The 71,153-nt window shown below is 39.6% G+C and overlaps 3 protein-coding genes and 1 long non-coding RNA gene across 9 annotated transcripts; 2 read left to right on the top strand and 2 right to left on the bottom strand.

Moving 5' to 3' along the window:
* Positions 1-35,169: 35,169 nt before the first annotated feature.
* LOC135452047 (uncharacterized) lies at positions 35,170-36,525 on the bottom strand. The gene is made up of 2 exons (XR_010441529.1): positions 35,721-36,525; positions 35,170-35,523 (listed from the first exon to the last, which is right to left on the bottom strand). It is a non-coding gene; the product is annotated as an uncharacterized LOC135452047 (long non-coding RNA).
* BNIP2 (BCL2 interacting protein 2) lies at positions 36,023-53,494 on the top strand. Of its 6 annotated transcripts, none has more exons than XM_064721775.1 (13): positions 36,660-36,750; positions 39,617-39,838; positions 40,867-41,004; positions 41,499-41,629; positions 42,320-42,387; positions 43,222-43,395; positions 45,197-45,373; positions 46,013-46,115; positions 46,233-46,364; positions 47,007-47,093; positions 47,225-47,323; positions 48,710-48,745; positions 50,663-53,494. In XM_064721775.1, exons 4-13 carry the CDS (start codon positions 41,580-41,582, stop codon positions 50,709-50,711), a joined length of 975 nt encoding a protein of 324 aa, XP_064577845.1. In that variant the 5' UTR covers positions 36,660-36,750; positions 39,617-39,838; positions 40,867-41,004; positions 41,499-41,579; the 3' UTR covers positions 50,712-53,494. The 6 variants fall into 6 exon arrangements, with proteins under 6 accessions (XP_064577843.1, XP_064577842.1, XP_064577846.1 ...); XM_064721774.1 differs by lacking the exon at positions 36,660-36,750 and adding an exon at positions 38,255-38,380; XM_064721773.1 differs by lacking the exons at positions 36,660-36,750; positions 39,617-39,838 and adding an exon at positions 36,023-36,040.
* A 1,259-nt stretch (positions 53,495-54,753) lies between these two features.
* On the top strand, positions 54,754-59,180 carry GTF2A2 (general transcription factor IIA subunit 2). Its single transcript, XM_064721779.1, has 5 exons — positions 54,754-54,802; positions 55,090-55,225; positions 55,712-55,816; positions 57,094-57,220; positions 58,872-59,180. Exons 2-5 carry the CDS (start codon positions 55,154-55,156, stop codon positions 58,895-58,897), a joined length of 330 nt encoding a protein of 109 aa, XP_064577849.1. The 5' UTR covers positions 54,754-54,802; positions 55,090-55,153; the 3' UTR covers positions 58,898-59,180.
* Positions 59,181-64,821: 5,641 nt separating this feature from the next.
* Positions 64,822-66,269, bottom strand: GCNT3 (glucosaminyl (N-acetyl) transferase 3, mucin type). The gene has a single exon (XM_064722114.1). The coding sequence runs from the start codon at positions 66,267-66,269 to the stop codon at positions 64,992-64,994; it is 1,278 nt and encodes a 425-aa protein (XP_064578184.1). The 3' UTR covers positions 64,822-64,991.
* Positions 66,270-71,153: the final 4,884 nt, after the last annotated feature.

The raw sequence follows: 71,153 nt of genomic DNA, 5'->3' as shown, positions 1-71,153 counted from the left end.
CCTGAAGTTAATTGCAGATGTTTTGGATAGTTTTATTTTGTCCTGTTTTGTGTTAACCATGATTAGGTCCTGGGCCATAAGGATTTTTTGATTGTTTGGAACTTAAAGAAAGGAAATTTTGCAAACCTTGCTAGATCTTAGGGTTGCACTCACAACATGCAGCAGATGACAATCAGTTCCTGGGAGTGCTTGGGTAACCAGTATCTTGTGCATAACCAACACTTGTGCACTTCAGTCCAAATCCAGAAGAGTGTACAGATGTAAGGAAAACACCTGGCTTTCACAGTCCTCCTGACACCCAGACAATGACCCCAACCAGTTTTGTTTTTAAGTGGCTTTTTTATCCAGTCAGTGCAAGTCTGGTGTTCTGAGGTGCCCCAAGACTCTGTCTTTCTGACAGGATTGCTCTGGGCTGGCTGTTCCTGAGCTGCAGCACAAGGTCTGTGTACCCAGAAAGAAAAATGGAGACGTGAGCTCAGCTTGGCTCCAGCCTGGTGATGCTTTGTCAATATTGGATTGGCAATCCTGTTATTGTAAGAAACAAGGACATCATGTAGCTGTTAGGAGCTAGAAAATAGATTGTTTACTATGCTCCATGCCATCAATCAGTTTTGTGAGAAAACTTGAGCTCTGGCTGACTGGCATAACTTCTTTTAAAAGCCCCAAGTGTCTCTGTTGCTTAATATTTATTGAGGTTCAATTAACAGCAAATTAAAACTATTCAATTTTTTATGGAAAAGAGTTTAGAATATTAAAACAGTTTTATAAATCAAATTATTTTAATTCTAATCACAGTAATAAAATTGACATGTTGTTTAAAAAAAACCAGCATAGTTGCTGCAGGAAAGTCATACCAATCAATGTGTATAGATTGCTAATTTACTTCAAACTGGACATTTGGGGAGACTTCAATTATATTGGTAATATAATTAGAGATTACTTCTTTAGCAAGGTATTTGTCACTAAAATAATGTAAAAGGCCAAATTTAAGTGATAAAGGTTAGTTTCCTTGAAATATTCCTCTTTTGTATGCAGTGTATCTGCAGACTAAAAGTATTTTGTGTTTTATGTCACTCAGTATTAGACCAAGTCTTCTGCATTCTTAATGTTTGTTTACTATGCAAATTCAAAATTTGGAAAGCTGTTGCCTTCCAAGCCTTCCCTATGCAATTATATACATAAGCATATATATAAGAAGGTTATAAGAAGTTCCACTTTTCAACAAGAGTCCCTTCTGGTCAGCCACATAGCATAAATTGAAGCCAAAATATTTAAATTTCATCCTAGAAAGAAAACTTCTTAGAACCTACAAAATGCCATTTTAAAAGCTCACTGTGTGGAATGACCTTAGTAGTTAAGTGACATCCTCCATTTTAACAACAGAATAATTGCATCATGTATCAAATGTTTGCATTGAAAACCAGAATATTTTAAGATGGGACCAAGGATCAGCTTGACACATCTCAGTAAGAAAGAAAAATGAGGTGTACAGTAGAGAGGAACAAGTGTGAAGCTGGGCCTTCCTTCCTGCCCACCTCATGCAATCACTCATGTTACTGTTTCAGAGCCTTTGATACTGGCCGTGGTCTAATTCAAGCTCTAGTGCAGTTTATCAAGTGCCTCACCTGGAAAATGAAATTTAAAAAAAGAGGGGGGGGGGGAGAACCTGAAAACTGGTCAGATTTAGAAGACAATGTGTAATGGATCATCAAACAAAAACAAGACTAGGAGCTGAATACTTTACCCTCAGTGAAGTCCGAGTATTTTATCCCTAAAATGTGCTCAGTTCTCTGGACATTCATATTCCTGTCCTTCCAAAGAGACACTAGCACAGGTACCTGAGGCAGTCTCCAGATATTAAGGACAACCTTTCCTTTCCAAGGTGAGTACATTGTGGAACTTGAAGGTGCCATTTGGTATCTTGGTGTTGGACTGGTGACACTGCACACACCTGTTAGGCAACTTAATGTATCAGATGCAAGCAAACCTCTCCAAGTTAGAGCTGTACAGTGCAATCTTCCTCTTAATTTTAATTCTAATGTGGTAAGTCATGGGCTCTTCTTCAAAGTCTACCCAGCCTAATCCCTTCCTGGGCTCTGACAGCACGCAGCCATGCAGGTATTTTTCAGGTGGGTGCACAGGCACAACTGCCTGCTGTTCAGCGTCTGTTCAGAAGTGTTCTTCAAACTACTTGACCTGGAAGTGGATATGAACACTACCTTCTCAGGGCAGAGTCAAATGTTCCCTTGGTCTAAAGCTGTACACACTTCTCTAAACACATCCCTAACTGGTATTCAACCTTAAAAAATGTCTTTCATTAAAAATATAATTTGACGAAGTAATTGACTTGCATTTGATTAAGTCACAATCTATTGGATTAACATGATTAATAGATGAAATTATAACCAAACAGAGCAGTACAAAAGGTGAATTAAGTCATGGGTCACAATAAAATACTAAATTTAAGAAAGATTGATATAGCAGGAGTATTCATTTCACAGTAGGTACCAGGCTGTTCCCTTACGGACAGTGATGTAATTACGATGGAATTGGGGTAGTCAGAATCAAGGCTGCTTCAAAGGGCTTTGAAGCTGGTGAGAGTTATGCCAGACATCTGTTTGCAGTACATAACACCCACAGTGTAAATATTCACTGCTGCCATATTAATAGCAAAATGTGGGGTTACTATTAGAAGAATTAGTTCTGAACTGCAGAGGGGAAAAAACAGCTTAATGATCTTAGAATCAAAAAAACACTTAGCCAAAGAACTGCCGTAAGACTTTCTGTTCCGCAGCACTGGAATACAGTGGAGCATTTCATTGTACATATCTATTAGGAAGAGAACTTAAAATTTGCTATAAATTTTGACCCACCAATACATATGACACTGCAATGACTGGAAAAAGGTTATTCAGAATAAAAATTCTAGTATTAGAACTATTGTTTTTCTTTTAAGTGAACAAGTAACAACATAGCAGCCACAGCAACCATAGCAAGACAGCAACCACATCGTAGGATAACTGTAAAACTGCAGGCAAACCATAAAAGCTGCATGCTCCCCACCTGGATTAACAGTCAGCATTAATGTTTGTATCTGGCTTGTACTTTACTTTGAAAAGGCAAAATGAATCAATTTATTTTTGTCTAGCAACTAGAGTACTCCTTTTCTGAAGCTGAATGTTTTCCTTTTGTGCCCACCATGACATGTAATTTTAGTGCTCCCCTTTTAGGAGTGCCAAGCTAACAGAATGGTGTGTGGTTCATTCAAGTAGTCATGGCTTGAAATTCATGAAATGCCACTGGCTGGGGTGGGCAGCTAGCTGCACCCTGATATTGGAATTATCTAAAGATAATGTTTTCTCTCAACTTCTGTTTTATTTCAAAAGGATAGAGCTACTGGAAATAACTATACCTGCAGTCACCTAACCTTCCTAGACTGACAGCTTGTCAGTAATTAGATCAGATTAGTTAGTAATTAGATCAGCACTTGGTCTCCTACTGAAGTTAGTGTGTGTGTGGGATCTGCTAAGTTCTTCGAAACAAAAACTTGATGGCTAAATTGAAAATACTGGTAAAACATAAGCAGAAAATTCCCACTGTTGGATGACAGACTGACTGTTTCAAATTTAATTTGCAATAGTTGTGTTCATTGAGGCACCTGTAAGATAAGGAGAAATAGGTAAATTACACACTTTATTATAAGCATCTGAGTTCAGGAAGCTATAAAATTATTAAGGTATCTTCAGCATTGTCTCAAGATTCATTAAAACAGAATCTAAGTCCAGTAAATATATTGAACATCTCAACAAGTTCAAAGTACCCAGGGAGTTGTGGGATCTAGCTGCCTATGGAGCCCATCCAGGGAGTGACTTTGTGTTTAAAATCTTGATTGTTTTAGCCTAGACAAGTGGGGGATGATGATGCCAAAGCAATGTGGAAAAGCTGTCACTGCAAGTAGTTTCTACTGGTTGGCTCCCAGTATCCCAAATACAGAGACAAATGAGAATGTTGTTGCCTAAAGGAGAATTTCTTGTAGTCTAAGTTCACATGCTGTAATAAAAGGGAGTGCAAAAATGCTGCCAGATATTTTCCTGACTGTTCCAGCAGATGCCAAATGATTTAGTAGTGAGACATAGCTGTATTTAACATCCTTTAAATGTTTCCACAAGTAAAAAAGTGCTATTGTACCAATGACACCACACACCAGAAAACCTGCAGTATATTGGAAGTGCTCGTTGTACCTCCAGAGAGACTGCCTGCTCAGATGGCACAGGTCCCACTGCATTTGTGCCTTTTTTTTTTTTTTTGGCATTTCTTTCTTCTTCTTTTAGTTAGAGTCAACTCAAATGCTGTTCTGAGAAGAAATGGGTTTGCTTATTTTTCTTAACTGAGGATTCTGTAATTGCAGCCGTTTAGTGGCTGCTGCCTCTAATAGACTGGATTTCTAAAATCAGGAAATTGGAATGACAGAAATGGCACAAATTTCTCCATTTCTCCACAACAGCTTCTGCTGCCTCAAGAGCCTACTTCCAGCATACTGAAATTTAGCCTTTAAAAGAGCCACCAAAAGCAGAATAGTTACTATTGTTTGGTCATTCTTGTTCAGCATTAGAAAGCATGGCTCAGCCACATGTATATTTGCCTATTAAAAGACAAAAAAAATTTCTTGTTTCACTTCCAAGTTTACTTGAAATCTCTTGAACAGTTGGCACATGATATCAGTGTTTTAGTGCCAAAGGTAATAAATTTTGTGGGCCTTATGACACATTTGGGAATAGTTTCAGCATTGGAAATGGAAGGGCTGAGCTGGACTCTTCTCTCTATACTAGGCTGGTCAGTTAACAAAAATTAAGAAATCAATAGAATAATTTAGCAGATTTTTTTTCAGTAATTCACGATTGTTTTCTGGATACCCTGAATTTCAGAATGTATTACCTCTGACCTCACTCATTAAGCATAGTACTTGCCAAGGTAAACTCTAAATTAAAATAAAGTTAAAAATCAGAATGAAATTAAATTAAAAGCTACACTTTTGTGCAATGCAAAATGGAAGAAAACAAAAGAAAGAGGAAGACTGTGCTGTTTCCAATGTCATTAAACTTAGGCAGGACACTGTACATAACTTTAAACTGTTGTTTTGAAACCACTTGGTTTGTTTACTGCAGAAACAGTGTTTTGTTATGGGTGAACTTAGCAATGACCGACTAGGGATCCCTGTATATTGATTTTTTTGTTTTGTTTTATTTAAGAATAAATTTAGATGGATGGATGAATTTGCAACGCTGTTGCTTCATCTTTATCCCTAATTGAGATACTACCATGGATTGTAAGGCTCTGGAGTATAATGATTTGTCAGCACAGGACACAGAGTGGACCAATTTAATAGTTGCTAGAGGGGTTAGGATTCCTACCGCCTTTGATGAAATCTTTTTTAGGTCAGTAACATTTAGAGATATAGAAAAAAAAAATGAAGTAATTGGAGAGAAACCAGATGGTTTGTGGCTAATTTGGAAAAGTACAGATTATTGTTGTGCAGCATCTTATTCATTAAATGAAAAGGCCTTAACATTTTATAAGGGATAGATTAATATTGATATCACGTTATGATTCACACTGTTTAGTGTGCAAACATCAGCCATCCCTAATGTTTTTCTGCCCATGCTCAGTGCTACCACTGAAGCCACTGTATGAGGAATTACCATGGTGAGTCTGTAGGTGACAGCCTTCCATGTACATTTTTCATTTATGTTTTCCTGCTACAGGAAAAACATTTGCACACTGTAAAACACAAATTCAAGTATTACAGAAGCAGCCAAATATGTGCTTATCATGGAAATAAAATACCATGGGTGAGTGAAGTGTCACAAGCATAAGCTGATATCTGCATTCCCTGCCATTTTTTTCAGAGCATCTTGCTTTACAATTTGCACAGGCTTCTCTTCATTACAATTGCATCATTAAATATATGTTAATTTTAAAGTTTCTTTATTGTTCCATTCTTAAGTAGTACAGACACACCAGCTAGGAACTGAGGTGTGCTTATTTTAGGATGGTAAAAGTAAAATGTTTACCCATCTCTAACCGGGTAAATATTATTTTACTCAGATTTATTACAATAATGCCCAGGGACTCTGAATGAAATTGCTGAGCTGTTCATAGGTACTGCAAGGGGCGATCTTTGCCTCACACATTTTGCACCAAAAATAAGCAAGACAGAAAAAAGATGAGTATGCACACACAGCCTGGGAAGTGACTCTTGTAGAGAGGCTTTATAAGAGAGAGGTGGAATGTTTAGGAACAGTGTCTGCTGACTGAGCTGAGAGATGCTGATCACACACACGAACGGCCCACATGTTCAAACAGATGTGCAAGTGAAGTATTTTTAATTGAGGAGCATGTATCATATAATATATATTTAATACATTAATATATTTTATATTTGTGTGATGATATATATCTATGTCTAATTTTGTCATATTTCAAGATGTCATTACAAATTGTTCACAGTATATTACAACTGGTATAGGGGATTTTTTGGTTCCCATTAGCTAACATAGTGTTCTTCAGGCCTTAACCTTCTGTTGAGGGATGAAGAGATTTAAACTTCACAGCCTCTTGCTGTCACTTGCTGGCATAATTGAGAATATTGCCTGAGATTTTTGGAGAATCCTTTCCATTTGGCAGAGATGTGTGGACACGCTTGTTAGGAACTGAACATTACAAAATAGATGGTCAGCTCTGGAGGGGATTCTTCAACGAGGGAATAGCTGTAAGAAAACAGTGCCAAACAAGCAGCATTTTGCTGAGAGGTTTTCAGAATAACATTCTTGACTTAGAGCCCATTATCTAACAGATGTGTATTGATTTAATAAGCCTCCCTACTGTTTCACTGTAAGCACTTAGTTCTCTCATCTTCAGTGGAGGATGAGAAAAAGGAATCTATTAATAAAAAGTCTCTTATTCCAGCAAAAAATGTTGGTGCCCATATTTGGCAAGGACAGTTTAGTATTTCAAAGCCAATTAAAACTTCATTTTTTTGATTGGGACACTGTGGGCAAGGCCCTCAGCTGGATACAGTGCCTGATGTATATACACTGATGTCCTTTTGCTTGACCAAAGAATAACATTGCAAACAATTTAATCTGCACTATTTTTTACCTCAAAATGATCTTACAAAAAATATGATTTTCTGTATCTACAGAAGAAATTAGTTCACAACTTGCCACTGTCAAGTTGTTAAATCATTCTCATTTCTTTTTCTAGACACATTTTAAATTTTTTTTTCTAGATGATTTTTGCTGACCAAGAGCAAATAAGCAGGAAAGATTAAAACAGGTGTGATTTGGCACAAAATCTGTTGAAAGCATGCATAGGTGTGGGAGGGAAGAGGGAGGGCCAGCTCTACAGCAGCCGCAGAGTTCTGTCAGGTTGAGCAACAGATTTGGTTTGCGGGCAAGGCTGTGGTGGTGGGAGGCTCCAGGAGTGGTGTCTGAGAGGAGGTGCCAGAAGGTGCCAGAAGCTTGGCCGGTGTCTGACAGAGCCGATGCCTGCCAGCTCCAGGACACACCCGCTGCTGGCCAGGGCTGAGCCCGTCAGCAACAGGGGATGGGATACAGTTTATTCCAGAAGCAGGGAAAACTTGCACAACAGCCATTGCAGTTGGGGAGATGAGTGAGAATACAGGAGAGAAATTCTGCTGACACCAAGTTCAGTGGAGAAAAGGGGAGTGTGGAGGGGCTCAAGCCACTAGAGCAGATTTTCCTGCAGCCCATGGAAGTCCATGGTGGAGGAGAAATCCACCTGCAGCCCCTGGAGGGAGACCACGTCAGAGCAGGGTGCCTGAAGGAGCAGGGTTCCTGACTCCGTGGGAAATCAGGACCAAGCCTGTCAGGACCTATGGAGAACAGCCCACGATGGAGCAGGTTTGGTGGCAGAACTTGGGGCTCTGTGGGGACTCTGAGCAGGATGTGAAAAACTGCAGCCTTGGGATTGGACTCATGTTGGAGAATTTTGTGCAGGACTGTGTTCTAGGGGAGAGACCCTGTGCTGGAGCAAGGGAGAAGAGTGTGAGTGAGGAGTGATCCCCCTGAGGAGAAGGAGCAGCAGAGACAGATGTCTCTATCTCCTCAGCCCCTTGAAGAGTACTCTTAATGTTTCCCTATGCACATCCCAAAGTAACAAGTCACTTTTGAAAATCTTGTTCAAATGTTATATCCTTTCTTATAGATGCCTCAGTGAAAAACGTTGTATTTCATATTTCTGTCATGCATACAATGGAAAGCACCCTACGTCCAACATAGGAAGCATTCTATTCAACACAGCTTTTTGGAGGTAAGGAAAGCTTGTGTGAGTAGTTCAACAGCTGTTTTGAACATTGGATCTTTCTTTAATAATCTGTTACTACTTTCTGTAAAGTTTCAAGTAAAATTGCTTCTCTGAACCAGGCTATAAAGCTTTTAAGTGTAAAACTGATCTCCTCATAAAGTACAAATGTTCTGATGCTGTAATTACCTGAGGCCTGATCTTCCAACCCTTGACAGCCTAAGTAATCTGTACTCATGTGTCTAATCTTATTCGTGATTGGATACAGAGAGAGTCAAGTGATTCCAGAATATCTACTAGGTCTCTACTAAACTTTCCTAAATCACATTTTGTTTTCACATAGTTAAGTGATCTAAGTGAAGGGTTAACAGTGTTCTGTCTCTCTTAATTTGAGATTTGGAAGACAATTATAATTCAAAATGTTTCTTCTAGTTGAGACTCCTTAGGAAAGACACATACATAGCCTAGAGCTAGAAGTCCAACTTTGCTTTTAAATGCAAATATTTTAACAAGTATAACACACAGAAGCATGAACTATCAATTATTACTACTAGGCATATGTAAAACATCTTGTTTATCACAAAGAGCCCAAATTAGGCTAAAAATAAAATAGAAATTTGTAATTGAAATGTTGCCTGTTCTCCTTTAAAACTGCCCATTGTTGTTATCAGAAGTAGCCTTCAGGTTGTCTTGATGCATCTAAATAGATCTTTCAATAAGAAAAGATGGGAACTGCCAGTGTTGGCAGACTGACTGTCATGCAATGAGACTTCCTGGGAATGTGTTAGAACAGTGCATTATTTACAGCAGCAGCCTGTCACTTAAGAGTTAAGGCTTTGTTTCCCCTTACTTTCATTCTCTAGAGGTCTCACTGGTACTTACAGAGTGACAGGAGGAAGTTTCAAGTCGGGGAGAGGGCATTTCCCAGCTGACCTGCCAACACAGGAATGTAGACAAAAGCCCATGGAAATTTTGAAAGTGTTAACTTCAGCAGATATTTTGAATCCAAATTAAAGGCATTCAAATGAAGATGAAACAAGTGCAAGTTTCAACACATGTTGGATTTTTCAGTATAGTACTGTCTCAGCCTCAGTCAAGTAAAATTCTACTGTCTATCTCCATCCCCCAGAGGACCTTGTTCCAAGACAGTAATACCTTGGAGGTTTAGTTGATTTGTTTGTTTGTTTTTCTAGGCTACTACTACTTATCTTTTAGGCTTATGGCTGGATTGAGTCCTAAAGGTGATTTAGTTACATCACTTTGTAGACCTGACAGTTTTACCAATACTTTCCCTTTCTGCAGGGTAGTTGGTCAGCTTTGACCAGAAGATAAGTGTCTTAATCACCCTCAGTGCACCTTCAGGAGTCCCAGGACAGCACCGGGCTGTGACTCCGTGCTCAGGGAACAGGGCCTGAGGAGTTATCCCTGGAACCCTTCTGGGAAGCCAAAGCTGCAGTGCAGCAGCTCTTATTTCCCCTGTCCCCATGGCTGTGGAGCTCCTCTGGGACGGGAATTCTCTAATTGCTCTTGGTTATTGGACTGTCTTGTTTTGTCCTTTTTAGGTTTCGATACAAATTTTTGTACCAAAAATTGGCCTCACTATGGAGCAAATTCAGAGCTCCCTGTCGCTGCTGGGGTTCTATATACCACACCAGGCCCCCTGATCTGCTCGAGGTATTTATAGAAGTTATTTCTATTATATCAGATACAGTTTCACCTTGGAATTTACAGTGGTCATAATTGAATCTATTTAATGTTGACAAGATTGATATTGTTGTTTAGTACCTATTTTACAAAAGAGTATGTCTAAGTACTATTATTTAAAGATGTACTGTCTGCATTGTTTCATAGTCTCTTGTCTCTTACTGATGACTTCTATGCTTTTTCAGGTTCTGAGGGTTCAGATATCAGAACACAAACTTTTTTCCACTCTAGACTTGTTGGAATTAGAGGAAGGCTACCTCTAAACAAGGCTGTCTCAAAAAGTTACATTATTTTTGTTTAGTGTATGACCCTCCCCATAATCAGCTGCTTCTACTTTCTCTAAGAGCATACAATTAAGGAGATTTGGCTCAGTTCCAGAGATTTTCACTTCAACTCATTAAGTTGAATGCCCCAGTAATATTTACCTCTGTCAAAATAATAGGTCCTCTACTAGGTGGTGTTGCATGTTTCTGGTGGTTTTATATATAAACACAGCTACTTCTGTATTTACCAGACACCTTGTACATGTATATACAGCATCTGATTTCGCATTTTAATATAGTCCAAGAGTAGAAGTCAGGCCATACCCTTTGTGTCACTCCAACTTCAAAAGGACATAAAATAGCCCTCACATCTCCATATCACTACCCAAAGTCTCTTCTTTTTTGTTTGGTTTCTTGCACCAGAGAGAAAGGAGTGTACCTGAGGCAGTCAGTTGTTTCTTGTCTCTATTGTTTGATGTGTGATGAGCTATCAGATCTCAGTGTGCAACCAAATATGGCTTGCTACAGAAAGTGCTTATCTACACAAGGAGACAAATATGCCCTCTACTGACTTCGTCTGTGGTTAGAGTTTAAAAGCTGCTGTCAGAGAGTACGCAATGGAACTGTTTGCAAATAAAGCAAATTAAAATAAACATCTTTTATCATAAGAAAGCAATTAGTGTTGACTCACAGCTTCACTTGGTTTTTCTTTCCTGACCTTGACTACATTGTGATGGTTTTGTGCTTCCTCGGACAGTTTCTACTTGCATCTGCATTGATTAAACCTTGATCTCATTTATTATCTCAGGAAATGGTCTCAAGGTCACAGGGCTGGAAATTTAATTATGGTGGCAGTATATTAAGTGGCACATTTAAAGATGCTGAATCGTAGTAATTAATTTTTTGGATGGTGGTCTCTAGGGAACAGGTTTTCTCTACACTGGGTGTTTAGACATCCATCATAGCCATTCAGCTTGGCAGCTGTCTTTTAGCTTTAAACGGCATCATTATTCATCTTTTATGACTGACTTTAAAAACACTAGACAACTATATCCTTTTTTATTGTAATATATGTCAGATGCTTGTATTAAGCTATACTTCACCTTTGCTATAAAACATTAACAGAGGTTGCTAGCAGCTACCTAGGCTGGCCTCTAAATTGAGACAACAATTACCCTTCGCTGACATCTAGTGTCAAGACATGAGATATAGCTGGAGTGCCGAATCCATTGGCCTGGAAATCCTGCACTTCCCCACTGATTCAGGCTCACCCAAGAAGCTGCAGCACTGGACATAATTAGTGGACACGAGGGATTAACTTGGCACACAATGTTGACTTTGTAGCAGCACTAGGTTATAGGATGAAATGCAGCACTGTCAAGGTCTTAAAAAGCTTGTAATGTTTAATGAAGGAATGGTCATTAAACTTGCTGGATCAAATATTAGGCAAGATGGAACTGGGAGGTATTTAATAAAGAGGCCTGAAAATATGAACTAAATCACATATATTCATTTAAACTGCTGGCTAAAGCCCAACATATTTCAAAATAATTCACTGCTGGTTTAAGCTAGATGATATGAACTGGGAAGGAGAAGAGTAAGCAGGTTTTAGCTTTCTGCATAACTTTACAGATTTTTTCTTCTACTGTAGATTTATTTTTTTTAAATGAAATAAAGTTCACATATTCTGTTGGGACTGCAAAAAAATAAGTTCTCCAGGGAATGGGTGTTAGAGTTCTCAAAGTGAACGAGATTTTCAAGTGAGGCCTTTCATACCATTTGTCAAGCTGAATCTTACAGGATTCATACCAAAATATTAAGCAGTGGATTTTTAAAATATTGTTACAAGAGTTGGTCCTCATACCAGTACATTAATAACACTATTTTTTACAGGCTGAGGTGAAGATGATCTCTTAAAGCAGTTGGGACAGTCAGAGAACGGAATGAAATTCTAGGTAGAGAATATTGGGTGTAGCATTCCTCCTGCACCTTGTCACCTCCTGAATCTCACTAAACATAGTTCTTCAGCTGTAAAAGCCTTTGAGCTTCTCTTAAAATTTGTGTTGGGAACCCATCTAGTTCTTTGTGCTATTTGGCTCTTGTAGAACAGTAATCTTCTGGAGAGATGAGCTAGATCTCCTTTTTGTGCTGTGTTTTGTCATTAGAATTATGTGATGGTGGGTGAGTTTAAAAGCAGTGAAGTTGAGAAGGAATTATCCTCCCAGGTGTATGTGTAATCTGAGTGTACCTTACTTCCCTGGGCAGTTCCTTATGCTCAGCCCCAGGCTCTTGTTAATTCAGAGGGTTTGTAGGCAGTATTTGTAAATGCTGGGCATGTTATTCCTCTACCTGTGCTCTGTGTTCCTGCAATTTGAGAAGAAAATAGCAGGAAGAACAGCAGGATTACGGGGAGAGAAGTGGATGATGGATCTCTGAAGTGAGATATATGAAGGCACACAGCATTTCTCAGCTTCACGTGGGTTTGATCACAGAGTGACTGCAGAGGACATCTCCCAGCAGTGTCACAACAACATAGATGGTCTCAAGGCTGGAGAGTGAGCACAGCAGATAATTAGGATCAGGTCAATCAAGTCACAATCAAGCCTACTTAGAAATGGAAATGAGTGATAGATACCACAGTGAGTTCTGCACATGAGAGCTGCATATGGAACTTTGGAAGTGTCCACATTTCATGGAATTCAAGAGGTGCAGAGAGGTGGGAGATGGCCAATATCTAGTCAAGAGTCAATTTAAACAGGAAATGTTCGCAAGTATAGTGTTCAGTCTGGTTTCCATCTACACGTGATTGAAAACTCCTTAGTAATTCCCTTATAAAAACAGACTGTAAACTTGTAAATTAGCTCTCTCCTACTTTTAAATATTGCAACAGAACACAGAAATGGGAATAAGGTATCCTGATCACTCCTGTGGATCATCATGGTTATGTTCTAAGTGCCCTAGTCTGCTCTAAATTATTAAAATTGGATAAATTGCATCTATGTATGGTTGCACATCTAGCTGAGCAAATCAGGGCTAGCTACAGCTCCAAAACCAGGGTAGTTAAAATAGCTTTTTCTTCCCCCCTGGGTTTCTGAAGAAGCCCCTTGTTCAGAATCCACTGGATTTTGAAGAAACAAACAAATCACAATATAAGAAATATGGTGAAATCACAGTATTTGATGGCTATTGGTGGGTACTGATACCTGGAGCATAGTAAGTACCAAAAAAATTCCAGAGGATATATGGTTATTCTTTTTCTCAAGTTTGTTTTCTACCTTCTTGTAGCCCATTTAGCAAAGACCTGTAGATATTTGGGTTGTAACTCTATGCTATTGGCCCATTCACAAATGGTTTGAATGTATCTGCATGTAAATATTGCCATCCATATGTACATATGTGAGTATTCACAATGGAGTGCGGACCAGCTCTTTAGAAAGTTTGAATTTTGGAGCATGTAGAAGAGACAAAATCAGTCTAGCTGAGGCAGCAATGTTGGAAGAGTGATAGGTGCATAATAAATAATCCATAGGTTAAGATAAATTATTGGAAGTAATTAGATGAGTAGCTTTGAACAACAAATAGAGAAACAGAATTAAAGAAACAATCATGCTAACTTCAGAAGTGCTCATGATACCAAATCACATATTCACCATGAACTGCTTCTTCTGCTGCAGTCATGACATACATTCTATTCAGATTAATTTATTGCTGGATTAAGTCACCAGCATTGCAGTATTGTTATTGAAATCAAGATAGCAAATGTTTCCATAATTCATTTGCAATTTATGAATAGGAAAATTAGTCTGTTTTGTTGGGGTTTATGTCAATAAGCTCAATAAAATCACTTATTTCTCCTGTCTGGAGACTTTTTTACCTAAAACGCTACAGCAGAAGAGTAGCAGAGGTAGAAAATTGTTGCACTTCAGCACCTTTTACAACAGACTTGGAAATGTTTGGTAGATTAGAACTGCTACTGCTGAAAGGTTGGATTTATAACCAGTCAGGAGAGGTTTGGATCCAGTCTGTTGTAAATCATCAGAACTTTCAAATGATATATCAGGTTTTTTCTCTGCTTTTAAAGCCTCTCTTACAAGAATAACATGGTGTTTTAATGTACTGACTTTTGCAAATGTCATGTTGGAGTACACATTTTTTAAAAAACATTTAAAGCCATTGCTCAGTATACTTGCTTTACTTTTATGGTAGTTCTGAATGCCACAGTTTTAGCCCTTATCAGAGAAAGTTCCTTTCAGATGAGGTAGGCAATAATTGGATTTCTATGTATACAAACTATCTTTCAAAACTGTTTCGGTGCATATTCACATGAGTGATATCCTCATAACCATCCACCCTGAACTACATTCAACTTTCCTAAATGAGATTTTATTGGAACTGATTATGATTAGATAAATGGGTGACTTCCCTAATGTATAATACACTTTTCAATTATAGAGTATGTATGATAATTTACATTTCTTGTTTGATAGTATGATATTTATGTGACATATTCTGGATGAGATCTGCTGCTGTTTATATAATGACCTTACTTTTCTTTAAAATTAAATCTGCTTTCAACTTTTTCAATATATTTAATTTTTTAGGCTAAACAAAGACATTACAAATCCACCTTAATTTACCCTTCAGTGGAATTAAATCTCTTGGTGGATAAATTCTGGTCCCCAAATTTGTTGCCTGAGGAGATAAATTCTACCATCAGATGAACATAATGTGGCTTGGAAGATCCCCAGTTAAGTGACTGCAAAATCAAGCAGACATTATCAAAGTAATAGTTGAGAGACTGTTAGAGAAAAATGGAATTTGATGGAGAAACAGGGATTCTTCTTTCTTGCAATAAATCTGATTTATGACTCCTGGGTTAACAGTTTTCTTTACATGTAGAATGCATTGCTAATTTTGAGGTAGGTGAGAATTAGAGCATCTTCCCTGGCAAAGAACCTCTGGGCAGGGGAAATAAAAAAAGTATTTAATGTATTTTTTTTTCTGCTAATAGACTTTACAAGTTTTTACATGGTGTGAATGCCCAAAGAAATAGCATTCAGTCAGAAAAGAGACATTGTCTACAGATATATCAATAAATCGTATTGCTAAATAGTTTTAAAACGTTATGTTTAAAAAACATTCTGAGATTCTATGATCAACAAGATTGCTTGAAAGAAAACCACTCAGGATGTAACAGAAGTATAAGAAAGTTCAGGATAGAAGCTGATGTGTCAGAAATCCATGAGTGCCCCACAGTAGCCTTCCCAAAAGGAGAAAACCCAAAGAAACAGATAAGCTGTGCAGTTGTAGTGAGGTGATCCCTTTGTGTTCCATTGCTCAGTACTGGTTTCTTTTGGAAGTGATAGTTTTTCCAATCAGGCACTATGGTCAGTTGCTTACGTGGGACAATACTGATACTGCAAATCAATTTGTGTGTGTGCATTTGTATATCTATATATAGCATATATATGTATATATAGTGTGCATATATTTACACACACATACAGTGTCCTAAAAGCTGACAGTAATTCCAGCATCTCTGTAACATATACAATGAATTTATGTTTAGTCAGTATGGAACTGATACCAACACTTGGCTTTTAATTCCTTAAAGGGTTTTTAAAAAACCAAAACCTGATGCTTTTGCAGAAGCTTTGCTAAGAACTGCGAACTCACAGATGTATCTTTATGTATTGGAATAAGTATCCCAATATAACCAGTTAGATGGTGCCTAGGCCAGTTCTGACCTTCGCTGCTTGGCCAGAGGCAGCACTGTGGTGTTTAACCCCAGAGGTACCTTGGCTGGCGGCAAAGTGCAGCGGGGCACAAGACAGGACTCCGTTCTCCTCAGGAGAGAGCTTCTGGCGATGGTAGAGAGAAAGGGAATGGATTCTGCTAGAAGGTAGCCAGATGTTTATTCCATGAGTACAGATACGTCTGCACTGGGCCACTGCTGGTAACAGAATAAAGCCGCATGGTCTCATTCACATTTTAAGCTCAGGACAGGGGAAGGGGAGGGGACAGGTGAGTCACCAACCAGGTGAAGGGGCAGGGTCTCAAGGTACTAGGGACACCTATCACACGACGCTTGCTGGTATGTTAGCCTGATTGACAGGGCACACTCAGCGAGGGGCGAGGGGGAAGGGAGAAGGTAAAACAGGATATTGCAACACACCACAACATTTATGAAACTTTGAAGACTGTGACAACATTTTTCTTTTTTTCCCGCTCCCTTCATGGCAATCAACAGAGGCAATTGGTAACAGACCTTTTTCACATTCCAAATTTTCAATTGTTTTGACTATCCTTCTACTTTAATCATTCCTGGCAAAAGTCCACTGGACTTAGAGAAGGAACAAGGCCTTCTCTAAGTAAGAAGGTTCTCTCTAAGAGTACCTTCTCTCTGGGGTAAGCTGAACAGCAGAATTTGAATATGAGCACTGAAATCTCTAAGGTTAAGAATTTGTTAATAAAACATGATTGTGTGTATTTTTGCTTCCATAAAATGTTTTATAACTTTATTCCAGTTAATATCCTTTTTGTGAGATTGCTGCCATGGGTCTGTAACTTGTAAAAATATGTGAGTTAATGAACAACTTTCACTTGGCTTTTGCAAAGTCACTGAATTATATTAATGGCTGATTGCAGCTTACTGTTTTATTAGGACAGTATTTTCTTAGCTATTGACAGACACATAAATGACAGTGATGAACAACTAGCACTTTTAGATTGAACTTAGGAACTATTTTTATAGTGGAAATTATTTTTTCCCAATTTAAAGTTTAGTAAGCATAATGGTTTTACATTAAAAGAGGGTTGATTCAGGCCTGATATATGGAAGAAATTATTTATGATGAGGGTAGTGAAGAACCACAGCACATTTTCCAGAGAGGCAGTAGATGCCCCGTTGCTGGATGGGGCTCTGAGCAACCTGATCTGGTAGAAGATAACCCAGTTCACTTGGAGGGGAATTGGGCTAGATCTATGAATGTCCTCTCCAACCCAAACTCTTCAATGATTCTAACTCACCATAAGTAATTTGGAGGAAGATATCCATACCAAGCTTTTTGTTGAAGAGGGAGAGGTAAGATAAATACTTTGGGGTTTCTGTTTGTTTAACTCGCACAGCTCTTTGAGGAGGGGCATCCTCTTCCTTCTGTTTTTTAAAGTTCCCAGAAGTGTGAGGACAAAGCACAGCCAAAGACGTGTTCTTGTCTTAAAACCAATGAAGCACACCAGCTATGTAGTTGGTAATCCCTGAAATGTTTCATTATGTAGGACTGGGAAGCATGAGCTACAAAATGTAAAAGGCAAGCTGTGCTATAAAATGTTGTTCTGGAGCAATCTGCATCTGAGTTAGGGTGACTGTTATGTCTCCAAGTGCTTCACTTGAAGGTCAAGAGGAGGAGTGGTGACTCCAAGCTCCCCTGGTGTGGCATGGGGATGCTGCCCTCCAGAGAAGAAACAGGAGGTTAACAATCCAGATGGTGTTTGAGAAGCCCCATGGAAAGCTTACAGAGAAGGCTGGATCCCATCTCTGTTCTCAGTAAGACAAATCAAATGGCAGAAATCATCGATGCCATTTTAGACTTCAGTGAATAAGCATATGCAGGCCGGAAAAAATATAGTTTCATGCATGATGCCATTTGTACAGTTAGAATGGTAGTTCAGAGGAGGGAAAGCAGACCAGGCTGCTCAGGGTCCCATCCAACAAGGCCTTGAACACTTCCAGGGATGGAGCATCTCTGGGCAACCTGTGTCAGGGCCTCACCACCCTCACAGGGAGAATTTCTTTCTAATATCTACTCTAACCCTGCCCCCTTTCAGTTTGAACCCATTTCCCTTTTCCTCTCTCTCTGTGTCTTTGTCTAAAGTCCTTCTCTGGCAGCCCTTTTGTGACCCAAATCTGACTCCTCTCTCTAAATCACTTCTCTGCCTTTCAGTAGCCAACTACTGAAAATGCAGGTAATTTGATTAGGAAAAAATCAACTCTTGTGGAAAAGTAGACTATACACATAAACCTGTATGAGGCAAAGCAGCTATAAACATAATTCTCCTCCTCCTTTAACAGGACACCACCTGCTATTTAAGTCACTAACTATTCCGATTATTTTAGACAAATTTCAGCGTGCATTTTCTTGTGTCTCAGTAACAAGGAGTGTGTTTGCTCTAAAATCACCCAACTACAGCTAAATGTGAGAGCATGTGTATTTGATTCATACTGGGCTTTGTGCTTTGCTACTGAAACAGAACAGGAATACTCCCAAGAAGTAAATACTTAAATAAACAATAATGCTGATGCAAATAAGAGGAATGCTGAGTCTACAGAATGCATTATGAACAGAGTATTAGTACTCACATTGGCTGAGATGTGTAGATAGCTGTGCATGCTGTAAATAACTCTCTGGTTGTCAAAATAGTAGTGCACAAGACAATTGAGCCTAGTGCAGGCAAAATGGCATGAGCCACTTTATTTTCTCTTAAAATCATGGCTCATTCATGAATCAGCAGACAGCTCTTAGATTTTTACAGTCTTTTAAAGCCATTGGGCAAATTCCTTTTCACTGGAAGATTGCTGCTGACTTCTGGTCTTGTTGTTCTCATCTGAACTGGGGAATGTGTATATACATATATGAGGCCTTTATCATACCTTTACATTTCCTTTTAGAGATTTCAAAGTGTAGTTGCTTTGCCCCACTGACTTAAATATTGTTCTTGTGCTTCTCCACAACAATAACTTTTCTAACCTATTTTGGACTCTATAAGAAGTTCCTAAGGAGTAACCAAGAAGAAATTTGCTTCAAATTAAAATTTTTAAATTCAGGTATGAGTCATGCAAACAACAGGCAGAATTTATTTAACCTGCAGCCAGCTGCTTAACCAAGTTGAAATTATTGATAGCCCATCAGCAATGATCAAGATGGAGAACCTAAATGAAGAGGTGCCTTTTCTTTTCCAGCCTTCCCTGCATTCCCCTCCCCCTGCTTTCTTTCTTTTTTTTTTCTAAATAAGAGAACCATTGAGCTGGTAACAAGACTTGAAATTCCATGTCAGCTCAGCCAGCGTGGTCAAAGAGCTCAGCTGTAGAAGGGAAATAAAACTGTTAAGTTATGACTGCCCTCCAATCAGTCACAGGGGTAATGATGTTTGGCTTTAGTCAGGTTATATGTCAGTAAATATACATCTCTCAGACAGCCTTTAAGACAGCCTTAAGATCATGCTTATTGTTTTATATAGATAGGGGTCGGATGCTGATATATGGTGGTCATAGGCCACTGAAATAAATTTCACAGCATTCAGCAGGTAAAGTTAATCTCAGTAGAACAGAATGTGGCAGCACTCTTGATAGAATATTCATTCAACAGTGATGGGGCATTTTTTCTCCGCTAGGTTTTGTGCAAATCACTCAAATGCATATTCCCCCCCCGCCTTGATTCTAAATTTGCTGCCACCTGAAGTGCCATTTCTGTTCGGTCTTTAGTGTAGAGCTGTGTCAAGATCAAAAATTCCAGTTTATAAACAACACCATGCTCACCCTGTTCACCATATTCTGTTCACCCTGCTCACATATAAATCACTTTCAAAGGTGAGGAAATCTCAGCATTCTACGTTCTGCCAATATCACCCAAATATCAGTCTGAAATATCAGTCATGTTTGGGTGATAACAGGAACTTTTGTCTCAAGAGCAAAGGACTGAGACAAGACTTTGCCAAGAGAGACATTCTAGACTTACAGCTCTGTGAACTAAAATTTTACTATAGACTTAGACAAAAAATTGTTACCATATTCTTTTGGATAATGATATTTAAGTTTTCACTTAAGCCTACTGCTAAGGACTTTATATAATTTGCAAATATTGGATGATACCTTTCATTCCTGTAACTTGACATTAGACATTAAATTCGCCAAGACTCTCCATAGCATTTTTAATAAATGTTTTATGACATTTTATTCATGTTATAAAAAGGAGAAGGTTCCCATTATACCAGCTTCTGCTCTCTTAGTATTATTCAGCATTACCACTACACAGAGTAAGAAAATGTAAAAACACAGCCTAGATGCATTTCAATAACAACACTGCAATTAGCCCAGAATTTGATAAAGCCATGTGTAGTACTTACACCCTAAGTAAAATGTGCTTTGGGTTTTAGAGTATAATGCAGTGTCCATTTTTAAATTAAATTCAACAAAATTATGGCTATAGGCCTAAGGTTAAACTGAAGCGTCAAGCTATCCTTTGGTGTCAGAGCCTTTAATCCAGATCTAGAATAACAAAACTGTTTTAGTTTAATTTAGTAGGATTTATCAGAGCAATGGCTTATTCCTAAAGTTTTATTTTGTATTTAAATTGTCAAATTTAAACACAATTAATTAAATTAATGGAAAATTGGTCTGGGTAAAGATAAAAGTGGAAAAACAACAGGCAATGTCTATAACTGAAGGTAGATGCTGTTGATAAGTTGATTGTATATGTATATCAGGCTTTCAATGTTAACCTTTGTTGGTGATGTTGCACCAGTTTTTTTTGAAGCTGTTGCAGTCAATGAGTAAGTTAAACTCAGAAACTGTAATATTCATAGTATAGCTGTTTATATTTGCTAAATGCTGATCCAGGTCCTAAGAGAAAATTATTATAATGTCAGTATAAACATACCAGATTTTACCTTTTAAATCTGCCAGGAGACTTTTTATGAGACTCCAAAATATTAAAAAGCTCCTTTCTCCTCTTAGATGGTATTAACTAGCCTATATTCACAAATTTTAAAATTTCTTTCCTAATATCTGAATTTCTTTTAAAGAGGATGCTCTAATATTCTGGGCTTGCACAGCTCTTTTTAAACAGGTGCTGCAGACATCACTGAATGATGCTTCATAAGCTTCCTGATACAAATGTCATCAACTGAAAAATTCCCACTATTACCAGAATCCCATAGTTCAATGAAATCCTTTACATGTGAAAACTGAGTAGGAAATGAGAGTTCATGTTGTCTGAACTATAACTAGGCATGAAATTATTCAGAGACTTTCCATGTGATCATCACATGTTAACTTTCAGTTCAGGGAAGGCCCTTGCAGGGAAGTGCTCAGGCAGGTATTTCAAGCTATCAGCTGCTGTAAGCTGTGATTAAGAGCTTTCCTCCAGAGTGACTCTAATTATCATTCTCATGTCTTAAATAAGGTGGGCTCTGTCTGCAGACCGACTTCATTTGGGGAATATAGGCTCAGCTTTTCAAATTAACATATTAAAGTTTTGTATTTTCCTCATTTAACATATTAAGTTCCTTCAGAGAAAGAAAATAATTTTAAACTATTTTTGAATTCTTCTTCCTCTCTGAGTCAAGTTTAAAAAACATTAAGTTCCAGGCCTCTGAATATTCTGTTTTATAGATTTTACTGGCCAGTTCTGACTGTTCTTCTGCTTAATATTTGATCAGTGTGTGGAAAGGCACTGATCTGAAGGGAACATATGATCAGTAATGAGTTTGCTGCTTCCTGTCTTGCTGAGAGTTGGCTCTCTTGTACCTTATATTGAGTTACAAAAGGTTTAAGTCCTTCTGTGGCTGGGTTAACATCAGTGTTATATTATTTATTTTTATTTATCTTTTTACATATATACTATCACCCAGTACCATAACCAGTTCTCCTAAAAGCTCGTTTTTCAAATTTCATTTTTTTCCTTGTTTTTCTGTCGTTTCTTTAAAAGCACATTAAAATAATTCAGATATTCAAAGCAGGTCTTATTTAGGATGTCTCTAGCTGAAAAAAAGTTAAAAGCTTCTGCATCTTTATAATGATTTAATGAGAAGTAAAAAGTTTCCTTGATGTGGATAGGGATCAGTACCAACTGTTTTACACTAATAAAACAAATTGTCATGAAGGAAACACAAATCCTTCAAAGCTTTTAAAAGCACTTTTAAAATCACCGTACTTTCATGTATGCCAGATTTTTTTCTGCCATTATATCAGAAAACAAGTCACAGCCTTTTGTGTAATACCTTGGTGTGACTGGTCAGTATCAATTATTACTTCTTTTCTGTTAAAGATTCTGCATTGCAGCCTAGTGATCTGTAGAGAGCCATGGAAATAAGTATTTGATTTGTTTCTCACAGCTTCTTTTTCAAGAAAAAAACAACAACTTTTCCAGCTGTTTTCTCAAAGTATAGTCTTTTGCAACCCAAATATATCCTCAGGAACTACTAACATAATTCTGTAACTACTAATCTAATTGTTAAACCTCCATATGCAATTGTCTAACATTTCATAGTAGGCTGCCCAAGAACTACACCAATGCCCAGAAAATTGAAAGTAAATGGTCACATAGTAAATTACTAAGTTTACATAAATGATGTGGAAGTAAAAGTTCAAATCTATGCAAAAATTATTATTGTAGCATTTTAGTTAGGCTGATAAATGATATTTTAGCAATATTGTGTATGGGATTCTGAATTAGGCTTTTTCTACTTATATCTTCACTGAACAGATTTTCAACACTTGTACATAAAGTATATTTTTCTTATTTTTCTTACCAGCCCTTAACAAACTACAGCTTATTCTCATATGGGAGGTGGGGGGGAAAGAAAAAGTATTTTATAACTGCACTGCATATCCAGCATTCAGACCCCTTTAAAATGATGTGATTTTTTTTTTGTATACAGGCAACTAAGGCAGACTTTATGCCAAGACTCCCCCAAAGTACTCTGGGAATAACTTTCATAGTCTCTACTTCCAAACACGCAGCAGACAGGAATTTGTTAGCTAGTTAACACAGAAATTAATCAAATCACAGCTGGCTAGAGGCAAGACAGATATGCCAATGCTCTTTTGCCAAGCTGTCCATGGCAAATGCAGTGGCTGATATATCTTATGCCTATGGAGATCATCAGCTGCAGCATTAAAAGGAGGCATTTCCATGAGTTACTCCACAAATTAAGTGTGATTGGTTTTAATACATTCACTGCACTGAATGCTGTCACTGCTGAAGAATAAATAATGAAGCTTGGTTGATGATTCTCAGCAATCACTTTCTAGGCTGTATCACAAGACACAATTTCTGATTTTTGCTTTTAATGTCTAGTGGTCCATGGCAATTGGCATAGATTTGGCTTTGAAAAAACACTACTAAAACATTCCAAATGGAGAACTGAAAAGTACAAGTAAATGTAAACTGCAGTCTTTAATCCCGTGGCCATCACTGCACACACAAATAATCTGTAGGAATTTAGTGGTTTTCTAGAACTGACCTCTATTTTTCTTGTACTTGGTTGCTGAAATATAGAAGTATTTCTCTTAATTAAGACAAATTATTCTGATATTTTCCATAGGCACAATTTCTGAAGGCAATATAGGATTAATTTTTTGAGATATTTGTCTTGTCTTATAGAAGGTGTTTCATCATTCTCAGAGAAGCTCCCTGTGTAGTTGCCAATGAAGCTTCACATTTAAATCCCCTACTGGAGGGGAGGTGGATTTAACTGTGAGTCAACATACTTTGTAAACCTCACTACAAAAAAAAGAACACCAAAAAACCAAACAGAAAAACTCCACCCACAACTGTTTTTAATCAACTCTGCTCCTGAGTATGATTAACAGGACGATTTCTCTTACAGCATTACAAGGAATAATTAAGCTGTAAATGTAGTCTCTGTTTGCCAAGTGGGAAACAATATTTTTACCACAGGCTTCCCCAACCTCAACTTTATCTATCTAGATAAACATAATTAAGTAGAAGACGATGGTTTGTTAGCATTTTATTACATATGTTTGCAAGGGCATTAAGAATAATCATAAAATGCACAACAAACGTTATAGGTATTAAGGTTTTCAGCAGTAGAAAACGTGACTTTTTAAAATCTGCACAGGAAACATGTACGCCTCCAAATTAACTATTCCTCTATGCAGAACAGCCATTGAGATGCTGCTGTCTTAGTTGATTTACATACACTAATTGCTAGTTCCTATTAAGCACTGAGTGGTCACCTGCTCAATAATATAAATAGTTCCTCAGTCTGGGAGATTCAGTTCTGTACCCGACTTCTGAAGATAGTTTTATTTTGGGTTGTTTGTTCTGTTATAACAACACTTGCCACTTTAAAATGTCTTGATTTTTCAAAACTAAAATACCACAACCACCACAGTGCATTTATTGTATAGAATTCTTGATTCTCTACACGGGTAATTTAATTTTCTAGAAAATGAAACAAACTAGCAAGAGAAATAGTTTTTTTACCTCTGTTTAACTCTTTGTCTTTTGAGGAGTATGTTCAGAGACAAGAGGACCTTGGTGCTCTTGCTGAAGATATGAGTATATAACATAGGATGGAAAGTAGCATTAACAGGAAGGTGACAAATACCAGACCTTAGAAAATGCTTTTAAAGTCAGTCATTACTTCTGTTATGCCATTGAAGAGGAACGGAACTGCCACTACTGGAATTTCAAGTGACACCTCCGTACTTCCATGTACTCCTGGAAGTTACTGATTTTCAGTTTCATGTGCAGCCCAAGGTCCTGAATTCTGCTTGTGTTGTGTTTCTCCTGAGCCCACTGAGGACACACTGGAATCCAAGAGGCCATAATTAAGGAGGAAGTGCAAAGGACCCAAGAGAAACACTCTGAATTTAGGACATTATTGTTGAGTATTTCTGCATGGTTTTGATGATAAATATTGTCCTGCATAAAGCAAAATAGTTATTAATTCAATCTGATGGACATAATTAGTTCTTTTTACTCTGTGTGTGTGCCTTTCTAACAGTTATTTGTTCATTACTGTGATACTTCTAATGTTAATTACTAATAATTATTAGCTTGAACTGCACTTCATCCCAAAAAGGTGTGTAAAAGTGCACTGATGTTGTCCTTTTGAAATGCTTATGTGATAGTGTAAAGGACATAAATCATTCCTGTGAGCCAAAATATAATTTGCTGCTGTCAGAAGGCAAGTTAACAGTATTACAACTTTGTGGAAATTTGAATGCATTCCACATTCAATTTTTTTTAATAATAAGAACTGTAAATAACAGGCCATTTTGAAGTATAATAAATGATCCTTTCTAAAGCCTAATGATAGCTTACTTTAGTTATAGCCATTCTTTTATAGCAATAGACAGCTTTAAAAAATCATTCTTGCCACATACACATAATTTTAAGGAGCTGGCATAAAGTTTTGGAGTTAGTCCATTCATTTAATTTACAGAGGTATGGCAAATATTAGGAGTATCTTTGATGACCTAAATCTCATCTTACACAGAAAGCTGCCTTAAATTCTGGGTTTTGCACATAGTACTTTCTTCTCAGGTATTTCATATTCTAGAGATTTCCTTTCTACTTAGGGTATTGCTTATCCTCATTGATCAAACTCGTCAATCAGAGGCTAAAGATTTATGTTTAAAAAAATAAGATTAAAAAAATTAAGGAAGTATCTATTAAAAACTTTCCTCTGAATTTGCAATCTCTGAATAATATATTTTCCAGATATTAACTGGAATCCTAAAGAGTAATACCTTTTTTTTTTAATTAAGTAAAGCACCAATTCCAAATTAGTCACTCAGATTTGGAAGTTGCAAATTTAAAGAAAACCCAGCAAGATTTATTATATCATTCAGAGGTCAAAATAATGCAGCATATTATTAGCATTAACTACAGCATTATAGTATGTTTTACCTACAAAATAGCAGATAGCTTTTTCAATTGAACTAAGCTTCAAATGTTCTGGAAAAAAAACCCAGAGTGGAAAAACCAAGTTCCCTTCAAAGAAATCCATGTATTTTTCTGGCTGTGATGTGGCTGTGATTTTGTTGCTTAAAAGCAAAAAGATAAAAAATACTACACATAATAATGCATCATGAAAAGAAATGATAGTGTAAACTTCAGTTTGAAACCACAGATATCTGGTGTAGATGAAGGATACAAATGCTTTTTTGCTATAATGTTTTGACTGCTTGTTGTTCCTGCTCTCAGTACAGATAACAATGCTCCATCACCACAGTATGTGGGGATGTTATATGGAGGCTATAGCCATGGAAAACTCTCCAGATGGAATTGTGTCTGAGGAAAAAAAGAATGAAAATTATTTGTTTTGAGTGGGTATTTTTTTTCTTCAAATTTTGCCGGTGGTCGCATTTATTCTTGAAGACAAAGATGTGACATTCTTGCTTCCCATCTCTGTTCTAAAGGTCAATCATCAGCTGGCACAGCCTTTATTGTCCTTTCTGCACCACTTTATTTTTTTTACAAAGTGTAAATTTCATGGTAGTTGAAAAGATGAAAAGCTGTTTCTGGAATAAACAGCAACACAAACCAGCCAATTCTGCACAGCATAATGGGATTTTAATGTATTCTTCTTGTTGGCATAGTGTATTTCTGTGATAATTTTATGTGACAGCATAATTAAACTGGAAAACAATTCCCATTTCCTATGTATTTTATCTATTTATCATAATTTATTTCTTTACTTTCTTGCTCTGCTATAAATATTATTGTAAGGAGAGTTAAATAAGTTAAACCAATGCAATTACTTTTACAGATTGAAATTAACTTCATATATCAATTTATACTGGTTTGTATACAGCACCTACTATTTGCCCTGTACAAATAAATGCATTTGTTGCAGTATATTTATAGTGTCACTATGGTTTCCATGTTTGCACTCCTTTTGACTAATGTTCTATATGTTAAAACTTGACACTTTAACAGTATTTTCAAACAATTTCATTCATTATCAAATAACCATTTATTACATTGTGGCAATTTCAAACCATTTACTGGACCCTCTAGACATTGCTAAACAATGATTTATCAAGGAGCGTGCAAATTTTACTGCTTATCACAGCAAATACAAAAAGTAACATTAAATACTGACTTGACAACAGCCCTGACTAAATTATTTTCCTTTTTTAATCTTGATGAGTCATAGTTAGTAATAGCAGTTTGTAAATGCACTGGAAATTGAGGCAAATATTCTAGATTGCTCCATTACATGAGGTTCTTTCTGGTTTGCTCAACTTTTTTGCATGCCTGAGGGATAAACTGAAGATTGTGGTACCCAACAGATGCATCTCTTACTGTCTTTATTTCCTAATGGCACTGATGGTGCCCCACCATTGTCCTGTGTGACAGTGCTTTTCACATTTCATTTCACCATGAATTTAACAAAATTCACCTCTAGCCAAATCTGTATTGATTTTTGCTTCCCTAGAGTGAATAGCAGTGAGGCAGAAGATTTTCAGGAAAAATCTCCTTCCAAATATTCTAGCCAATAAGTAGAAGTGATTGACTTTTCTATGTGGACACTGGGCTGCAAAATGCTGCACTTTTAACAGCACTCCTTGTCTCCCATTTCTATAGAATTTGAGATCCACTCTCTGTCTGTGAGAGAACTGATACCCACAAGTGACAGTCAGGTCCCTGCAAGCACTTAAGTGCAAACCTTACAAGAAACAGTATTTGATGGAGACATCCCCATTCTCAGAGATCTCATTAATTGCAGAGCTCACACATTCAGCACTACACAAAGTAAATTGAAAGGCTTAAATATTCCAGAGGATATTCACAGAAGGGGTCTCAAGGACTTGGAAATATTCCTCATTTGTGGGGTTCATACACAGAGTAAAGCTGAACAAATATTATTATACTGAATTTAAATGATCCCTATGATCCCTAAATCAATAGTTCGGCATTGTTGGTTGAAGCTACAGTAACATTAAATAGCTCCAGAGAAAGCCAAGGCTTCACTGTGCAAAACTAACAGCCTAACATCATCCTGCACAGAATTTATAGCCTACACTGTTTGTGAATTGAGGTAATAAGGAACCACAGAGTAGATTGTGATCTTCTTGGGCCAAAGCCATGAAAGGAGCAGAACTGAAAACTACACTGAGATTTTCTGCATGTCAGTCTCAATTTCAAAGGCATCCAAAAGGTTTTGATTCATTATCTCCAATTCAGGAGTGGTTATGAGGAGCCCTTGTTCTGTTAGTGCTTCCATACTAGAAGCAGTGAAAACAGCTTTTACTCATTAACCTAATAATGTAGTCATTTAATTGAAATTGCCACAGCTGTGAGCTGGTTCTGGTAAACCGTGGTAGAGGAGAAGTAGCCAACTTTCTGCTCTGCACCCCGTGTCACAGGAGGGCAGCCTCTGCCAGAAAGGTGCAGTGGGGCTGGGGCACTGTAGGGGAGTCTGTAGGAGTGACGGGGGTCACGCGTGGTCGGGACAGACGGAGACGAGAGATCTCTGCAGCCAGGTCGTGGAACTGTCGGTTCATGGCAAAGGGCGTGGGTGCAGGGCCCTGCTGGGAGCTGCCAGCCACAGCTCGGAGCAGGCCCGAGAGAAGAGAGGCTTGAAGTGTAAGAGAGTCAACAGCAAAGGTTTAAGAGCGGAGAGCATGTAGAAAGGAGGGGGTGAAGAAGTGCAGAGGGAAGACAAAGAGACAAAGAAAGAAAAGGGCACGAAGAAGAGCGCAAGAGTGAGCAAAGAGATAAGGGAGAAGAGAGATAAGAGAGGAGAAGAGAAAAGGAAGAGAGCGAAGTTCCCGTTACAATACAATAAATCATCTTCAGTGTTGAATATTCATATTCTCATCAACCAATCTACTACAGCATGCATATCCTATAACATTTCCATACAACCTATAAGAATCACTACATTACCGTACTGTGTTACATTTTAAACCCTAAATATTACTCATTGGGCCCTATCTCATTGGGCCAAGCTGCAGGGTCTGCTCTGACCCTGGGACCTGCCTGCTTGCAGAGGGTGTTGTTTCATCAAGAGGGGATTACCTTCGGCTGGCCACACCATTGTTTTCCAGTTGTTCAGTAACTGAGGGATCTCAAAACTTGCTTTCATTTCAATCTCGCTTATAGTTTCTATATTCTCAAAATCTTTTGCTAGGCAATCATATTTATAAGGTTTTCCTGTTCCATCCTCCCCACCAGGGCACTTTGACAGCCAGTGCTGCAACAGCCAAGGTGCAGCATGAACTGGGGCCTTCGCAACTGCAGAAAGGTAAAATCTTGTTTGCTTGTTGAAGGTCTTCCAAGCCCCAGCAAAAATACTTCAGTTCTTTAATTTTACCCACATGTATCTTGTATGTTTAGCCATAGCACCTCAAAGCTTGGATGTTTTCCTGTGATGTCAGTAAGTAATGTTTGGGCTTTGGGGGAGATGGGCTGCTTTCTTGAGGTTTTATGTTTGTTTGGTTTTTGGTCACCAGCTCTACTGCTGTTCTCTGGGAATTCTGCTAGACTAGTAGCGTATGACTAAACCCAAAGTATGTTTACAGAGTACACAAAGAATGTTCATCCACAAGCAGTAAAAATGATAATTAATTTTACCCCAGCAGAACTGCTTACTTGTCTTCTCAAGTTTAACAGACAATTTCTAAATCTTTTCCCAAGTTTTAGTAATTTTAAACATGCTACTAATTTAAACAAAACTGCCACTGAATTCAGAGAGGACAGATCCGGCACAAAAAGAAGTTTTGACTTTAACCAATCATTTAAGTGAAGCCAGAATAAATGAACCAATATCCCTGCCTATTAAAAAATCCAGAGAAGTGTCTGAGGACCCTGAGCAGGCAGGAGTAAGCATTTAATCATTGGAGAAACTGAAGCTGAGTTCAGTCCCAGGACAGAGCAGAAGGGCTGCTCAGAAACAGATACCACAAGTTACAGCACTTTGGGCACAGATGTATCTGTAACCCCACTCCAGTGGCCCTAATGTAAGTACAAGTATATTTACTTTCTTTCATTTTGGTCAGTCTAAATGACAAACTCCTAGGATTTTTGGGTACTTTTAGATCTAACTTTTGTTGATCCAGAATTGACCTAAGATGACTGATCTTGTTAATTCATTTCCAGCCTCCTGTTCTCCACTAGTTTGCCTACTGGAGATTACTATTTCTTGCTTTCCACTGGTCAGATTAATCATATGACTTCTTTTCTTTTCACCTATCCCTATGAAATCAAGCTTGAGGGGGATTTTTGAGTGGGTTTGGTTTTGTGTTTTGTTTTTGTTATATTTTGTGATAGACTTTGTATGTTACAATCTTCAGCAACCACCAGCTCTCAAGTGCCAGAGATAAGGCCTGATTAAGGCAAAAATGGTTTTTAATATAATCAGGGTTAACAGCACTCCCTCTTAGAATGCAGAAATGGAAAAAGAGTTATTCTCTGTGGCCAGCAGCCTGGGCATGAGGAGGGAAGTCATCAAGGCAAGCTCTTTCCTCACTTAAGGAGATATTATACAAAACATTAAACCCAATGAGGGTATCTGTCAAAATCGAAGAGACTTCATCTCTGCTGTTATCTACCTTCCATTATGGATTAATTTGACACTAATTGCAAAAATGATTTAATTTAGCTAATCTTCAAAAAATACTGTTAGAAAATTAAAATTAATGGCCAGGATAAAATCCAGCTATTCTACCTGAATAAAAACTTGGCCACAAAGGGCCTGATGCAGAAAGCTTAGATAGAAATTACCTCAAAAATTGCATTTAATACATGAAGCAACAGAGAGCTAAAAATTAATTTAAAGAAGAACATGACAGGTATCAGTGGAGGAAAAGTCAAAGTTGTGTAGCAACGGAGAAGGATGCCAAAAACCAAATTTGGAGCATTTTAACTCTAAAAAGAACTTCGGTACTATATTTTTTAGACCTAAAAATTGTCAAGAGATTGCACACTTTTAATTCCACACTTTTAGTTATCCAAACAGCAGAACCTAGTAAATCAAGTACTTATTAACTATGTATTGGACAAACCAGAGAATGTGATTTTTTAGAAGTAGTTTTGTAGTTCAAGAGTCAAATTGTACCAGTCAAATTGTACCAGCAATCACAGCTTTGTGATTTTCTTCCAAATTCCTATTTCTGATAAAGGCACTGTGTAACATGATAAATTCTCGTCTGTACCAGATGGCACAAGTCCCTGAAGAATCATGTGCCAGCTGTTCCCAGGCAGAACACACCACACTCCAAGCACACTTGCTCTTTTCTGGCACAGCCTTGCTGTGCTGGCGCAGGGGCTGGGGAGCATTCAGAGCAGAACCCGTGTGTCACAGGCTCTCTGTGGAGCACATGTGTGACGGGTGACAGCTCCATACTTTGTGCTCCTACTACGAGTTTGTTCCCCTGCAATGCTTTCCCCTGTTAAGTTTAGCAAGACAGGCCTGCCTTGTCCAGGGGTCAGAAGGGAAATGTTCTCCAGCACACAGACAGTGTGATTTCCTTCCCCCTGTTTGCATTAAATGAGAGGGTGCCATTCCAGCATCTTCCCGGTGCCACCAGCTTTGCCTTGCTCTACAATGCAGTGGGAAACACAACTGCCCCAGCCTGCTTGCCTTGTGCTCCTGTGTGCCCACTTAATGTGATCAGCAATGTGTACAGCTTGCAAGGGAGAATAAGGTTGATTCTAGCACATGGTTAATTAAGACATTACAGTTAGCTATTTGCTAGGCAGGCTCAGGGGAGTAGTAATAGGATATGGAGTCTTTCACCTTAAGTTCAGCCATTCTTCCCCCCAAATTCCCAGGTAGTGATCAGTAATTTCTCATTAACCCTGACACAAGCTGAATCCGACTCCATTCAGGCATGTGGATGAGTTCTGAGCACATGTCTGCCAACAAGGAGTGTCAGTATCTCTGGTAATTAAATTTCAAAGTGAAGAACCCCACTGCTGTAAGTAAGCAGCAGAAGTTGATGCTTCCCTGTGGCATTATTTTAACTCCTCTGTTGTTGTTATTGTCTCCAAACTCAACAGCTATCATAAGCTGTCATAATATCAGCAGATATAGATTTAGGTTTTGAAGGCTACAAATTGACTATTGTTCTTAGGCTCCCCAGCAAGACAAACAATTAATAGTAAGGCCACGTAGAAGTTGGGAAAACATCATTTAAAAAATACCCAATCCAACACCTAAATTATAATGAATCTCCAAGAGGCCCCTAATTTCATGATCCTACCTGCTCTGCCAAGAATGTAAAGAATCATTGGCTCTTGACATCATTCTCTTGCCAAAGGGCAATTACCTATTCTGTATGCATTGCCTTAATCATGTCAAGTTGTGTCCCATAAATTTGCATGTCTCCCAAGGAAGCACGGTGCATTGCCAGCAGCCTGATAGGCCAGATCAAAACAATTTCCTGGTGTGTGTTTACATCAGCTTTTGGCTTCTGAGCTGCTTTAGCTGTAGTTGCTCTGCAAAACAGCACAAATTCCCTCTCTCTGAACTGAGCTGCATCGGGGCAGAGGGGGGAGTAAGCAGAATCTGGATGGATGCATCGTCCTTCCCAGAGCTGAGCAATGCCTTCTAGATTAATGAACTGCAAATCAGCTACACAAATGAAACCACATGCTAGAGATAAACACAGTCCTCTGAGATGGGCTTGTTGTCACAGTCAGAGAGGAGAGAGAGCACACACACATGTGTGACTAGGGGCGTAATGAGTGCCAGCTTCCCTCCTGCCTCTCTGGGATATGTGAGAATGACAAACTCTCTGAGGAACAATTCCTTTGACTGGCTCGTTGAGGAAAGGAAACTTGTCATGCTGCCAAGAATAAAACTGCTCCTGGGCTTAGTTTTGAATTTTATAAAGTGAATAAGTGAAAAATGTATACACACTCACTTCAGACCCAAGTCATGAATAATTAAAAGAATATATAATTGTACCCAGCTTTCCCCTCCAGCTCAAGCAGCAGAGATATCTTCTGTCCGTGTAACAGGGCACATCGTGTGTTTTGTGGCTTTTTGCAGGAGCTGTTGGAAGTGAGCTGAACTGAATCCATCCTGCATGCAGGTAGGAATTACAGCCTGACCATCACAGCACACAGAAACACAAACTGAGAACTCAACTGTTTCGTATCAAGGAAGCTGCAGATTTTTTTGATTATGCTTAACATTTTCCTGGTGTGAGTCATCCACAATTGATACTGGATTTAGACCACAATATGATAAAAATTAAATTAACACAGCGTTATTGTAGACTTTAATACTGCGAATGGAAAAGATCAGACATTTTTATAAGGCACAGGAAGGTAAGAATGTTTACCATGTCAAAAATAAATATGCAGAAAATAACCTCAGAAAACAAAAGTTATCTGTATCTAACTATTTCCCTTTTCTGAGACAGGCACACTTCTCAGTACAAATTTAGGAATGTTGAATGAATGGTATACAACCACACATTGCTCTGCAATTCTACTGCTGTACTGGAATTATCTAGTGGTACCTACCTGGAAGGAGATGCAAGAGATCTATTGCTTTCGTTTTTATGCCTTAGTCCCACAATTAATAGGTTCCCCAATTTTCAGCCAAAATGCAATTCAGGATTAATATTCACTTTTCTTGAGGGGATAGAAGTTAGCAAATATGTATGAATAGTCATGTATTTAGTACCTTTGACTCACAATATAGAAATCTTATTTAAAGACATTAACAAATTCTGTAAACAAAACAATCATTATACGTCCCCTCCCTTCCAAACACAAAGTTTCTCATGGGTAGCAAACTGGTTCTTTCTTCTTCTCACACCAGTATGGCTGATTGTAGCCAACACATTGTGATGCTCTCTGATAGAGAAAAAAGATATAAAACCCTCTGAAAATCATACAGAGAGAGGATCAGTAGGTTGTATGGAGGTAACAGCTATGGCCTTGAAATAGCAAACGTGGGGGATTTTGTTTGACTCTTAGAAGGATGCACATTCTATTTTTGTACTTCTGCAGCTGAATTCCAAACACAAGTTCTTCATGTAGACCTGGCTTAGAACTTGGCCAGAGATGGAAAACACAAAACACCAGAGGGGTGTGTTAGGGGATGTGAAGTGAAAGTGCTTAAAATGAATCCACTACAGCATTGTGAGCTGCACCTGAAGTGGTTCAGGAAGCCTGGGAAGAGAGAACACAGCGACACAGACTGTTGGATCAATAACTTAGCTCATGATATGCAAAGACTGTGAAACTCAGCTGTCGTTGCAGTGGGACAACTGAGGGCAACACAATGGCTTTAAAGAGGAGATGACAGAAATATCAGAAGTGAAGCAGAATATTATACAGCACCTACCTCTTATCCAGGTATCTGAGAGCTGCTAACATGTTGATCTTGTCATTTCATATCACTGTTGTCCAAGGCAGGAGCCAAATTATTTTTATTGACTACAAAAAGGGCAAAATAAAGCTGCAAAAAAACCCCCCACACTAAAGTATCTGGATTTCCTGTATAGGGAAAATGGCAAGGAGGAATTCTGTACAAATGCAGTCTCCACATCCACCCCCACTGGGACAGACTTTCAAATTAATGTTTTCAAGTTCCAACATTTCTGAGCTGTTGCTTGAACCACTTTAAAGGGAGATATTTCCACCCAGCTGATGGGGTTTTCTTAGATTACTAGAAAATATTTTTTCTAATATGTAAAATGTGAAAGGACTATAAAAAAGGGGAATGTTGTGTATTCTGCTAGTTTTGGTCACTAATTTCTATTTAAAGGTTAATTGTCAATTATGTCAGACCCCAAAATTGTGTAACAGTTGATTTTCCCTATGCACAGGACAAAATGCATACAACAGAGCCTTATTCCTTCAAGCCTGTTCTCTTTGGTAATGTTTTCATATCAGAAACTGCTTATATTTGCAATTATCTTATGTTTAAAAACATAATTATTCAACATTCCCCAGTAGTTGGCTCTGACCTTTTGTTTGCTTGTTTTCTCGGTTCAATTTGAACACTTGATGGATTTCCAGCTATCTTGTGCCACCCCGTGTAAGAGCTGGGAAATTACACAACTTTCTGACCACTGTGACCCGAGTTCGGCATTGGAGTCCTGCAGATGAGTTTCGTGCACTTTGAAGACACTTTTCAGTTTATCAGCAACTGAGGCACATTTTAAAAAGTATTGAAATTTTTTAATATGAAAACTAATTTTTTCTTAAAACGTGATTTCTTTATACTTAAGCTAGTTCTTCCTTTACATTTGTAACTTTTACATGACAATGTGCATGATACTAGTTCTTTATGAATATGTTTTCAATATTCTAATTAATATACCTTCATAATTGTGCTCTTTCCCGTTATTTGTACTTTCTTTATTTGCTGGTTGGTGGTGCTTGCTTTTTCTTTAGTGGTATTTTTCTTTCTCATGTTTTCCTCCAAGCATTTTTTGCACCCTTACATCCCTTTTTAATTCCTTCCACACTTCTGCATATCAGTCACATTAATTCCAAGTTCATTTAGGACCCTACAATAAAAGAAACGTTGCTGCTATTGTTGTGTCTGTTGGGCAATAGATCAGCTGTGATCAAGTCGGTAGCTGTTCTATATATTATGTGTTAGTGGAAAGTTCTAAACCTTAGCCAGAGCTTTCATTCTAGTTCTAAACTTAGTACTATTACAATCTGGAACGTGAAAGAGATAAAAGAAAAAAGATTTATCTACCTTTCTGTGATTTTACTGTGACGAAGGTCTGTGTTTAGGATGCCGTGTTTATACAGGTGAAATTGTTAGCTGCAAATGGTGTGGTGATTCCGAGGTTTCCCTCGGTACTTCGGCTGCCGCGGTGTTAGTGCTGATATTGCCTGCGCTCTTTTCCCTCATGCAGGAGGTTCCGCTCGTGCTTTTGACACTCCTCTCACACCTTCTTGGGCTCCCGAAGCATCAGGCACGGCACTCCAGCCCTGCACAAACAACTCCGCGAGTGGATTTGACATTTTCCATCCCGTGTCCCGCGGGGGGCGACCCAGGACTCGAGCTCACGGGTCAGTCCGGCGACAAGCGGCACGGGCGGTGGGGGCGGGCGGTATCGAGCCCAGGGACAACAGCTAATGAGCGTTAATCACGGCCAGCCGAGGGCTGCCCGGTGCACGGCCCGCCCCCGCCGCGCTCCCGGGAGGTGCCAGCGCTCCTGGCCCGGTGCCGTCCCTCGGGCACAGCAGGGGCGGCCGAGGGCATTCGGCCAGCTCAGCCTGCAGGAGACTGAAGGACGAGCTCACTGCGGGCTGCAGCGCGCTCCCGAGGGGCAGCGCAGGGCACGCACTGATCTCTGCCCTATGGCCGGGGACAGGGCCTGAGGGAACGCCTGGGGCAGGGCAGGGTATCAGGAAAAGGCTTTTCACTCGGAGAGTGCACTGAACAGGCTCCCCAAGGCAGTGCTCACAGCAGCAAGGCTAACAGAGTGCCAGGAGCGTTTGGATGACGCTGTGGGGCACGCCAAGTAAGCGTTACGGCGGCTAGGAGCGTCTCTCGGGGTCCCGCCCTCACGGCGGCCGTTCTGTCCCGCCTCACGCCCGCCCGCCCTCACGGCAGGGCGAGCGCCGCCCCCGCTGCTCACGCATGCGCACGAGCGTCCGATCCGCGCGCGGCCCTGGCCGTCACGTGACTCGGGCGGCGGATGCGGTTCCGGGTGAGCGCGGGCGCGCAGCGCAGCGCGGCCCCGAGCGCGGCCCGGCCCCGCCGCCGCTCCCGCCAGGTACGGCCGCGGAGGGGCGGGAGCGCCGGGCCGGGACCCCGGGCCGGGCCCGGGCCGGGCGGGGCGGGCGAGGGGCGAGGTGGGGCCGCAGCCCGACCGCAGGTGCGCAGGGGGCGGCGGATTCAGCGCTGTGGCCTGGTCGGGGCAGCGGCGGCGGCGCTGAGCAGAGACGCCGCGGCCGGGCAGCTCCTCGGCCCCGCTCCCCCTGCACAGGGAAGGGCTGTGAACGCGTAAATCTGCGAGGGGAAATTGCCCTGCCCTGCTCCGCCCCGCAGGATTCCGCACAGCGCGGCTGTTCCGCTGCAGGCGTAGCAGTTCGGAGCCTGCCACGGAAGTCAGCGTTGCCTTTGTCTTGGTTCCTCCTGATTTCCTGCTAATGCAATACGCTAAATAGTGGTTGATTATTTCTGATTCACTTGTATGCGTGTTTAAGTCCTACAAAGGAATATCTGGGCAGGGTATAAGTTCTTAGTGTTTACCTTTAAACAAGTTTGAGTGGTGCATAAATACAGACCCTTGTGTTGCTCTGGATGTAGAGTTAAAAGTAGTATCCTCAGGAGAAAAGTAAGAGTTTTCAGAAATTTTCTCTGTTTTCTCAGTTAGCTGTCTGACTTTTCTGTGCTTTGATGCTGAGAGAGGAAAGGAGACAATTGATCTATTATTAACTGTAGTTCTTGCATCGTCCCGTTTTGCAAACTTTCAAGTTGTAAAGTCTGGAGGGCCATCTTCAGGTTTGGGAAACTTGTCTTGGATTTATGGCCAATCTGGCCACGTTCTAAAGACCATTGAAATTTAGAAATTGCAGTGAGCTGCATCCTGTGGGTTTGTGTACCAAAAATGTGTCTGTTCTATGCTTGAGGCTTGCTTTAAAATCAAATGTGAAAATTACTCTTAAAAGCACCTCTTTAATGCCTTAAACCTGGAATTAATAGTGTCTGAAACCCGGAATTACCTTGACACTCAGTTAATGTTCCTGTTGACACAATAAAGGTGAAATCTGGGGGGTGGAATGTAGGCTGACTTTGTTTTGAAGTTGATTTTGACATTTTGAGGTGGAACAGTTTTCTGTTCTTTGCCTATCAGGCACATTGAAAAAATGTAAACATGTAAATTTTTAGTAAAAATGCATGACATTGAAATTGTCCTGCAAAGTTAAACTGTGTATTCTATTTTAGATGTGAGGGTGCTGATCAAGTACTGAATATAGGTATTAGTATTGGATAGGCAGATGTGACCTTGGAAATGTCTGGCTTGTAGTTATTTGTGCATTTGCTTGAGAACTCAAAGGTGAAAGCCTAAATAACAATTTTTGCAAGCAGCCTTTAACTTCATGAATAAAATGATCTCATGCTTTGTGCTGTCCTTCTGTCCTATCTCTGCTGCCACCCTGTTTCGTGGGTATTTGGGAGAGACCCAAGTCTCTGTTTAGCTCTACTGTAAATTTTTATAAATGGCAATTTTTAACAGGCTTCTTAACATTGCCGTACTTGATATTCCAGAACCAACCAGCTAAGGAAGCTTGGTATTAATGACAGAACTCTGAAAACTACCTATTTTCTAAGAAAAAAGGATGAAAACAGTGATATTTGACCTTGGTGCAAGCAGTGACGTTCTTCAGATGCAAACTTAAGTAGGTTGGACCTGCTGTTCTGGAATGGAAATTTGTTCATTAGCTGTAGTGAAAGAGCAGTGGGTTTGAGTGATGTGTTCCTTTTTTGTAATACCATAACTTGCCTGTTGAGATACTTAAAAATATAAAAGGCATTGAAGATTGCTAAAGTCCAGTGGCTCCAGTAAGGGAGCAGAACCTCCTGGCAACCCTGCATTCAGATATTCTTTGATGTGTTGAAGTTTCTGACCTTTAGATAACTCTCCATCTTCCATTTCTTTATGTAAAATAGAAAGTAATGAGCAATGGAGGATAAGATCAGGCTTGCTCTTCTTAGAAACCAAACGTTTTTGAGCTGGCCATGAAGTGTGCTAGGGTCAGGTGGAAATTATTTGCTTTTTTTCTACATGACTGATAAATACTTGCATTATTAAAATTTACATTTTTCCAAGTTACATTTTTAGATTTTAGATTTACAGCTGAATTAAAAAGGCTTTGGTATTTTAAAAACATGTTGGCAATGCCACAGCAGGAGTAGAAGGAGTATTCTAAACTCAGCTTTAGTGTGCATAAGCAGAAGTAGATTTTTTTTGCCTGCTAGTAAGCATTTAGATTTGTTGATGTGAAATAACTTTGAAGTCATCACTTTCCTAACTTTCTTGAAAAGGTTGCCCTTCCTTCTTAATTTCTCATTCTTCTACTTGACAAATGATAGTGCTTTTATTGGTGAGATTTAAAGTCAAGACATCCAAACCAGCTACTTAGTCTGGGTGTTAAGTAGGATGCTGAAAACCTAAATTCAGTCTTATCTGAAGTTGAACTCCAAGCTTGCCTTGTAATTTGCTTTCAGGTGTTCTGTGTAGTACTTAGCACATGATTGCTTTGTAGTGTACCTCAACGGGAAGCTGCTGATGAGAATTCTGCAAGTGGTGTGAGGAGTGTTCCATAAAAGCACCTTAAGTTTAGATAACAGCACCAGTAGCTTTTAAACTGCTCTTAGTACAACAGGCTTATCCCAGGGTGATGAAGTGCTGGTGTGTGGGATTCTTCAAAAGTGTGGGAAGAGAACTGTTCAAGTCTTGGAGCAAGCCCCTGCTTTCAGGTGTCTGAGAACTGGCTGGGGAACGCAGTGCAGGTCAAGGGGAGCATCTTACAGCCACCACACAGTGACAGGCGTGGGGAGGGTGATATTTGGTGTTCTGACTGCCAATTTTTTGTCCTTTAAGGCTGAAGTCATGAGTTAAGGTTTTCTTTCAGGTTTATAGTCACCTGCATATTTGCACCAGCTGGTTCATTCCATGCTGCTGGTAACCACTGCCTTCTGCTGACTGCTGAGGGCCCTGGGGAAACTCCTTGGGCTTCATCCCAGTGTCCTGAAACAAATGCACAGAGAGCTCTGCACACATTCACTGTTACTGCTGATCCAAATGGGACCTTCCCTCTGAGCAAATATTTCAAACCCACTGTTGCAGCCAGCAGGTTGGTGGCCAGGAGTACCCACACCTTGTATGCTGAGAACATCAGCTTGGTGAGAGGCAGGACTTGTTTCCAAGCAGTGCTTTAGTCAGGACAAACAGGGAGAGCTGGGAGGGCACTGCTGAACTAAACAGCTGAGAGGTGCAGGTGCTGAATGTCTCAAACAGGGGGAGTCTGGCCCTGAAGAGGAACTAGGTTCCTACCGTCTAGAAATTTTATTTAAATTTTCTGGGTGAGGGAAGCAGGGAAATGTCAGTAAAACAGGCTTAACTTGAGATCATTAGTGTTTAATTTGTAGCACTGCAGTTTTACAAAAAGATCACTTTATTTTTCTTTATTAATCAACTTGCATAGTGTAGCTTTAAGCATTGCGGGACATTTTAAAATCAGGTCAGGAGATGAAAAATTTAATTTGTCATGAAAGGAAAGCTGGTCCTACAGAACAGTAAGTGTAATTTGGTTTTCACCCATGTAAAAAAAATTATATCTCTTGTCACAGACATTTTATGAAAAGTCCTTTCCTTAGGATTTTTTCTCCTGAAAAGCCAAGAGGCCTCAGGAACAAAATGTAAACAGTGGTTTGCTGCTGTGGCATGCAACAGGTGCATCTGTGACTGGTCCCATGTGGTTGTTTGTAATTAATGGCCAATCACAGTCAGCTGGCTCGGACTCTGTCTGAGACACAAACCTTTGTTATCATTCTTTCTTTTTCTATTCTTAGCCAGCCTTCTGATGAAATCCTTTCTTCTATTCTTTTAGTATAGTTTTAATATAATATATATCATAAAATAATAAATCAAGCCTTCTGAAACATGGAGTCAGATCTCTGTCTCTTCCCTCACCCTGTGACCCCTGTGAACACTGCCACAATCTCTGGGTTAATAAGCAGTGTTGGTTGCATTCAAACTTTGTACTTACTGCTGTTCTGTGTTGATTGGTTCTTTGCAAAATATCATGGTTTCTTATTTTGATGGATGTTGGTTTTCTTAATTCCTTCATTGATAATTTTACCTGTTTCTGCCAATCTTTAGCACCAACACAGCCAAGAGCTTCAGCTGGTTTGGGCTTCTATGTCAGCAGAATGGTCTACCATGTTCTGTTATTGGAGATTCCTCGTTGCTGGTGATGGGTGAGCCTGAAAAACAACAGCTATACTTGCACATCATAGGGTGAGTTCTCCAAAAACACTGTCTTAAATAGTTATCTTTAAAGTGTTTGGGTTGTTTGTGGTTTTTTTTTCTTTTTAAATGGCTTGTAGTTGAGATCTGACCATCTGGACTTTTTCTCAAAATATACACTTATTAATTTTCTCCTATAGAATCCAGAGATACATCTGGTTTCTTACATTTTGTGTAATCTGAGTGAACTGATGTAATCATAAATGATAGAACAGGTTGCTCAAGGCCTTAATTTTAACTGAGGGGTTGATCCTCCTTGACTGCATTAAGTCCCTTCCAACCTAAGTTATTGTATGATAAACCATTCCCACAAGCAGTTTTGTATGGGGGGAAAAAAAAGTAAAATGGAAACAAATATAAAACTATTCCCTGTGGTGTTTATTTTTTATTCTGCATAATACCTCAACTTGATAAGTTAAAGGATGTGTTGGAAGTGTGGGAATTACCACAGTATTGAGCTAACACCTTCTGTTATGTTCCTGCAGCTCCTCTTTAGCCCGTTGTGCTGAAGACCAGAGGTTCTGCCTGACCAGGAGTCTCTGTTAGCAATTGAAGTTAGCTGGAGAATGGAAGGGGTTGAGTTTAAGGAAGAGTGGCAAGATGAAGATTTTCCAAGGTTTTGAATTCTTTTTTAAAGTAATTTGGATCAAACACATAACATCAGCAATAAGCTACCTCTTGGTCTTCCTGGTGAACTAATAGTAATAGTCTTGCTGTGATTTCCATTAATAGAGCAGTTTTGAAAAGGTTTTGTGGCATATTTCTTCAGGGTTGCCGCTGTTGACGTTTCCTGTGTTTTTAAATGAAGATTTGTAAGCTTGGCTTTGTTTATTTCCTGTGAAAATATTTTGCAACTACATTGTTTGCATATAACTCCCAGTGTCTCATGACCCAAATATTTCATTAAGCAAAATAATGAGGAAAGGCTTTAAAAGTTAATGCTGCTACTGATGCTTGGGCCTACAAAAAAATTAGCTTTAGATGCTTTCTATGATTAAACTACTTCTGTAATTTATTTCACATCAAATTTTGTCAAGCAAGAATATGACAAGTTTTCTGAAGGATGACACACTGGTAGTAGTCAGTGTTTTGGTATTTGTCACAGGATGGGATGGTCACTTGAATGCTGTAAAGGAATTTTCTGCTGCCTTGGTGTTTGTTTCCTGAAATCTTGCATTTAGGCTATAAGTCAAGTTAATTCAGTACTGACTTTACAGTGGGTCTTCATAGTAATGTCTAAGTCTTAATATATGGCATTAAAAAAAAGTCAAAGCAGGTTTGTAACAATAATTGCTTTGCGTCCCAGGCCCCTGCCAGAGGATGATCCTGTTGAGTCTGATGCACTGGCTGCAGCTGGAACAGAAAATGAAGCTGGTAAGAACATTCCACTCCAGTCCAGCTGACTGCTTCCTCCTTAAAAGGCTGCTTTAAAGCTCCTTAGTGTGGGGGGATTTTATTGCTTGTTTTGTTTTGGGGGTTTTGGGGGTTTTTTTTGTCTTGTTTTTTGGGGTTTTTCTTTGTTTGTTTTTTTGTTTGTTTTGTTTTTTTTTTGTTTTTGTTTTTGTTTTGTTTTTGTTTCATTGATTGGAGTATTGGAGGTTTTTGCATGTAAAATTTGTTTGGATTTTGTCTCTCTGCTTTACTTGCAGCATTTCCAGTGCTGGATTGGTAATCTGATTTTATTCCTTGCTTTCAACTCCTGTCTAAATCATGCCAATATTTGCCTTGTACCTCAAAGCATTCTGTGTATTCACAGAACAGATTCTTTAATTTTATGTCCTCACTGTTGTCTGTCAGTCTTTTTTTTTTAGCTGGTATATAATTTTCTATTTTATCAAAGATAGTTATGATGTCACTGAAGCCTAACAAAAGCAAGTGCTAGGGACATGAACCTGTTGTATTATTTGTGAGATGGATTCAGTGCAATATCTGGAGCAGCTGCTGGGACACGTGGATGCAGCAGGCAGGGGGAGCAGTGTCTGCCATCCTGCTCAGACTGTGTGTGCAATGGGTGATTTGAGAACTTTTACCTGCTGTTCTTTCCATGCCCTATTAAAGTCTTACTCCAAAGATAGCTTGCTTAAATTATGGGCATTAATTTATAATGCATTATGAGAAAGAACTGTGCTCTTCTGTCTTGGTAATATGGTTATTTAAAGTTGCTTTAGCAATTAAAATAATAAAAAAAAATTAATTTGCTTTCTTTAGATACAGAGGGTAACGGAACCAAACTGAGGAAGAAACTAATGGCTCCAGATATTAGCTTAAATTTGGATCCCAGTGAGGAATCTGTTTTTTCTGATGACTTGGATGAAAGTGGAGAGATTGATTTGGATGATTTAGATACTCCTTCAGAAAATAGCAATGAATTTGAATGGGAAGGTGAGTATTTTGGTTCTTTTGTCTGATGCTCTAAAATATTTTCTTGTGTGCAGGTTGACTGTTTCTCTAATAAGAAATAGCTATGACTCAGTAGTACAAGAGGAGAAATACAAAGGTAGTGGTTATATTAGGAATTAGAAATAGATGCAGTGACTTTTTAAAGAGCAAATCAGACCTCATCTGATCAATAAACAGGCAAGCAGATACTAGCTGTAACTGCAGGTAAACTTAGGTGAAGATCATCTACATATGCATCTATAAGACTTGAAGTTGTGGAAAATCCTCTATTGCAGTAAGTTTTTAAGAACCACCCAACAGAAAAAAGTACCCAAGTATTTTACATGTGTTAGAAATGAGTTTTAAATGGAAGGAGCCAAACAAAGGGATATAGATTAACTACTCAGAAATTGATGAATTTCAATTTAAGGGGGACTGAATTGTATTTTTAAAAATACTAAGTAACACTTGATCTCATATCTTCCTGTGGTGACAATGACTAAAGCTCAGTAGCCTTAGAATATGCATATTTCCAGATTGACTAGAGGCAGTAAAAGAGCCTCTATTTTATGTCAGGAAATTCTGAAATTACTTCATAGGAATTTAAAGTAGCTATAGCCACACTGGTAATGATCTGTTTTAAGACATTAATACGTGTTATATATTATAGGCAAAACCTGGAGATTCTAACCAATTTTTTTTTCAGAGAAGTGTTTTGTGTAGGAGTTAAAGCACAAATTTTAAACTTTGAGTTTAATGATGTCTTAAGGCCCTCTTTATGGAAGCCAAGAGCAGTTGTGTTGGGCAAACTGTCTAACCTGTAAACTTCATGGTTTAGGAATGTCTCTAATAGTAAACATGTAAACTCAATTATTATTTTCTCATCCTGAAAATAAAATAATTTAAATTCCTGAAGTTCTCTGTTCACTGTTATGTTTGAAACACTACCTGTGGAGAAATAAATGCTCTTTAGATTACGGAGGTGGTTTTGGTTTTTAAATAGCTAAAGGCATATTGCAGTGGAAGTTTTCTTAACAGAGACTGTGTGTTTAAATTTCTAAAAGGATTTTCACTGTTTTAAAGAAGAATTGGTGTTTATGGTTGCTTTTGCAGTCATGCAAAGGGAATGTTCCGGATGTTTGTGTCTTGTTTTTAAAAGTGGCTGAAAAGGGTTTCTGTCTTTTCTTCCTTTAATGCTGCTGCCTTCATTTTCCTGGAAGGATAGTTTCAATTAACAGCTTTGTTTCGGGAACAGACAACTAACTTGCAGTAGGTTTTTCTCACTTTGGGTAAGGTCCATGCAACAAAGTCAAGAATCATAATTTCATTGGAGCAAATTGTCTTACAGATTCCTGTCAGCAAAAATTTCATCTATTTTGATTGCACATGTGAATTAGATTTAATTTCCAGTAGATTTGTCTGCATGTCTGCTTGCAAGGTACCTCAATGTTTTGAATCATGCTTCATGTAAATCTGTGATCAACCTCTGTAATTCTCATTGGAGTTAACCACTTTGTTTATTTTGGTGAAATTCATTGGGGTCTGTGTTCTGAAAGCCTACAATTAATTAGGCTTCTCCACGAATTGAAATTTTTCACATAGTTGTAATAGAGAAAATTGCAGTCAACAGATAACTGCAAACATGAGTGTGTTAATTCAAATATCCATGACATCAGTGGGTGTGTCTGACTGGCTGAAGAATACCAAAATAGATTAGATAGCAAAGTGGTTAACTTGTGTTGTAGATGATTGTCACTATGCATGGTATTCATAATGGGTCTTCAACATGTTCCCATTTTGGCAGATGATCTTCCAAAGCCAAAAACTACTGATGTCATTAGGAAAGGCTCCCTGGCTGAGTACACTGTGGCAGAGGAGAAGGATGACGGCCGCCGCTGGCGAATGTTTCGGATCGGAGAGCAGGACCACAGGGTGGACATGAAGGCAATTGAACCGTACAAAAAAGTTATCAGTCATGGTGGTAAGGATTGCTGGTGTGCTCTGGGCAACTGCCGAGCAACTACTTCTTTATCTGAGTTGGAGGGGCACAGAAAGAGCTTTGGGCATGAAGACTTGTAGTAATTAATTTGTTGCAGTGTTAAGACATGGTTGATAAAATAATTTTTTCTCTATTAAACTAAAGTTCCAAAATGTACTCATGGTCTCGTGTACTAAAATGCACCTATGTAATGAGATATATTTACTCTATCCTACAGTGTCACTGCTACCTATGTTTTTGGTTTCTAGACTATTGAAAACATTAACTATCCATCTAGTAAAGCAGAAATAAATTCATGGCTCTTCCCAACAGTCTGTGAAGTTTAGGTTGGAAGAAAAGTTGATTAAACTTTAAGAACATAAGATACTATTAAATCTACTGAGGTTGTACACTGAAATGTTGGTTATAGATGCAGTGTTTGATTAACATCAGCTTCAGCTGTTGCTTTAGAAGTAGACAAACTTGAAAAAGAGACCTTGATGTTTTCTGTAACTGTATGAATGTGTCCATATGGATGTGTGTACATCTCTTCAAGGTAAATAACAAAAAAGCTTAAGATTGTGTAAATGTAGTCAGTGTATTGTCACCTTTGTCACTACTGCTGCTTATTTCTTTTCATAGGTTATTATGGTGATGGGTTAAATGCCATTGTTGTGTTTGCTGTTTGCTTCATGCCTGAGAGCAGCCAGCCTAACTACAGATACCTAATGGACAATCTATTTAAGTGAGTCATCCTCTGCCTTTCTGGGTTTTTGTTATTTTTAATATATTTGAGCACTGCTAGGAATTACTTTCAGATGAAGATTGTGGATATTGAAATTTTCTTTGCTTATCTCTCCAGGTATGTAATTGGCACTTTAGAGCTGTTAGTAGCAGAGAACTATATGATAGTTTACCTGAATGGTGCAACAACACGGAGAAAAATGCCAAGTTTAGGCTGGCTTAGGAAATGTTACCAGCAAATTGACAGAAGGTAAGAAGCTCTGCAATATTTTCTTACAATATTCACATGCTCAGAGATAGACATATTTAGGAAAAACTGCTTCTTCTGATTAAGATTTGATGAAGGAAATTGGTGTATTGTATTCCTAAAACCTTTTCCTAAGCTAGGCAGTGTGGGATGATGCTACAAACATGCCTGGTAGTGTTGTGTGGTGGATTTTTTTGTTGCTTGGGGGTTTTGTTTATGCTTTTTGTGTCTGTTGTTCTCAGGGTGTTTTTTTTAGTGAAAATAGTACTCTTAGAATACTAAATATTGTAATCCTGTAGAATATCCTTACAACTTCATGTATTACATATGATTTGTAGGAGAAGTCTTTTGTGAACCACTTTATCATTAGGTCTGCAAAGATATCCAGAGGAGCTTCTCCTTGGGATGTTACTTCCTTGTCAAATTGATACTGAATCTTTAGTTTTTATTTTATAGTTGTATAATGCTATACACAGTTGTATAGTATTTTTTCCTCTGATGGAGGTTGACTTCTAATAATGGGATGTCAGAATACTGTGTTTATGTGACAGCTGTGCTTCTAAAAACATACTTCTTACATATTCCAATACCCCTGGTCATGCTGCCTTTTTGTTCCAGTAATTATCCCTTGTTTAAATCCTTCAGGTTAAGGAAAAACCTGAAATCCTTGATCATAGTTCATCCTTCCTGGTTCATCAGAACTCTCCTGGCCATCACAAAACCTTTTATTAGGTAATGCTCTGGGAGCCTTTCTATAAATAATTCTGACAACTGTTTGCTTTGAACTTAAAAGACTGTTTTAATATTGACCTAATGAAAAATGTTTAGAGTTGTAACTGTGCCCTGCATTTGTTCTTCCACAGCTCAAAATTCAGCCAAAAAATTAGGTATGTCTTTACCCTGGCAGAACTAGCTGAACTCATCCCCATGGAATACGTTGGCATCCCAGAGTGCATAAAACAGTACGTTTCATTATTCCAACATCTTCTACACAGATCATGCTTTAGGGTGTTGTAATCAGTGTTTGGTCTGAATGTAACATTGGCACATAATGACTTAACTGAGATTACTGCTCTGTCTAGGAGGAGTGGCCATGCTAGACTTCATTGCTAAAGGCAGTTTGGAATGGAGTAGCATGGACAGCCAAAATGTTCATGTGTAGTCATTTTAACAGTGAGCTTTGTGCAATTACTGAGTTGTGTGTAAATTAAGCCTTCTAGAGAAGGTCTCATTCCAGTTGTTCTGCACCTTGGTGGGTATATAAAACTGGTTTGTGAGTGAGAAATTGTGGGCAAGTTGATGCTGAAGTTATTTATAAGTCTTCTAAAGTGTTTTAATTAAAATGTGGAACAAGTTAAGTGCTGAAATATCACTTGGATTGGGTTTTCATTTGAAAGAAAAGCAGTGATGGGAAAATGCTGAATCCCTACTCACTACAGTTCTAAACTATCTTGGTAAAGAAATGAAGACAGCATCAGTGCAAGTTTTTTTTCCTTCCCATCCAGATAAAAATAGCCATTTTAACATCAGCATAATTCTGCTGTCAAACAAGATGATGATCCTTTTGTCAATAGCATTTGTGAATGCAGTAATAGAGTAGAAACCATAAACTTGGGTCTTTAAGAAAACCAGATGGAAACACTAACAGTCCTGATGACAGCCTGTTAGAGGGTGTGACACACAAACCCTGTGTTGTCTGCATTGCAATAGGTGCCACAAACTGGGGCAAGGTGGCACTGAGGGCACAGCCATGCTGGGCAAAGCCTCGTGCCCCCTGCAGATGGCTGCTTGTTTCAGTAGACATCCAGCTGCTGTCAGCTCCACAATTTAACTCTCTGTAGGACAGAAAAACAGTTTTCATGGGGTGGGAGTGAAACATGTGACAAAGCTGAGGCAGCCTTGTGATGTCTTTAGAATTTTTTGTCTGGGGTTTTATGGGTGTCTTATGAATATTCAGACTGTCTTTCTGAGTTTTAAAAGATTTCTCTCTGTATTGATGAACCTTTAACTGTTCTGCAAAGTCTAGACATGGTTAACTTAAAGAGTTAATTCTCAGATTTCTGTGGAGGATTATATCTGGCTTCAAACTGTCGTGGATACAGGCTTTAAATTTTATTGATGAATGCTAACAAGAAGTCGAATTCATTTGTTACATTGTAGTAAGTAAATCTTAATGGGTTTTGTTTAATGCTAATAAATGTTGCAGGTACGCTGTGGTTTTTTTCTTAATTATGTCAGTTTCAAAATTAAGTTTCTGCAGACTGTTGACACTAAAACTGGTTTGCAGCTTCTGTTGATTTTGGCTTTTATATGTTATATTTACTGAAATAAAACTTTTCCTCACCAAGGTATGAAGAAGAAAAGTTTAGAAAGAAACAGAAAAGGTATATTCATCTTTTGATTAGGGTTGCATCTATATAAGACAATTTGCACTGCAACTAACTCCCAGTTGATTGGCTTGCATAAAGGAATAAGCATTTGTAAATATAAACATGCACTAGTGCCCAAGTGTTTCTGCATGACAGCAGCTATACTGTACTTGCAGGCAGTATGGAATCTGCAAGAACTCAGCCTGGGTGTTCAGACAGCTATTTGTAAATAGTTTCTATTACACTTTTATGTGAGATGTTCACTTCTAAGGGGATACATGGGTTCTCCACTTGAAGAGGCAAAAGTAGTGCTTCTGTGTGAACCCATTAAAGCAAATGTCATTGTTTCTAACAGGAATTGATCTCTGGAGATGAGCTGTACTTAGTGCTAAGCTGTAGCTATGCATTAGCAGAGATGCAACTCTGTAAGAAGTTCTAATACTGAATCTTGTATTTTTGGTATTTGCTACCTTTTTAGTTATTAACTTGCATAGATGCAATCTAAATTAGTATTTTAGTGCTGTTTGTATTTGCAGTGCCTGCGTTCCTTCCTAATAAATACTTTGTTAATTTCCAGTCTCCTGCTAACTATTCAAGCTATTCCACAGCTGATGAATTTTTTGAATGGATATGCTATTTTTTCACTCACTAACAAATTGACTGAAAGATTTTGCTACTAACTTTGGAGTTTTTTTAATTACTTTTCCTTTGTGTGCCTAACTATTAAGGAAGGCTTATTGTCTAAATTGGGTAGAGGAACACTGAGATTGAAGTAAAAGGAATTTCAATTATTTCTGGAAGCTCATATGTAAATCTAGTCATGTGTTGAACATTCTTCAGGAATTACTCCAATTAAGTGATAATGTAAAAAATCTACAGTAGAACAAGCACCTTTTTGTGTCCCTGTTGATAATTTCACCTATACTACCATCACTTTTGTAAAACGTAATATGTTCTTCAGTGAAAATTAGATATAGAGATCACAGGCAGAATTGGATTCTGAGCCTTCAATCAGGTAGAAAGCAGCTCCTTTTTATGGGTTTGTGGCCCAGAGGAGCTTTCACTGTTTCTATCATTTTGAAAAACTGGCTGGTTATAGTTTGAGAGACTGGACAGGTATGTTAGACAGATTGTTAGAGGTAATGTCTCACTTTAGAACTGCTTTTGGTTTTAAAATTAATTTACCTCCATGCACAACTTATTTGCCAGAAGATGTTATCAAGACTGTAGCTTGTTCTTACTGTAAAGAGGAAAAGTACAATTTGTGTAGGGGTTCCAATCCAATCATCCCCTGGTTTCTGCAAAGCAGCATTTTGTTTGCTGGTCCCAAGGCAGATAGCAAAAAATAAGGTACAAAATCAAACCCACTTTTATCAGCATGATGGTGAATTTTTCCAGGGTAATTGCAAGAGGCTTAGAACATAACAGAAAAATTATTGCAGTTAAGGAGCCTCTTCACTTTTGTTAATTCAACTAGTGCTGTTACCTTTAATGTTAGAGTAATTAAGCCAAGAAGGTAATTAATTCAGTGCTTATGAATTCATCAGTGGTAGTGCTTGCCACTATTGTCATGTTACCTGTACTGCATTTCTGTTTGCATTTGTTATTATGAGCACAGGCCATGCTTTTTTGTTCTGTAGTCAAACTTGACTTGCACTTTTCAAATGCTTCCTCCCAACTGCTGTAGTTACTTAAATGGTTTGCTAACAATTTTAATTAATTTTTAGGGGGTGGTAGGAAAACAGATATTGAAAAGAACCCAAACATCATGACTACATTAAATTAAAACCTTAATTTAATATTTATTTACTAAAACTTTTCCCATATGAAAGCTTTGTGTTTTCCTGTTAAGGTTAATATTTTTTTCTTAATAATATGAGCTGTCAAACTGTGTTAACATAGTTTAATCTTACTGCTTTCTTTGCTGAGCAGAGTTGACCAAGAGCTGAATGGAAAACAAGAGCAGAAAAGTGAACAGTAAGTTTGGAGTCCAAACAAGACTGAAGAATGCCCAGATGGAAGGATGCTATTTGTGCTCCATTACAGTGCATTCTCTGTGTGTATGTATTATATAATCTGTTGCAAAAGGTGCTTTGGATTAGCACACCATGAACTGCTTACTGCTGTATTGGTTTGTCTTGACTTTACTTGCTGTTTTATGTAATCATTTTGTACTGCTAAATGGCAAAGAACCCTATGTTTTCAGAGGATGTTCTTGCAGCTGTTTATCTAAATGATGCATGTTCTTCAGTAAAATATTTATATAACTAAATGTTAAAGGAAAGAGATAATATATATATTTTTATGACTGAACAGTATAGTGTGTGTACCTGCTGAAGGAATTCATTTGCAGGTAGACAAGGCCATAAGTTACTTGTTCTTATTGTATAAATCTGTTTTGCTGTAAATGGTCAAGTGCATTTCTTTGTTGTCATGAAAACTTGTTTGGATATTAACAATCATTATTAACTTGGCTTTCACAAATACAGAGATCCTTATTTTTGTTCATTTCCCTTACACAAGCTCACTCCTTTACCTCACCAGAGTGAGCTTCAGCTTTGGTGTCCTTCAGTGCATCATTCAGGATGCAGAACTGCAGTTCTGTGGGTGGCACTTTGTTGGCCAGAAGGTTTAAGCCTAAGCCACAAAAGCTGAACTGACTGGTAAGATACCAGACCTTTTTCAGTTGAAGTTGTGAATTTAGATTCTGCTTCAGTATGTCAAGACTGTCCCAGCTAGCAGTAGGAAATGAGTTCATTGCAGTTCTTTGTGGGTGAATCTTGATTGTTATTGATGGAAACTCTGGTCATGCTCAATAGAACCTGGGAGCTACACAGGTATTCTAGCCACAATACCATTTCTTGGGCAGAAATATGAGAAGTTTTATGCAACCTGTGTCATTCTTGTAGATGAAACATGCATTTCTAAAGTTGTTAGGCACATGATACCAGCACTAATTTATCTTTTAAGAAGCGTTTTAAAGGTTGGGATGTTTTCCCTCCCTGCAGTGGTGGTAAATCTGTGTCTGCAAGAGGTCTTCTTGGACACATAACTAATGTGTCTGGGTTTGCTGGGACAACAGTAATGCACTGGTTGATACATTGTAAAAGTTTGTAACATCTTTTGATAAACATTGCATTTTCCATGTAAGGGCAGGTGTACGCAAATAAATTCATTCAGGAGTTGAGCAATTTCATGTTGTAGCAAGTATATTAAATCTTTGCTTTTGGTGTTTATTGTGCTCACAATTTTGTCTTAATGCTAAAAAATATCACTTTTTAACTATATTTAATGTTACTCAGTTATCTTATAAAAGAAGAAGTTATGTTCAACCAGATTATTACATGACACGGAGAAATAGCAGTTGTGAGATATTCCCTGGTCAAGACTTACCAAGTAACAATTAATCCGCTGTCTCCAGTGATACCTGCATAGACTCTGAGAGCATATGGATGTCAGGTGAGGGAAAACTCATGTTTCTGGAGGTTTACTCAAGTCTGCAGTTCAGATACTTTCATCTCAAGATCAAAGTCCTTTTGTTGCAGTAGTTTCTGTATCAGAGTTTCAAGGAGATTGATAGGCAGGATGTATTCACACAACAGAGATAATATCAATGCCAAGTTACCTTGCATCCACGCCATCAGGTTTGCATCTTGCTCTGAAAGCAGAACACAAATGCACTTTCTTTGGGGCTGTCTTATCTCCTGCTTCAGTTTTGATGTTGACAGATTATTGTAAAGTTCAAGTCAGTACATGGAGCTCTTGCAGCCTTGTTTACTTTGGATACTTTCACAGTGGGGTCTGTATGACCGTGCAAATCTGATTTTTACTGGGTTTGCACGTGTCCTAAGCTAAACAGGAAGCATTCTGATTGTCTCATTTCCATTTTTTCCTAATTGATAAAAGCATTAGTCTCAGTAAAATTGTATTTTTAATGGAGGGATTGTAGTTCTCTGTCCTGTGGCTTCCTGTGTGTATAGTGCAGTACAGACTAGCCATTCCTCTGTATATGCCACATTTACTAAATGATGGGATTGTTATTGTGTTTCCTGGTGGCCAAGGATTCTACAGTTTCATGCTGCAGTAGTATGGTTTCTGTTGGAAATGTGTATGTGCTTATAAATGGTTTATTTCTCTGGTGTAAGTTGTGAATGAGTATACAGCACAGCAGTTGTTCTGTCTCTAAAGATATGCAGCTTGAGAAAGAAGTGTATTAAAATATTATTCCCCTCTGCCTCCTTGCAGCTCATCATTTAGTGGTGAGGTGGATGTTTACAAAAAGCAAAGTGGTCCCAAAGCTATGGATAATGTTTTGTCAGACTTAACCTTTTTGAAATTTATAATATAATGTAATATATTTTAATATTAAAAAACCTGAAAAGTTGGAATGTCATGCTTAAATAAAAATTATTTCAAAACTTGAATCACTTTGTGATAAGATACAGTTTTGGAGGGAATTCACATTTCAATGGCACTTCCTTCTAAAAGTAAGAGTAATTTTGCTAGAATTTGGTGACCCCTGTCAAGAAAAAATTTCCTGAGTCACTGATTTACCTCTGATTTGGACGTCATTAGTTGATATATATTTATATATGTAGTAATAAGTCATTACCTATCTCATTACTGCTGTGCACAGCTGAAATAGAGATGTTGGGGCCAGTGGCCTCTCGATGTGACATTTCCTGATGATTTCTGCAACGGGGTAAATTCAGAAGTGGCAAAGAGATTCTGGAGAAAGTGTCATTAAAAACTGGTGTGAGTAGACTCTGGATTTGCTTGAATGTTCTTGATCTGTGTAATGTGGCAGGGCCATGTTCTGTTGGAGGGTAATGGGAAAGGATTTAGAGCTGAAGCAGACTGAAGAACTTTTATTCCAAAAAGGGTAGAACTAGCTAGAATAATGTCAGAAGCCTTACAAATCTTGCAGTTGAAATTCTCACTCGGTCCTTGTGGATGCAGGTCATTCTCAAGAGGATTTGTTTCACTCAATGCTTGTCAGAGACACTTGAAACAAGTGCTTTAATTATACTTCTTAAGGACACCTTCTTTTAGTCAGAGTAACACTCTGAAATGTAAGGAATATTTAAATATTAATCTTCTGAAAGACATCTTGGAGCTTTCCTAGCTTCAAAATTCTATGTTGAACTACCCTGTTTCTTTTATCACATCTCATTACCCATATTAAAATAACAGGAAAAAAGAGCATTGGTGAGGAGGGTGCAGTCATGTTAGTTTTTCATCATTCCCTTCAAGCATGCCTGAAATCAGTGAAATTAAAGCCATTCTTTGCTCAAACTAGATTTTTTTTCAGTTTTGCAATTTGAACTGCCCAGATTACTCTGATTTACATGAATTTTTTTAGTATTGAAAATGATCTGCAGAGAAGCTTTCAGAGAGCTTTCCAAACGTCCTTATCTTACCATATTCCTTACTCTAGCTTGCTCAACTGCTAGTTAATACTGGTAAGATGGAATTGCAGGTTAATCATTACAAATAAACATTCATGGACAACAGATGCTTAGTTTACCACTGGTTCTGCAGTTCTGCAATGTTTCTTTTCATTAACAAAAGTTTTTATTAACAAGAAAGACCTGAGCTGTAGGCGCTCTAATGGTTGAACGGCACATTAGAATGATTACACTGTCAGTTAGTGTCTGTAAACTTTATTGTGGGCGATAATGGGAACCGTGCAGTGTTTAACAAAGTGAAGCTGTAGTAATCATGCAAAAGCACAGATTTTGAGTCACGGATAATAGAACTGGCTTCATTGGGCTAGTAGCACTCTTCACAGATGTGACTATTTTCCTTTGTCCCTCTAATAGAAAAAATGTAAGTAGAAGACTTCACCTACCTCTTAAGAATATTACCATCCTTTCTTTTTAAATGAGCTTGTTTTCTGCGTTCCGAGGCGTGCCGGGGTGAGCCCGTGAGTCATTCACCGCCGGCTCTATGCACCGAGCCGCAGCCGAACCCCTGCGGGCCTCGGCCGGAGCCCTGAGGGCGCCGCTGGCCCCGCCCCGTTCCGCTTCCGGCCCGCGCCGCCGGGCGGGGCCGCGCTTCCGGCCGCGCGCGGTGAGGGCCGATGGCGGCGCGGGGCCGGGGCCTGGGCCGCTTCCCGGGGCGGCGGCGGGGCCGGGGCCGGGTGGGGCTCGGCGGGGCCGCGCCGTGCTCGGCTCCCGCCCGGAATGGCTCCGGCCGGGCCGGCTCCCGGAGCCGGGCCGGCCTCTCGGTTGTGCGGCGCCGGAGCGCAGCCGAGGGCCGGGCGGTGTTGCGGGGCGCTCTCTGTAGTGTGCGTGCCCGGCGGGCTGGGCCGTGGGGCGGGCAGGGATTTATTGTTACCTTTGTTTGTTTTCGGTGAGAGCGAGGACAGCCCAGGCGCGCAGCCGTGGATGAGCAGGACGTGTGCAGCCCTCGCAGGGAACCATGGCGTACCAGCTGTATAGGAACACCACGCTGGGCAACAGCCTTCAGGAGAGTCTGGATGAGCTCATACAGGTCGGGGCCTGGCGTCTGGGCCAGTAGCTTAATAAAGACAGAAGTTTTTATCCAAACGGCTTTGTTGTTCCTGTGTCAGGGTACTTAGGGCCAAGGTTTGGGAAACTTCCTGACTGAGATCGTAAGGGTTTGGCGCTACATTCACTTATGATGTTTTTTGCTTTGTATTCTAGGTAAAGGAAAGTGTTTTATGTAAGTGGCATAGTCTTATGTAAATTAACAGCCAGATTAACTAGAACATTGGAGTCAGTTTGCTGTTCCTCTAGTTATCTCCAGTAAATATTTATTATAAGAGATCTTTGTGTAATACAGGATTGAAATATAAAAATGGAAATAAATACAGGAACATAATTTTTGTAGAGTGTTCTTCTAGAGATCTGCGTCATTGAAGTGAACTTTGTTTTGATGTTTTTAACTTCTACTGCATGTTTGAGCTTACTTTGAAACAACTCAAAACTTGTTTTGTTTTCTTTTCAACTACTTCAGTCACAGCAAATCACACCTCAGTTGGCCCTTCAGGTGCTACTTCAGTTTGATAAAGCTATAAATTCAGCACTGGCACAGCGAGTCAGGAACAGAGTCAATTTCAGGGTAAGGAAATGATATCTTAAATTTTTACGTGAGATACAGCGGCTAAGTGTTGATGCGGAATGCATTTAAAGCTATGTGCTCTAAGCAAGAACTTAAGAGGGTTTATTTTGGCTCTAATAATGACTGTTTACGTGTGTATTCTGTATGCAGCTGTAAGGCTTGTTACTTTGTTCTGCCAGGGATCTTTTGAATGAATGCAGAAATCAGATGATGAAAACAGGGAAGAGGGAATTGCTTTTTTGGTGGATAACATTGCCATCCTCAGTGTCTTGCAGATGAGAAGGGAGACTTCTGCTTCTCACAGCTGTCCCTAGCAAAAGTGGGATGAGGCCAGATTTTCAGCCACATGAGTAATGTGAAGAGAGACTAGAGAGTTTTAGATCCACCCTTTCACTGGATCATTTTGTAGCTATTTTCTGTAGGTATCGTAGAAAAATAAGTTGGGGGGTGTTCCCAGTCAGCCACCCTAATTAATGTTAGATAGCCAGCAAGTTGTTAAACATCAACTTGAATGTAATGTTAAGGAAAAAAAAAACCACAAAACCCAGCTTTGTGTTAACTTGTTGTGATACTACTCTGCAGTCTATGTAGAACACATTCACAATGTGGGTTCCTAAAAGACTTAAGAGTTTTAAACAATATAGAGATGTTAAAAATGCATAATTTCTCTAGCACACTTAAATTGCTTTGTATATGTAGCATGGTATAATAAACAGTTTAGCATGTATTTAGTGGGTAAATTTAAAAAATGTTACCTGGAGCTTAAGTTCTAGGTTCAAGAATGTCAATTTAAAATATGTAAAAGTGAAGGCCAGAAGTTTTCCGTATTGACATCCTCAGTAACACATCAAATAGCAGGGATACCCCTTTATGTCACATATGTCAGTTTTGTAGTGATTTTTTATTTAAGCTACCACTTTGTTTAAGCAGTTGCAGAATTCATATATTGTTATGATCACTGCTGTATCTGATTTTTCTAATGGCCCAGTGTTTTAAGAAATGTTTCCTGCTACTGATCCTTTGTACACGTTGAAAATATTGCCTCCCCTTGGATATCCTGTAATGTCACTCTGTGGTCTTGAGAATTTCAGCCACTGGAGGGCATTTAAACTCCAGTTTTCCTCAGGATTGCTTGCTTGCCAGTTTGTACGCATTCAGGTCCACTGTTGGCTTTGTAGCACTCTGTTCTAGAAGGGACACGGTTCAGTAGATACTCATCTTATTTTCTGTTGCTTTTGAGATGTGTCCTATAGCAAATGTCTCTTGTCTTTTTCTAGGGGTCTCTGAACACATACAGGTTCTGTGACAATGTATGGACATTTGTACTGAATGACGTGGAATTTAGGGAGGTCACCGAACTTGTGAAAGTGGATAAAGTGAAAATTGTAGCATGTGATGGAAAAAGTGAGTATGAAATATGATATAAATAGGTTGAGACACGAGTCTTGATTGCTTTTAGAGAGCTTTGACCGAGTGCCTTACTAAAGCCAGGTTGGCTGTATGACTTAGACAGAAGTAGGGCTCTGTATTCCCTTTACAACATCTAATGGGAGATGAAACAAAAGGCAGCTAAATGCTTCCCTGACTCATAGGCACTGAGGCAGAGCCGTGTTAGGGACTGCTGTGCACCTGTGGCTGGCAAGTGCATACTACTAGAGCAATTAGAAAGTCAGAAGTAATCTTTATTTTCAGTCTGGTGAGTTTTCTAGTACTAAGCCATTTGTTGGGATAGCACCATGTTTTACTGAATCTGAAGAGTGCTTCAACTGTCTGAGTAAGGAATTGTCTGAGAAAAGTGTCTGAGCAGTCATTCTCTGGCAACACTAACCCATGGAAAGCTTTTCCGTGCATTTGCAAGTCATGAGACGTATTTGTTGCCTGACAGACCCTCTGTTTGTACACTGCTTGTGGGAGTTTGCAATCCATATCTGCTTGACTGGATTACTTTTGTCCATGTCCCTTGAGATTCTTTACTGGAAAAAGTAAAACTTTTGTGGCAAGCTGCTTTATAACTTTTAAAACCATCAATGTGGCAGAGTATTGCTAAAGCTGTGTGAAATGGTGCTGCTTGTTTCATCCTCAGAGAGTGATGCTAAAAGCAGGAACTGAGCATGGAAAAGCCTTTATTTAAATGCACCATAGACCTCTGAAACAGGTTCTTCATGGCTTCCTGACCCTGGCATGCTTACAATAGTCCCTTCAAGTTGTAGTTCTAAAGATTTGACAGAATTTATTGTTTTCTCAACTTCTGGTATTAGCCAAGCATATAATCTTACTGCTTGGTTTTTGTGTGCTTATTATAGCTAGTGGAGGAAACCTTACATTCCAAGTATTAATCATTTTCATTCCTGATAAATTGTGCAGATAAGATTTAAACAACTGGCTGACTTGAAGTTGCTATTAACATTACAAGCTTTTTTTTTTTCCCACGAGAAGCTGACTTGTTGAAGGAACAGTGCTAAACACTGGCTTGTTGTTCTCCATATTTGAATTACATACTTTTTCCACAACTCTAAAAATAACAAAGTAGTAATGGTAGCGTATCAAAAACTGCTCTGGCATTAATTAGTGATTCTGACAAAAGGTCAGAAGAGAGAATTGGTCTGAGTTGCTTTATGAAGATCATGCTCATTCTTGTACCTCTTTCAAAATACATGATAAGCAACAGCCAACACTCCACCAGAGCTTATGGTGCTGGATTTGAAGAAACATTTTTCCTTAGTAGATGATAGCCAGATGTGCTTGTGGGTGACTGCAGTAAAGGGTTTGGGTATTGTTACATATTAGAGCAAAACTTTTAGTACATCATTTAGTACAAATTAATACATCTCTGGAGTTTTGTGCTGGCTCTTCTCAGTGTTGCTAAGTGAGGTGAAACAGCACAAGCAGTTCATGCATGGCATTGAGAGCAGTAGAGACAATAGGGTAGGTACAGAACATGTTCTAAAACGCTTGGGGAACGCTTTAGAACTTGGGGAAGATACCAGAGAAAGTTCTTGGTTCTCTGTTTTCAGTGAGGGTACGTATTTGTCTCACTTTCTCTTTTCTTTCCTAGACACTGGTTCCAATACTGCAGAATGAATAGACCTGTGGTTTGTCTGCAATATTTTCTGTTAGTATGCAGCACTTTCTGGAGAGAAGCATGGAAAGGGACTGATCGTACTCAATTCCTGTGATGCAGATGTGAGTTAATCCATACTAGAAAGCATCACAGAATGACAGCGGAAGAAATACCTGTAGCATTTCTTCATTTCACCTTATAGGGCATGAATATAATGTTACCTTTTTTTTAATTACAAGAGATACTGTTGTCTTTTTTTTTTGTTCAAAATAATTTCTGTAATAAACTTTTATTTAAAAACTTTTGAAAGAGTGATCATTGGAAAACTTTGGTTAAAACTAGCATTAACATACCATATTCCCCAACATTTTCTAAGTGTGTTTAGAGAAATATTGCAAATTAAAAAGTCTTTCAGTTGCAGGGTAACTGGTTGCACTGCTAGGTGTTGCAAGAAATGTCTGTTACAGAATGGTGGAGGAGGACATGAGCAAAAGCTTAGCAGCTCCTGCTGGGCAGCATGTTTGTGTGTTTGTGACTGCAGCTTTCTGTCTATAAATAGTTCTGCTACGTGCCCTTGGCTGCACACTGCAGACTGGTAAGTAACCATTTTTGAAACTAAAAGAGCAGACAACTTGCTCTTATTTCAGTTGTACAATAAGTATCTGTTTTTAACTTAAGGGATGCAAATGTGTATCTGTCTTCTCTTGTTCTACATCAGAGTCAATCTCCTAGGTTTAAACTTTTTTTGTTCTCTAATAATCATGTGGTAACTGAATTTCAACCCATACAAGTATAAAAATTTGTTCTTCTGACCTCCAACTGCTTGTAATCTCTCTGTCTCTAGACAGACTTCTCCATTTTGAGTTCTCTGTAGCCTTTTGACTCTCCTAATGCAAATAATTTTATCTTTTTGTGCATTAGAATCATAGAATGGCCAGGGTTGCAAGGGACCTTAAGGATGATCTCGTTCCAGTCCCCTGCCATGGGCAGGGACACTTTCTGCTATCTCAGGTTGCTCCAAGCCCTGTCCGATTTGGCCTTGAGCAATTCCAGCAATGGGACAGCCAGAGCTTCTCTGGGCAACCTCTTCAGTCTCGTCACCCTCACAAGGAAGAATTTCTTCCTATTATCCAAACCTACCTTCGCTCAGTTTGAAGGCATTCCCCCTTGTCCTGTTGCTCCAGACTTTAACCATTTTTTCTGGGATGGTGTTTGTCCAGGTGCTGGATCTACTCCTTCTGTGGAGGTCGTTTCAGTTCATGGAAGGAGCAAGGAGCAAAGGGAAGTTAAGGGAGTCTGGTGCCAATGTTCTTTCTGCTCTGTTCTTTTTCCATAACTTTCTTGCCGCTTGCTATTTTTTTGTGTTTGAATTTTAGATAATCCTGCAAAGTTCATGTGATTAATGTACTTTGTGGTCTTGGAAGATTGAATTTACAACTAAAAGTATCAACTGCACTTCTGTTGTAGTAAACTTGTAATATCCAGTGGAAGACACATAATTTCACTTGCTAGAGCATCAGCACACTTTCTGCTGCCTATTTGGTTCTTCTTTGCCTGTAGTGTTCTGTTTATTTATTTATTTGTTGATTTTACTTAGAAAGATCACAATTGCTTCCACATCTCAGCAGCAGAAGGAAAGTAAAATATATCTTTGCACCTTGACATTGAACTGGAATAGATGTTTCTATTTAGAAAGTAGATTAACTTAAAGAAATTGAAGGGAAGAGTAAATACCAGTGCTGAACTGGCTGTGGACTGCCTGTTTAAACATGGTTTCCAAGAAAAAGGATTTTGTCAATTCCATAGGTGTGCAAACCAGGATGTTATCTGATGTAAGCTGTTTGCTCAGTCAAGGATGTCAATACCTGACTTTAAATGTTATCAGAGAGGCACAAATTTAAAGTGCAGAGGAGGAAGAATTTATGATGAATTTCCAGAAGACAAGTTTAATCAGGATCATCATGTACCTTTGCACGATGACTAGGCACAGTGAGTTAGAGGAGAGTGTTACAGATACTTGGGTTTAAGGATTTGGCAGCTTAGGGGGTAGCATTTCAGTCAAAGTCCTACTGACCTGGGTTTGCTTTCTGTAGTCAGAAATTTTGGGGTGGGGAGGAAAGTAGGAGAATGCTACTTTAGTAAGCGTGTACTGGGAGACGTGAACTTTGTCTTTGCTGTAACCTAGAGTGGTTTTTGTTAGGATTAGCCATTGTGGACTAGGAGGTAGTAATTTACAGATATATTAACGTTTTGGTTTGCATTTTGTGCTAAGAGAACCTGCATCATTCAAGGAAGTGGAATATTTTTCACAGAGGCTAGTTAACATTTAATGGTCACTGCTGTTGCTGTCAGAAGAAAAGGAACACCCTAACCCTGCTCCCTGAATCAGTTTTACTCTTGACTGCAGATACCTTTATTGTGTTCATAGTGTTCATGTCTACTTTTTGTTTCTTCAGAATTTATTACCTGTTTTCCTCCAAATTCATTTTCATTGGCTCATCTCTTTATTATGGGGCATCTCAGAGGTGATCATATAAACTATCAAATGTGAAGCAAGAAGGAAATAAACCCTCCTAACTAAAGCTAAAAAGAGCTGTTATGGACCTGTTGTGTAGGTATGTAATAAGCCACATTGTTCTTGTAAAAAGAAAGTAAAAAGCAATTGGAAATACAACATAAAGACAGGTTTAAACCAGAAAAAGAAATCTGTTATTAAATCCCAGAACTATAATTTCATCTGCCTCCTGTGCACTTCTTGAAAGGTAAATTTGCAGCATATTACCTCCTTAAACAGCTGGTGGTTTATCTAGTTCAAGTTTTTAGTTAACAATTGTAGACATAAGTGTCAGAAGTAGATTTTTGACTACACAAAACTAATATTTCTGATACGGCTTCCAATTGGACAGCCCATGATTTTACTGATTAGTTTCATATGGGGTTTAACCTCTTTTTGGAGGTGGTCCTATAATCTGATATGATTGTATTACTTTGGGCTGGTCCTACTCTATTCCAAATTCATTCTTTTTTCAGTTTTACAACTAACTGGCAAGTTACAGGATTTCTCTGTGCTCTGTTGCCAACTTTCTAAGATGCCAGCTATCTGATTTCTAACATCCTTTGAGATGTCTGGAAGGCAAAGTTCTGTATTAGAGTTGAGTGGTGGTTTTTCCTGCCATTTCTAATGGCAGAGACATACCACTGTTTTGATGTATGACTGCACTCATAAATGTGACATTCCTAATGTCTTTGAAAGAGGATATGCTGAGAATATGCCTCTGTTAGAATCCTTTTGACTTAGTTCACCTTAAGCATTTGGGAGTAGGCTCATTCTTTCAGAAGAAATTAGGTCACTACTAAAAGAAGTGATTTGAAAATAAATTTGCACAAGATAGCCTTTGTTTATGCAACCAAATCATCTGAGAGGAATTCTGGATAGTAACACCATTAGAAACAGGAAATTTCCTTTGGATCAAGCAAATTGGATGTTGAGGTTTACAAGTTGTTTGCCTCTGCAGGTAATAACGCCAAAACAGTCATTTTCATCCAAAGCAGTGATCTCTGAGCAGGAGAGCTGCCTAGGCTGTGTTCGATAACTGCTGTCCCTCCTACTGAGTCACCAAGCTGGCTTTATGGCATGCTGACTTCTCTTGATGTCTTCACATTCTATGAGCAAACTCTTTCAGCTCTGGATAAATGCTTAGATTCTCGTCTAACCAGGAAGGGCAAAGATTGCAGTGAGTAACATTAAAAGATAAAATACTTTGACTTTGCTAAAAGGCTTACCATGGAACAGATTTGAAGTGGCACTTCGCACCCTCAGTGTAAATTCCTGTCTCTGTCTCTCCGTTTGTAACAAAAATGTTATATAACATTACGAATGTTACAACAAAAATGTTGTGTCTGGCAACAAATGAAACACTTATTGCAGTGGCAATACTTCATGTTTCTGAGAGAAGGAACAGCTGAAGAAGTTAAACATATTTTCAAAGTAAAGGGGATAAAAATTCCTGTTGACAAGTCTGTAAGTAACTTGTAAGTATGTCTCTTTCTCTACAGGTATATTTGCAAAATACTAGAGAATGCCCTCATTCAATAATCTTTCACTATTTCAAGCCGGGATTCCTTCCAGCCCCCCAAACACCTTTGTTCTTTAAAAAGTAAATAATTTAGTTTTTACAAACATCCATTTCATGGCTGGATTTGGGTTTTATGCAATTTCTTAAAACTGATAAGTATGGGGATTTTTTTTATCTCCAGGAATATGCACATTTTCCCTGCATTTTGTAAGGGAAAAAGACAACACTTTGCCACAACTGGAAACATGGTGACCCTTCTCTGCCTGTTTCAGTCCAGAAACCTGAACTTATCACAGCCCCCCAATGAACCCCTTGGCACTAGTTTGCCATTTTGAACTAACATGTATTAATTTAAAGTAAACAAAAGAGTTCTAAGAAGCAAAATCAGGTTAGGCAGCAGTGGTTTGATGCAGTCATCTATGGTGGGAGACTGGAGTTCTTACCCTAAGTCACCAGAGAAGTTCTGTTTGTTCTAAAAGAATGTTCTAGACATGGAGATAATTTCTATTTAATGTTGAATTTGCTGCTGAAACCATTTCAGAAACTTGTATGTTACCATCAGGTTGGCATAAAGCTTTAATCTCTTTAGCAAATGCCTGCTTACATAAGTTGGAAACAGCTGCCCCCTGGATCCATAATTCTATTCATTTGCTCTTTTTTCTTAAACAAATGCCCAATGATACAGTGGGTATTTATGTTTGAGACCTTTTCTTCCCAGTACCTGCTGTTGTTGTCTGTGAAATCACCATGGCATTTTAAAAATCACTATTTTACAACCAAGTTCACTTTAAAATGTCTAACAAAATTGCAATGACACCTTTTCCAGTCAGTTACTTCATCTTCTCATCCTATTTAAATCAATGTTTCAAAGATCTGTGTGACTGCAGTCATAACTTCATCTAAATGTAGCCTGGTGTTGTGGGATTGCTTCAGGTGTTCTTTGTATAATGCTAATTCTCCACTGTAGACCTTAAATTTGTAAAGGTGAGCATTTACTTACAAGAAAGTTACTTGAATAGATTTTTTTAAAAAATAAAGAGAAGGGCATTAATCTCTTAGCATTACAGGCAGTGAAAAGGTGTTGGATCCGTGGAAAGTGGTAAGCTTTAATATGAGAAGGTGAGAAAAACAGAAGTTTGCAAATCTTCCTTTCAGCTATTAGAAACTTAAAAAACCAATGTGTTAAGTGATTGCTTTGTCCATTGTCCATTACTGGATGTCGTAATTACCGTATTGAAATATCACCAAAATATCTTTTTTTTTTTTTTTTTGGGGGGGGGGGGTTGGGAAGAGAGATGTGGATTTTAGAAAATGTAGGTTTGCATACAATTGTGTGCATCCCTCTGCCTGTGTTTCAGGCAGAGAAGTGGATGCACAAAAGGTTAACTGGTTTAATGCTGCCTGGTTTTTTGCCAGGAGCACAAACCATTCTCATCAGAGGACACAGAATACCGAAGCGCTATGGATTTTACTATCTTGGATTTTATTGAAGATTGGCCTTTAACGATTGACGAGTTTTGATAGAGTCAAAGATTAAAGTGAGACAAAAGCAGCAGCCAGATGTTCAGCTGAGCAGCGCTGAACGGGCGGCGGCTGCCAGGTGCTCTGTAGAAAAGCAAATTAATCATTGTTTCGGCTCTGCCCCTAGCCGGACCTGGGGGCACCGTGGCTGGGGCTGCCCGTGTGCAGGCAGCAGCCCGGGGCTGCCTTTGCCGATGGGCTCGGGAAGGGGCTGCGCAACGCCCCGCCCGCCTCTCCAGCGGCTCCGGGCGAGAGCGGGGACCCCGCGGGACGGGAGCCGAGCGGCACGGGGCTGAGCCTCCCCTCCCGCCCTTCCACCGGCCCTTCCCTCCGCCGGGCCATCCCGTCCCTCTGTCCGTTCGTTCGTCCGACCCTCGGCGGGGCTTCTCCTCGGAGCCGCGCCGAGGCGTGGGCCCCTCAGGGCCCGGGGGATCCTCTCCCGCCGTCCCCGAGGCGCCGTCGGCTGAGTCGCCCACGGAAGGCAGCAGTCGCTGGCCAGAGTCTCCGCGGCTCCCCCTCAGAGCCCCCGGCCGTACAGGGCCTTGTGGCGCAGGTACTCCTCGAGACACTGGATGGCCGCATCGTCCACCTCGGGGTCGAACTTGTTGGCCAGGAGATGGTGTTGCTGCAGCATCCAGGGCACGTCGCCCACCCCGTAGATGCAGATGGAGCGCTGGTGGCGGCCGGTGCAGGGAGGGTAGGGCGCGCCCTTGCTCATGTCCCCCTCCAGGTACTCCCACTTGACCAGGCGGGGAAGGGCGTTCATGTCCGAGAGCTGGAACTTATCGCTGAGGGGCATACTCCCCGGCACGCCCGGCATGCGGTTCAGGGTGGCCCACACGTGCTCGTCAGGGCTGTAGCTGTCCTCGGACCACTCGAGGAACTTTCGTGCGGTGGGGTTCTCGAAGATGTACCGCACGAAGTCCCGTGTGACGGCGGTGTAGGCGCTGCCCGTGAACATGGGGTAGCTGTGGGGTGGGGGCAGTTTCTTCTGGGAAGTGCGAGAGATGGTCTCCCCCACCTCGTGGTGATACTCCCAGCGCTGCTTCTTGGCGGCCGAGGGCCTCTCGGACTCCATGGCGTTGTGGCCCTGCAGCAGCTGCAGCGCCCGGACTATCTCGGCGTTGGTCTTGATGGGGAAGTCGGTGCCGCAGGTGTTGATGAGGTAGCGCCATGGCACAGGGCTCTGCAGGAGGTCCTGCATGCAGTTGAGGTCGGCCTGCACCCGGGACCAGGAGGCATAGACCACGCTTTCCAGGCGGCTGGCCACGAAGACATTGGGGAAGCAGGCAGCAATGGCCCTCACGGCCTCCTGGAAGGCGGCCGGGGATTTGCTGTCTACATGGACGCAGTAAACGTTCTGGGGGGCGTAGACGGACCGCAGGAGCCGCTCAAACATGTCGATTTTGTGGTGGATGATCATGGAGTAGGCGATGGGGAACTCCTCCTCCTCCTGGCTGAGCGGGAACTCGATGTAGCGCCGGGTCTCCTTGAAGGCTCTGCAGTCCCTCGCAATGTTCAGGTACTCGCCGGGCGTCGGTGAAGCCCTTCTGTTCGCCACTTCCAGGTTGCTGAGCTGCGCCTCCCGGATGGCCGTCTGGTCCCCGCGGACGACCCCCGAGCAGTTGATGCTGCGGCTGGGCGAGAGCTCCAGCGCCCGGTAGAGCTGCGGGCGCTCGGCGGGGCCGGGGCGGGCGGTGCCGCGCAGCGCCAGGGCGGCGGCGAGCAGCGCCAGCGGCCCCAGCAGCAGCGCCCAGCGCCGCCGCGCCGCCGGGGCCCGCTGCCACCACGGCATCCCGCGCTCCGGGCTGCGCTGCCCTGAGGGAGCCGGGCACCTGCTGCCTCCGGGAGGTGGGGAAGCAGTGCCGGGCGATGCCGATGTGACCGCAGGTGAACAACAGTCCCCTCCCTCCCCGTGGCGTGGCTCTCTTGGGTTTTATCAACACTGGGGGTGGTTCTATATCTTCTGGGTCTGTTTAAAAGATGATATTTCACCTTACCCCTGTCCAGCACGTAACACAAGGAAAATTCCTCTGGAATTCGGCCCTCTGTAATGCACTTTAAAAAAAGATTTACTAGAGTACCTTGGTGTCTAACCTGCTTTTCCAGTGTTCTGATTGATAGGGAGGATGTGTGCTAATATCTTTACAGAAACTTCGATGGGAGAAGGTGTGGGTGGGTGTTACCGGCTCTACTAACTTCAAGCAGCAGGTTTGTTACAAAGTCCAGACAGTTTGACTCCCGAAACAGACAAGGGTCTGCACAACCTGAACTTCTGTGCTATAAGTGAGGTGTCAGAGACATGTAGATATCAGGTTTATAGGTAATAGGTAACCTAAACCCATGGTGAATCAGCCTGCTGCCTCTCCCCAGAGTTATTTGGATTAGTTATGTGAAAAATACCTAACCCTGCACGAGGCCTGTAAAATTATTTTGTAGGTCCACACCTAAAAGTACTTGGGGCTGGCTCTGATCTTCCTTTAATTTTTGGTTCTGTAATAAAGTATTATTAAGCAAAATTAGTGATAATGTCACTGACTGCTATTTAAGCAAAATTTTTCCTAGGTATACTTTGTATGTAATTTTCTGCCAAGTACACATCTTTTAGTAAGATACAGTATCCTCTTGTGAAACACTGTATTCCACTTTTTTCATTTGTGTTCACATGAGGAATGTTATTAGTGTTAATAGTAATGGCTCTTTTCAAAAGAACTATTCTTTTTAAAATCAGTATTTCCTTTGAACTATGTCAGAAATGGAGAATAAATTACATTTCCATCTTCTTGGCTGTTCAGATTTTTTTTTAACTGTCTCTGCTGGTATTGTGATACTTATCTAAAAATCATGGGATTGTGTTTGGCTTATAGTTTTGAGATTTGTAGTTTTAAAATTACCAATAAACATTTGGAAAATTTCATGATAGCTTTCTCATTATGAATCTTCAGACATCAGAAGTTCAGTATTCTTTTTATATGAAGTATTTGGCACATACTCCAGAGTGGGAAAGTGAACAAAGCAAAGATGGGAAGTGAACAAGGAAGTATTGAGGTTTCAAAATAAATAAACCTTACGCAAATGTAAGTATATTGTATATGTACACTTTATCAGTAAAACTTTAACATGATGAACCTTGTGCACGTTCTGCTTTTTGAAACTTGTAACTGTCTGATTACAGACTTCCCTTCTGTTTGCTTCCATTTATTTTCAACTGAATTATGTGTCAAAGTCCTGTACTGTCTAACAGTTCAAACTGTCTTTACAAGCTGCTGAGATTGCGTGCCCACAGGCAGAGTCTTGGGTCAGTTTGATGACAAGGTAGAGGTCAAGTTCATCTTTGAAGAAACTGTTGGATGTTAATTTTCCTTTCAGAGTTCTACTTCATTGCTGGTTTGTGAAAAATGGTTTGAAAGCACTACATGCAGTACCTCTAAACCTGATTCGGAAAGGACATGAAAAGGTACCAGTAAAAAGCAGCAAGTAAAATATCAAGCCACAATATTTTTTGTAGCATGCATACCAGTTCCTGTTATTTACTGAGCACTGCCTAATGCTATTCATCTTACAGCTGCAGACTCATTGCTTTGCTCTTTTTTGACCTCTGGTGCACTTTTACTGAAGTCAGACCATTCCTGCTTTGATCCAAGACAAAATTGCTGGACTGAAGAGCACAAGTGAGTATGGCTTAGAAAAAAGCCAAAGCAGACAATCATAATTGAAGTACAGTCTATGGGGTAGTATTGGCCACTTGAAATTTTATACAACAGCTGAACAATGCTCATAAGGTATAACGAGTTTCCTCACTTACATTTTGTATAATAAAGCAAAATAGGGACAAGGCATTACTCACCTTATACAGATTGCTGAAGAGACAGACAAATAAATAGGATGATGCTGGTAGAGATATTTAAAAGAATTTCCTTTAAACCACTCTTAAGACTGGCACTGTTTCTGACTGTGGTGGCCAGCACTGTGAGCTGGACTGTGTCCTGGGGGAAGAAAACCTGTTTTTTTTCTTGAAGGACATAATACAAAGAAAACACAGTGATACTGGGGATCATAAATGCATTAGCTCATGCTGCATTGTTTCTACAAAAGGGTTGCTTCATACATCATGGGAAATAAAAACAAAACAGAAAACAAAACTCTTTTAGACAGATGATAGAGGATGTCAGGGCTGCAGGAATAAAGAACCAAAAAGAATGGATATAACTTTGTGCATTTCCCACAATGAAAACCCCATTATAACTGTCCTATTGAAGAGGTGATTTCTTAAGAGATAAGGAACTTTCTGAAATAGACACAAATGTTACTGAGAAAGGTTTTTGTCTTTTACCCTTAAAAGCATGTTAGTTTTATTTCTTGCCTTATTTTCAGCTGTCTAAATAGTATTCTGAACTTCACTGTGCTGTGGTAGAACTTTTATCAATTTATCACTGTTCTGTGCAGTTCGATTTGGTCACAAGTAGAGAGTCTGCCACAGTTCACAGACACATGCACGGAGGGATGGCTGACACACAGATCATGTCCAAAGCCTCTGTATCATGGAGATTGTTGCTTTCATGTCTCTGTGGCTGCCCAGAAATATTTGAATATGTTTAGACCTACAGCTGGTCTGGTTGCCTGTAGCTGCACAGGTTGTGGTGATTGGGAGTGGGGCCCAGCCTCATCCCCGTGGGCACAGCTGTGGGCAGCACTGGCAGCAATGAGCCAGGGAGTGCCCGGGGGCACTGAGCAACCACCAAAGGGGGCAGAGGGCACACAGGGGCAGTGCATCAACATCAGGGGTGTAAGGGTTGGGCAGAAGATGCTTACAGCCTTCTGAACTGACATGCTTACTCTGTATGGGCAGATGCTTGAAGCCTTCCAATGTTACTCTGTGTGGGCTGAAGCTCTCTGGAATTGTGTGGGGATGCTGTGTATTGTGTCCCTCTCAACTGCTGGTGACAGGTGCTGGTGACATGTGCTGTGACAGTTGCCTTGAATGTCCCACAGCTGGCTAAGAATACTTCAGACTGGGGCTTTATCCTGTTGCTGAATAGTTATTGATGAGTTCACTAAATTTTCCTTCAGTGCTTGGAGGGTTCACACAGAGCACTCCTTACCTTCACAGTCATAGAATGCATTACAAGGGAAGGACAAGGAATCAATGGGGGAAAGGTGATTGTCTTCTGGAACTGTTGTTGTGGGCTATTCAGTTCTGTCTGAAGTTCTTGCCATGTGCTGCCCTTGTTCTGGCTGCAATCCTGTAAAGAAACCCAAGTATTTCATAATAGTTTGAGCGCCCTACTTTTTCTGCCATACATTCACAATTCAATATGTTATTACTTTTTAGGGGAGAATGCTGTTGTGGGGAGTATAGTACCATTTTTTCTTTATTTCAGATGATCTATTTTCTTCATATTTTCATCCTTTAAAATTCTCTTATACACTTGACACTTCTGTTTCCTATACAAAGCTAGAAGGAACACTAGCTGCACTTCTGTCAGAGAAAATCCTGAAGGTTTTTACTGCTTATTGTTTCATTCTTTTCATGCTTATAACATGTCTCTACAGCTTGTCTGTCTGTGATGTTTTCACACTGCTGTAAACTATCCCCAGGGCAAAAGTTTACAACAGCAAAAAAGAAACTTTCTGTACAGCAGCTAAACAGCTGAGGTCTAGAACCACTGAGGTATTTGAGCATCCCACCTCCAAGTCGTCACTGCCTCAGTGTGTGGATCTGTGTTCTGGAACAGTTCTGTGCTGCATCTGTGGTGCTGATGCAGCAGACAGCAATTGCATCTTTCTTTGGGCACCTATGACATATGTGCTGGCGTGTCCTGCCCTGCAGAGGGGGCCAAAGAAGGAGAAGGGTTTTGAGGAGCATTTACTGTCCAAAGACTAAAATATTGATTTAGCTGACTGAAGGTCATGCTCCTCAGTGTGTGCAAACGAGCACGACTGAGCTTATCTTTGTGAACAAAGACCGTAATGGTGTGGTGCTAGGTGTCAGTAAATCAAAGATTGGCATATGTATTTCTACTTACTATTCTTACTAAAAATTATACAACACAAAAATCCCCAAAATAAGCTGAAAACCCTAATGGATTCTAACCTTCTGGCATGCATTTTCTGCCTATAAAATGATGCCATTCTCCATGGTTTTGGCACTTGTTTTAGGCAAAGAGTGTGCTTTGAAGGAGTACCAAAATGTAGGTCTATGGTAAAACACCTTAATTACAAATTTAACAGTGGGAAGGGGAGTAGTAGTTCAGTCTTATAAAGACACAACACTGGTATGTCCCTCTCTTCATGTTATTTTCAGTCCGAGATTTGGATGAAGTATTTTTTTCTACTTCTTCTGTGTTTCAGCAGTGAGGGTGTTAGAAGTCCAGTTTATGTAACAGTGACAATAAATCTGAGTGGAAGTGTGTGAATTGAAGCACTCTTTCTCACTGAAATCAGATGGAGAGGAAGAAGAGAAGTGTGTTTTTGTTTTACTTCAAACAGATAATTTCATAGTTTTTACCTGAACCTTTGGGCTCAACTTTGCTCTGATATTACCTAAAAATGTGCAGTGTCTTAACTTCTCTTGTTGGAATAGCCCATATACCTGAATGAGAGTGTTTCAGTGATTTGCTGGTCTTCAGATTACTTCAGTATTGTCTAATGCTGCTGTTGTGAATAGCCGTTTCCAGGA

Source organism: Zonotrichia leucophrys, chromosome 10 (genome assembly GCF_028769735.1).
Source record: "Zonotrichia leucophrys gambelii isolate GWCS_2022_RI chromosome 10, RI_Zleu_2.0, whole genome shotgun sequence".
In the NCBI taxonomy this organism is placed as follows: domain Eukaryota; kingdom Metazoa; phylum Chordata; class Aves; order Passeriformes; family Passerellidae; genus Zonotrichia; species Zonotrichia leucophrys.
Note: the sequence above shows the minus strand (reverse complement) of the source record. Positions and strands in the feature narration are given on the sequence as shown.

Excerpts from the sequence above, each read along its gene's own strand:
- BNIP2 (XM_064721773.1), top strand. The coding sequence starts at position 41,580 with ATGGAAGGGGTTGAGTTTAAGGAAGAGTGGCAAGATGAAGATTTTCCA. Across the intron at positions 43,396-45,196 it reads CAATGAATTTGAATGGGAAG|ATGATCTTCCAAAGCCAAAA; the intron begins GTGAGTATTTTG and ends CCATTTTGGCAG. Across the intron at positions 47,324-48,709 it reads ATCCCAGAGTGCATAAAACA|GTATGAAGAAGAAAAGTTTA; the intron begins GTACGTTTCATT and ends TTCCTCACCAAG.
- GTF2A2 (XM_064721779.1), top strand. The coding sequence starts at position 55,154 with ATGGCGTACCAGCTGTATAGGAACACCACGCTGGGCAACAGCCTTCAG. Across the intron at positions 55,817-57,093 it reads GGAACAGAGTCAATTTCAGG|GGGTCTCTGAACACATACAG; the intron begins GTAAGGAAATGA and ends GTCTTTTTCTAG. Across the intron at positions 57,221-58,871 it reads TGTAGCATGTGATGGAAAAA|ACACTGGTTCCAATACTGCA; the intron begins GTGAGTATGAAA and ends TTTCTTTCCTAG.
- GCNT3 (XM_064722114.1), bottom strand. The coding sequence starts at position 66,269 with ATGCCGTGGTGGCAGCGGGCCCCGGCGGCGCGGCGGCGCTGGGCGCTG.